General features: G+C 31.7%; 1 long non-coding RNA gene across 3 annotated transcripts; it reads left to right on the top strand.

Annotated features, from left to right (window-relative positions):
- Window positions 1–24,772: 24,772 nt before the first annotated feature.
- LOC127706262 (uncharacterized) lies at window positions 24,773–61,233 on the top strand. Of its 3 annotated transcripts, none has more exons than XR_007984342.1 (3): window positions 24,773–24,804; window positions 25,077–25,330; window positions 59,019–61,233. It is a non-coding gene; the product is annotated as an uncharacterized LOC127706262 (long non-coding RNA). The 3 variants fall into 3 exon arrangements; XR_007984341.1 differs by lacking the exon at window positions 24,773–24,804 and adding an exon at window positions 24,819–24,885; XR_007984340.1 differs by lacking the exon at window positions 24,773–24,804 and having other exon boundaries at window positions 24,892–25,330.
- The last annotated feature ends 10,856 nt before the right edge of the window (window positions 61,234–72,089 follow it).

The raw sequence follows: 72,089 nt of genomic DNA, 5'->3' as shown, positions 1-72,089 counted from the left end.
CGAACTCGTGCAATTGGATTATGCTAGGTCTATTTAATTTCATATTATGGATTAAAAATATATGTTAATCATCGTTTTTACCTGTATAAGAATGATTTTTTGTGGATCGAATCAGTCAATCAAATGATATATCTTTGTTTCACTTTCAATGTCGACATTCTTTTCCTTTAAAAACTGATCACGCATGATTCATGCATTATCCATCTCTAGTTAAAGGGTTAAATTTAAGTTCACATGAATAAGGATTCAATGAGATCAATTATTCACTTGCAAGTGAATCATTCATCATCAATGTTTCTTAGCTTATTTTGATAAAATTGAACCATATTTGCTGCTAAAAGCGAATTATTATTTCACTATTTCACTTTCATTAATGATTGAACAAAAAAAAATATATTTCAGATTTTATATATATCTTGTAACTAGTGCTTCTTTAACATGAAGGTAAATCCAGAAAAGCGCTACGGAAGCGTAAAAGTTATATTTGTTTTTTTCATTTAGTAAAGTTGAAATTCCTATTTCTTTATCTTTCCCTCCTGGTAACACTGTAACTGTATAAAACTATCTCAACTTAGAACTAAACATAAGTTTTATTTGTTACATTTTATATTTATTTTATCATACTGTTAAAACTAAAATTTCGAACGAACCAATCAATGTTATAGAAAATGAAAGGATATGGAGTAAATATACATGGGACAAAATCGCATCAATACATAGAAAACATAGAAAATTATCAATAAACAGGGCTTTTATCAATGGTAAACATACCGAATTTCCAACAAATCAATTTCTGATTTTTTGTCACAAGGAACTTAAGACCTCAGAGCTAGAACCAATATTTTTGAAACTGAATAAAAATCATCAACTCCGAATTTTGAAAAAGGATTTCTGAAATTGATATGATGCAGGTTCACCTGGAGAGTATAATTACTAGCCAGCTTTAAAACCAAGTTTAATCCACCATTTCCTACATAAGGCAATGCCTGTATCAAGTCAGGAATACATTTGTATGACAGAGTTGTTTTCCATTCGTTTGGTGTATTTGAGCTTTTGATTTTGCCATTTGATAAGGGACTTTCAGTTTTGAAATTTCCTTAGAGTTCGGTTTTTTGTTATTTTACTTTTTACAAGTAATGCACGTCATGCCTTTTAACATGGGTGCATTGAAAGTTTGAAATTTGTAGGTTTGGCAGTATGTAAACTTAGTCTTACTGTACATTTGTAGGTTTGACAGGTATGTAACCTTAGTCTTACTGTACATTTTAAGGTTTGACAGGTATGTAAACTTAGTCTTACTGTACATTTGTATATTTGACAGGTATGAAAACTTAGTCTTACTGTACATTTGTACTTAAAATACAACCAATTGCCAACAAATAAAGCGTTTTGAATTTCTACGCGTCATTCTTATCTAAGACAAATGAGATGTGGTAGGATTGCCAATCAGACAGCTATCAATTAGGACTAAAGGACAAAAATAAAAATATCTTCTAGTATTATTTCGGTCATGGTCATTGGGTGCTCCTTAAAGTATTTTTACTTTATTGTTTCAATCATTGTTAACGAAAATTGAAATGGAGTAAAACATCCTCGCTAAGTTTAAAATAGATATCACCAACGACAGAAGTAATGACTCATTTATCACTCTTTAATTTTTCATCGATTAATGAAGCACTACATTTCCATTATCTTCTATTCAAACTCACAAACAAAACATCATTCGGGGTGAAAAGCAATGGTGTATAGTTTTACATCATTTGGGATGGACAAATTACATTTCAGGTTCCTTTTAATGCATGTTACCTTATCTTTGATCTTTCCTATTGATGTTTAAATCGAACAATAGTTTTACAGATTTATAGATTGTAAATATATTTCTTTTCTAGAACACCTCCCATAATTATTTATACTTTGGTTTAATAGTGGTGAAGACTGTCGTAAAATGTTCATGTGTTGCTTAAAAGGTTAAGATCAAACGGAACAACTCCATGGCTCCATCATTAATCATCTAGTCTTATATTCTGAGGAAACTCGAACAACTCTTAACGAAGGCAGTTTGCAACATTATACTGACGTACATGTAGATAACAAACATGTAAGGAATTATTTTTCGTTTTTTAAGGTGTGATTTTAAAATAGAAATTTTAGATGTGACTAGTAATGACGATATCTTTAATTTATGTAAAGTTCTATCTGAAAACATATCTTTATTCCGCATTCAAAAGACAAGTCATGTTAAATTCTGCTTTAGAAATATGTAATAATTTCAAAAGAGTGGGTATAGATACCAAAGGGACATTCAAACTCACAAGTCGAAAATGAACTGACAACGCCATGGCAAAAAAATGGAAGAAAAAGACCAAAAGACAAACAATAGGACACAAAACAAAACATAGACGAACCCAACCAAAAACCGGGGGAGATCTCAGGTGCTCCGGAAGAAACATCTCAATACAGAAAACAGATTTATTTGGTTTCTTTAACTGAACATGAAGAAATATGCAACCTTGTGGCTTTGATTTGTTATAAATGTTTATACAATCAGAAAACAACTGCTATCAAGGCTTTAGATAAATCCATATTAACATAAGCATTATGTCTATTAGTAATCTATATGTAACATGGCCGATAATTAGTTTAATCAAATATTCGTATTTGTATTCGTATCTTACCATTTATAGATTCAAATTTTCTACACGAGTTGCAATTGGCATGTAATCATTGGCAACATATATCTACATATCATCGTAGTGATGAAGATACATTGTTATTAAGGTGTATATGTAAGTTACCCTAAAAACTAATTAAAAATCGCCTTTGCTTTCGGGTTTAAAACACATTTTGATATGACGTATGCTGCAATTTGACTAACAATTTATTCAGGTCTAAAGCATGATTTGGTACCCTTATTTTTGACATTTTTACCTATTATGTCTGTTTCTTTTGTTCACACATTGTTGTCAATATAATGGAATTTTATGCGACTGTCATACCAGAGAGAAGTTTAGCTAGCTATTAAACCAGGTTTAATCAACCATTTTCTACATAAGGAAATGCCTGTACCAAGTCAGGAATATGACAGTAGTTTTCCATTTGTTTGATATGTTTGAGCTTTTGATTTTGCCATTTGATAAGGGACTTTCCGATTTGAATTTTCCTCGGAGTTCGGTATTTTTGTTACTTTACTTTTTGAACTGTGTTTCCAGAGCAAAATATACTTCCTGGATAAAAGAATTGAATGTCGATGTGAAAATGTCTGTCACCTCTCTGTAGTTGGACATTAAAGGCTTCCGATACAAGCAAATGAACAATTTAATATTTGCATCCAATTTAAAAAAAAAATGTTATCTATTTCTTTTCTTTTTTTTAAATACTATAACTTCCCACTTTAAGCCTTCGGTATTTTGTGGTTCGAAATGTACGTTATTGCGTGAACCCCTGAGGGTTCACGCATATTTATTAGTTAGAAATATAGTCTATGGAGGAATATTCGGAAGCTAAATTATTCTTCATTCGGAACACTTATTCATCTTATCTGTATTAGCCTCCTGCAATTAAGAGCACCTCCATACGGGGGTATCTGAGATATTTAAAACGTCACAATAAAGAAATTGTCACAAATCGCTTATTCTCTTATCTGATATATGATAATAAACTAAATGTATCTATAGATCACTTTCAAACATGTATGCTAAAGCTATATTTATGCATCGTAAGTGTTTACTTGAGCAAAGTTGACAGTTGCAACGTTTGATAAACAAGTGAAAGTTAAATGGTCAAGATTTAACGACCTATGGTATCGAACGTTAGTGCCAGATATTAATGGTGTTGTGGTTTCTACATAATGAGTTCTAGTAGGCTTTGGGATTTGTTGATTTGTAACAATAATTTTTATGCACATGTCATTTTGACAAATCAGATAAACAAAAATGTCCGTTTCAAAAACTGAAAATAAAACTAATAAAATAAAGACTGTTTGTTAATATTCCCAGGAAATAATCATATTCTTAATAATAAAAAAAATATATTATATACTTTTTTAAATAAGGAAATAGATTTAACAATTGCATGTTAATCTTTCATGAGATTTTTAAAAAATATGTTCTGCAAAAGAAAAAAATACAAATACACAAAACAATTAACTCTAGATTTTTACACTGAATAAGCATACAATGGATTCTGTAAACATGGAAAGTTAGAAAAAGAGTGTATTTGATCTTAATTACGTTCGGATATTTGTTTAAGCAATTATATATCAATATAAGAATTAAGATTGAAAGTACATAATATACTGAGACCAACATTCTTTTAATAAATATATCTGAATTTATGAAATTGTGTTTTAAAATTAAAACTTATTATGAAATGCGGTTCCTTCAACCAACATACGTAATAAATCTCAAGACTTTAAACCGTTTTTGCTAACTAAATAAATGTTTGTTGCCTATAATTCAGAATTTTATCAGTATTTCGGGATTTTTTGCTTAAAATTATTTGAGCATGGGTCCCTTTTCAAAAGTCTCCCAACTACTACCTCGCAAGGTATTCTTGTTGGCATGCGTTTATATGCTTTTTTGACCTCGTGTGACTCAATTTTATTAATGAAATATTTTGTATCTCGAATGTAAAAGTTAAACCTCTTCAATAATGGTTTTATAATTAGATCAAGAAATCTCTCAATGCGTCTCGTGGGAGAGTTACACTTATTGATAATTGGTCGGTAAGGAACATCTAATGTCTCCTACTATCTGACCAGTTCGTAATGCCTCATTAATTATGTCTAGATTTATTTTATGAATTTTTGAAAGAAGGTACATGTGTCCATGTTTTGAATCATTATCATTCTTTAAGAAAGTATACGTCTGGGAATCCATTTCTTTTTATGCACCCTACGTAGCGGTGGGGGCATTACGTTTTACCCTTAACTGAGTTGGTTTCCTTTCTCTTACTTAAGTTTGCCTCAAACAAATGTTATACACAATGCTTATTACCACAAAATACAGATCAAGTTCGAAATTGGTGACGTCACTTTAACCGTTCTAGAGTTATGCCCCTTTTCAAATGAAAATTGCTGAATTTTTCATTTCCGTTCTCTAACTTTAGTTTTCCTCAACCAAATGGTATGAGACTTATACACAATACTTATTACCACAAAACACAGATCAAGTTAGAATTTTGGTTGTGTAACGTTTACTGTTAGAGTTATGCCCCTTTACAAACATAAAAGTTTCCGTTCTCTTACTTAAGTTTGCCTCAACCATATATTATGAAACTTATACACAATACCTATTACCACAAAAGTCAGATCAACTACAAATGTGGGTAGTGTCACTTTTACCATTCTTCAGTTATGTCCCTTTAAAACTTTATATGATATGCAAGCAGGGGCATCATGTGTGTCCCATGGACACATTCCCTTTTTATTTTCATCTCACTTTATAATTAACACCACTCTCATATTGTCATGATCTACAATTATTTAAAAAGAAAATATCATCCTCCACACACATGGCCATGAAAGCACTGACATATAATTTTTAATTAAGTTGAATTAATAAATAGCATAAAAAAGTTCTAAGGTTCACGTATTGTCTTTTGTTTTTTAAAAAGCAACTTGTTTTTTATTTGTACATATATTGTAATCGTTCGTTGTATATTTTTATAAGTTATTGAAAACATGGTGCATGTATTATTTTACAAGAGGCTCATGTTTTACATGTTTTGGTACATTGTCTACATCATATGACTAAACTAACACATAAGAACTTTTTGAGGTTGCATATATATTTTATTGATCATTTCATACATGTATTTATAAACTATCTATCAATTTCAATAATTTTAGTATATAGAATTCTACACAGTGACAATGCAAGCATGATACAAACTATTTATAAAAAAAACATATGGGAATAAACTACTAGTATACCTGGAAGCCTGGATCAGACAAGAACAGTTAAGATCAAATAGTTTGGGTAGTAACTGGTAAAGGGTGAACAAAAGAGAGAAAATGATCGGAGAATGCGAAATCGTTTTTCGTTCACATCGAACAAATACCAAGACATGATTCGGTTCCAGTCATGACGAAAATGAATTGTCCGTAAATTGTGGTAAAGATAAATTATAATAAAAAGAAAGAGAATATACCTTGGGAAATTTTAGTATTTTATAGAATTTCATTAAATTTTGTATAGATATTTTCTATTACAATTGAAAAAAATAATAATGCTTGATGTATTCATAAATGTCGTATCAACGTTATTTTTAAATTCAAGTAAATATCACTTTTATAGCTATATGTATAGTACACATGCTTTGCAATTTATTTTGATATACCTGTAAACTATATATATACAAACCACATATTTCTAAATATCGCATATCAGCTCAAAATTTAAACATTGAAAAAAAAAAAACAGATAGTATAATGTTGATACACATAATAGATTATGTACAAACTGTAACACGAGCTTTATTGAGGATGAATACTACTTTATACTTGTAGAATGTCAAAACAGTATTAGAGAAATCCTTCTGCATGCACACTAATTATTTTGCTATTTGTCATGAATATTAATTGAATTGTATAAGTATTATCATTTAAATTAAAAAACGAACTAATGATGATGTGTTTACTGAATAAACCACTAGAAATAAAAGTATAATGTATGTCTTAGTTTAAATGTCGAAAGTTCTTCTATCCATGTAATGTATGTACTCTACTTTACAAAAGAATAAAACATTGAATAACAATCGAAAAAACATAATCTTTATAAAACCTTTGGAGCAGACTATAGTTTTGATAGACTGATTAATAGCCGAGTAGTCGGTACTTAGTGAAGAAATTTAATCGATAAGGTCACTTTCTGTAAATTTTCTGTTTATTAAATTTTCAATTTTTCGAAACAAAATTTCTACCACAAGGCATAGATGGCTTTAGGCATATTTGACATATTTCTATTCGATTTTTTATTTTATTTTCAATGCTGTTCAACTTTGTATTTGATATGGCGCTCCTACTGTTTTAAATCGAGCGCGTCTAATTTTACAAATTAAAATATCACATAACACTAGACGAAAAGTAATCGATAGATAATACAATGTTAATCTATGAAAGTTCTTTAACAAACTTATCTTTTTTTTAAATGGTCATATCTTTCAATATTCAGACGATTTTAAATACGTTTTAAGGTTCATCATAACAAATGGACAAATATGGCCGTATTTTCACCTCAAAAACTACTCTGTGTACAGACTTACCTGTACAGTTTGGAAAGTTTTAAGGCCTGGCATCCACTAGATATATAAAAGTTAAAATTATTTTGCATATCAGAGAGATGAAATCTTGTTTGTATTATGATGGGCATTTTTTTTTTCGTTCTTGCAGAAGGTGTTAAAATTAACTAAGTTGGGAAACAATTTTGAGATGCTCCCTCTCAGGTAACAACTGGTTTGTATTGCATTGATTGTCCTTGATTGGCATGGACAATAGATCTACACATCTATAGGTGAGTTAAAGGTATGAATTGAGTGGACCATATCAAATGCAACTCAGGTGTTTGTTTATTTTTACATCTTCTGCAGAAAGGAAAAAAAATGCCCATCAAAATCCAAAAACGATTTTATCTTTCTGATATGCAAAAAATATTTAACTTTTATATATCTAGTGGATGCCAGGCCTTAAACCTTTCCAAACTGCACAGGTAAGTCTGTACACAGAGTAGTTTTTGAGGTGAAAATACGGCCATATTTGTCCATTTGTTATGATGAACCTTAACTTCTCACATTAGCTAAACAAACATTAATCTTTCCATAGTTTTGACGCCTTATATCCTATGGTCCTCTACTTCTCAAACCGCACACGTGATTAAGTTCAATCATTTATTAAAACATGTCCTATATCATTTCACAGAGGTTTTTTGTTTAGGTTCAGTTTGCGATGCCAAATTGTTTTGCAGTGTCTTGTTTGTGGTTTCGTCCTTTTTTTAATGTATATTCTAAGGTGTTTATTGCAAAACCCTTTGGAAATGTTGTCCTCAATGATCTTCAACGTCATATTTTATTTGGTCTTTTCACTTTTTGTATTAGAGCATCACTGATGAGTCTCTTGTAGACGAAACGCACGTCTGGTGTTCAAAATTTTAAACCTGTTATCTATGGTGAGTTTGTTTTCAGAGGACTATTATTTCAGATATCTTGTCTTTGAGTATATATCGGTTGCAACTTTCACGGAATTCATTGAATCTATTTTTTCCTGATAAAATATTATTTCCACTAGAATGGATCATTGTATTGGACTTGCTTTAGATGGCTACTAATTTGTTAAATGACTTGAATATTATTATTTGTTTTGATCTGATTTTAACGAAATATTTAGGAAGGGACAAGCTTTAAGTCAATAGGCACTTCTGTTTAATGTTATTTAGGTGGGTGTCTTATTACCGATTAATTTCGTTTGACACGGGTAAGATATCAATCCCACAGAGATTAAAATCAATTTCCGTATTGTATCGGTGTAAAACTAATCCAATGGCTAAGTGCTTAACGGTGTGTGAAATCACCAATAGTTATTGCCATTTAGAATTCTGAAATGTCTCTTTTTAATGTTTCAGATAAAAATACCAAATGTTTGTTAGGAATAAGTATTTATAACTTTGTATGTTACCTGTAACCAATTTAATATAAATCGGACAATATATTTACATATTTACAAATAAGGGCATACACTGACATAGTCTTTCTTTGTATATGCCGTTGTTGTTAAATATCAACAGAAAACTATTTGAAGGTAATATGGTGTTTTGGTGCTCATTAGAATAGAAAGTAAACAATTTAACGTACATGTATACATGGTATAAATACAAGATATTGTACTTGAGCCATAGAGTATTAAAATGCCATATATTAGTAATATTGAACTATATTATTCCACCTGCGATCATTGGTAGTTCATACCCTGACGGATTCTACTTATATGCCTATTTAACTTTTTTGATTCGAGCGTCACTGATAAATCTGTTGTAGACGAAAAGCGCCTCTTGCGTACACAGTTTCAATCCTGGTAATTATGATGAGCTTTTTAAGAATTTACCCATATGTAAAAACGATTCTCGTCATTCAATCCATATTTAATTAGAATGCGTTGTATAAAGCAAACGTGGTTGGCGATGTAAACAGAATACTTAAAAATAAAAGATGAACAGCATTATCTGATCTTCTGTTGAATACTTCATACTTTGAAATGATCCTAAATCTGTTTATTTCAATTAATACCGTTTACTCATACATGTATATATCATATTATTTCAGGGAAATTTATCAATGTTGTAATAATTTGTTCAGAGTTAACTCAGACACCTTCTGCCATTATAAAGACAAAACAGTATATACAAAATCAGATACTGATCAGAGGATTTTATTTCAGTTTCAATATTAACACAAGGTTCATGTATGCTTTTAATTGCACATAGAAAAATGTAGGACAGAAGTTGTTAATGCCGTTGACAAAAGGAACGTTTACATGTAAACGATAATACTTAACAGTAGAAAATTGACACAGGACCAAATGAATAGTTATGTTCTACTTTTCAAATTGTCATGAGATTGCTTGATTCTGATTAAAGGACACGCAGATATATCTTTAAACAATCTTAATTTATTTACAAGTCTAAGAATAAGTTTAAATGTAACTTATAAAACTTCAGTGTCAAAAGAAACAAAAAATACAAGGAGAAACAATTCATTTTGGCAATTCCTGTCTAGAGGTCGATATTTGGAGTAACATAAACAAATAAAATATCAACAGTTTTCTGTTCTACAACTTTGGAAACCATCTTAAATTAAGGAACTTATCTCCTCTTGCAAAGCTCCGATTCCTTGTCCGGTTTTGCTATTATTTGTGTCCATTTGGTTTGATTAGCTTTTCAACGTATGTATTAGGTTTTTGGAATTTCAAATATTGTGACCCCAAGCATCAATCAGGATGCATTAACTGTTGAAATGCGTATCTAGTGCAGCAAAATGGGTTCTGTTAATATTGTAACAACGACTTATAATTAAGTAGCAATATGAGACCTGTACATACTTTTTACCGATCAATGCATCAAATTCGTTTAAACATTTCAGTTTGGTGCTTTTTTACTATAATCTCTAAACATTAATTTTACGTTCTTTTAACCAAAATCCCCAAAAAGTGTATGATCGCTGATTAAGCTTCAAATAAAAAAGTGATGATTTGAACCAGAAGGCGATCAGGATTAATCAACTAAGTACGTACTGCTAAACGTGGCTCTAATTGAAAATCCTTCGCCATTCACACACTGCATATATTGCGATTATACTACGTTAAAAGGAACAAAATAGAACGCTTTGTCCATTTGTCAAGTTTCATAACTAAATGTGGGATTTTACTATTTTCAAATTTAACATGTTTATCTATTGATTATATCATTAAGGAAATGATCACAACTTAATGTTTACTTGAAACAAAGGATCTGACGTTGATATTTCAATGAAATGTTTACATCTTGTTCAACTTGATGAAATTTACACTTCATTAAGAAGAAATATGGTCAAGTCTTTTCATCTGTCTTTTTCTCACGCTCAAGACTGTTATGCTTTTAATAATTTATCAACGTGTAATTGGTGCTTTTATATTTGCCTTGAAGCTCATTTTTTCAAACAATTTTGCTGAAATGGAATTTCTTTTATATGCAACCGTATATTAGTAAAAACGTTATTATAAACTATATAGAAATAAGAGGGTGATACGATTTCCAATGAGACAACTCTCCACCAAAGATCAAATGACGAACAAGGTAGGCAACTATAGGTCCCCGTACGGCTTTCAACAATGAATAAACCCCAAACTGCATAGCAAACAAAGCAAAACATCACCTAAATGACAATTGTAAAACAATTCAATCGAGAAAACAAACAGCCTGATTTATGGACAAAGCAATAAAAGAAACAAAAAAATACTTCAACAAACGGCAACCACTGAATTACAGGTCTGACGTGGGACAAGCACCTATAGAATGAGGCGGAGTTGAACATGTTTACGGATGCGCCAACCCTCTCCTATTCAGGGACAGTGGTGAAACATCAAGAATACGCGTTTTTTACAGCCAACTTCCAAACTAAGTCCTTGTATCTATGGACAAATTTGGGAAAGGTTTTCGGTAATTATTTGATAACGAAATCCTCGACTTAATAAATTCAACAGTTATACAAAGATTACGTTCATTGCAATCCAAAACGTCATTACAGACACGTGCGTAGCGAGCGAGTTGTAATATATAAATACCGTCCGATGGTGTCAAAGGAACATCACTTTCCAAACAAAGAACATTAACTATAAGGAACGAAAAATCGACCCATTTGTCGTATACTTTTTTATAGAGTTTCAGGGGTGAAACTGAAATATCTATATCAAATAAAGAACAGTTAAAGCTGTTTAAATTGTATTTATTTAAAGTAAGTACCTTTTGGTAAATTTCAGCAGTATATTTGGAGATTTCTTGATTATTTAACGAACAAATAGCATCAAGATTACGGTAAGTGTTGTTGAGTTTATTAATTAAATGGAATTTACAGTGGTCTTTATTAAGTTTGGCCAAACACTGTGAGTATAGGACGACGTCTGTTATAAAAGGGGTGCAATTGGTGCCTATGTGAATACCTATAACCTGTCGACAAACTTTATTGCCGAAACGTACATAGATGTTGGAAAGGAGAACATGAACATCTTTAATCATCTCATCATACTTCAAGTAATTCTAGTATATCTAGCAAATTTACATTTTTCATTAAAGAAGGCTTTATTTGAATTGCAGTAGATAAAGTTGCAATCAGATTTTTTAAAACGACCAACCGAATTGAAAGGATCATCAAAAGCACGTAATTTATCAAAAACATTCAAAATATTCTTAGAAACATGATTTTTTTATTTGTTGTTATTGGCTATGAACTAGCTGTCAGTAACTGCGAGTACTCTCAAATCTTTACTTAGTGTATGCTTTTTTTGTTGTGGATGTATAGATACGCTGCCACGTCCGGTCTGTGTTTTCGTTAGATGTTTTCTGCTTTGTATCGATCTGATGAGTTAAGCCCTTTTTCAACTGATTTTTATAGTTTGTTTTTATGTTGTACTGTTACACCACTTTCCCAGGTTAGGGGGAAGGTTTGCCATTAGCAAACATTTTTAACCCCGAAAAAAATACTGTATGTGCCTGATCCAAGTCAGGAGCCTGTAAAACAAACTATAAAAATCAGTTAAAGGGCTTAACTCATCAGATTGGTACAAAGCAGAAAAGGCATGTTTAGAAGGGGCCGCTAATCCTGTCGACATACTAGGTCGTGCTCCTGTTGGAGTTCATGCGATTCCCTTGGTTGTTGATTATTACTAATCCTGTCGACAACTAGGTCGTGCTCCTGTTGGAGTTCATGCGATTCCCTTGGTTGTTGATTATTACTAATCCTGTCGACAACTAGGTCGTGCTCCTGTTGGAGTTCATGCGATTCCCTTGGTTGTTGATTATCAATTTGATTTGTTTTTTTCCCTAATCGATAATTGAGATTTGAACATCGGTAAACTACTGTAACCAAAATCAATATTATGCTATCATATTCGGCATAATGGCTAGCATAAACATTGTTTTAAAACTGTTAGTTTAATTTAAAGTTGCTTCCTTATATTTTCCTTTTTACTTACAAATGATATGAAACGTAGAGATTTTTTCAAAAAGGTGTATGAAGATAACAACTTAAGGCGTTTGACATGGAGATATATTATATTTACTTTCTTTGGTATGTTCGTTTTAACAGTTTCGTATCAGTTTCATTCAAAGGCACTATTGGTATTTCTAATAGAATTTTACAAAAGAATGCATGTAAGTTTATCTTAGTATATTTGTTAAAACGAGGTCAATGCAAAGATGGTATCCACGTTTTCTCTGTTACGTTTTTGACCATTATCTTGCACAAATATTGGCAGAATTTAAAACAAATTTAATGTCATTATGGATTAATGTTCAAGTAACAAACACATCTCGGCGAGAAATGAAGTTACATTTATCATGTGACCATTCGAATTATAAAAGTATACACGTATAAAACATTTTTTACCGAAACCCAATTTTGTTGGATCCTATTGTAACATTTTTTTTGAAATAAGGAAAATATTTCCCTCGTGCATAAATCTGATCCCTTAACTGGCTTTATCTATACATTCTATATTTTTTTGTTATAAGCTTTTCATTTTGTGATAAGTTTTGGATTTTTAAACATTTTGGCCTCACTGAAGAGACGTTAATTGTATAAATTCGCATCTGGTGCAGGAAAATTCGAGCCTTAATGTTATTAATAGCCTGAACATTGGTAAACCATTTTTCAGTCTTTCCGTTAAGTTCCAACATATTGGTTGTGGCGGTACATTACTGAAATGTACAAAAGCAAAGATCTGTTGATATTTTTTTCAAATGTTCATGCTATTTAATTTACCAAATCCTTAAATACTGAAACATCTGAAAGGTCATTGAACTGCACTGGACTGATTGTAAGCACGACTTGAGATACTAAGATTTGCTGACGGGGAAAATGTTCAAGGAATAACTAAATAAACAAGAATTGCTATTCTCATTTTGGCAATGTTTTGTTATAGACGTTTGTTTTTTTATAGACTAAATTTGATTTTCTAGTAAAAAAAAACCCAACCTAATGTGATTAAAAACAGATCCTGTGTCTACGATTCTCTAACAAAAATCTGACAACACTCCGTTCTAATCTCTATTATGGTCATTATTGCATCAGCCAAAGAGATTCCTGCCTAAAATTATTTCAAGGTTTGTATTATTACGACAAAACCAGAGAATCTAGAAAGGTCTTTGAATAGAATTCAATGGATTATTTTCAGACATTGTAAGCAGAGAGTGGACACATGCTCTGTATTTTAATCAGATTAATGTAAAACCAGGAGGTCCTGAACCATGTGGTTGTGGTTGACAATCAGATTAATGTACAACCAAGAGATCCTGAACAAGAGAAGAGGTCCTGAACCATGTGTTTGTGGTTGATAATCAGATTGATATACAACCAGGAGGTCCTAAACCATGTGTTTGTGGTTGACAATCATATTGATGTACAACCAGGAGGTCCTGAACCATGTGTTTGTGGTTGACAATCAGATTAATGTAAAACCAAGAGGTCACGAACAATGTGTTTGTGGTTGACAATCAGATTGATGTTCAACCAAGAGGTCCTGAACCATGTGTTTGTGGTTGACGATCAGATTAATGTACAACCAAGAGGTCCTGAACCATGTGTTTGTGGTTGATAATCAGATTAATGTACAACCAAGAGGTCCTGAACAAGAGAGGAGGTCCTGAACCATGTGTTTGTGGTTGATAATCAGATTGATGTACAACCAGGAGGTCCTAAACCATGTGTTTGTGGTTGACAATCATATTGATGTACAACCAGGAGGTCCTGAACCATGTGTTTGTGGTTGACAATCAGATTGATGTACAACCAGGAGGTCCTAAACCATGTGTTTGTTGTTTACAATCAGATTGATGTACAACAAAGAGGTCCTGAACCGTGAGTTTGTGGTTGACAATCAGATTTGGCAATAGGTGTGCAATAGAAAGTGACAATCATTGAAACTGGCTGATAATTTTATAAAATTAAGTTTTCTTAATGTTTTTGAATGCGTCTTACTTTATTATTATGTTTATTTTACTTTTCTTGTTAGTGCCGTCATAAGTAAATCAATTTTAAACTAAACCTTTCTTCAATCTGACCATGTCTAAAAACAAATACTGAAGAAATAGTATTAGTATGTCATATTCAACCTTTCACTTAATTTTTAGACGTATTCATTGCGGTAAATTCTGTTTTGCTAAGACAAGTTTCTTCCAATCAATTAAGTTCAGTCTATTATCAGACCGTTTCAGATACTTTTATTCTCCCAAAAATATTGAATTTCTTAAAAGGGACAAGTGGACTGACTGCAAGCGACAGATGATGATAAGACCAACATATATTCACAAGTACTTCTTTAATAGAAAAGAGATAGAACATACCAAGGGAACATTTAAAACCCATGATATGTCGATAAAAAACAAACAAAGCCATGGCATAAAAAACCCGAAATACGAGGAAGAGATACACAAGTCTACAAAACACTTCATAGAAAACTAAAGTCTGAACAACAAGAACCTACTAAACTCTGAGGGAGATCTCAGGTGCTGCGCGATTTTTTGCTGGTTCGATATTCATCTGTTTTCAATTGCATATCGGATTTGAAATTAACACAATAGTTTAATAATTATATCAATAATGTCATTCATTTTACATGCACTTTTTTTGTTATTCTATATCCATTCATTTTGTAATTAGTGTAAAATCTTCTCTTTAATTGCATGACACAATGATTGATATAACACAGAGGAATAGAATTAGTGTTAAATTTACATAGTAAACTAAATCTAATGAGAAAGTAATACAGTATACATCATATCTGCTTTGATAAATAAAAAAAAAACATCATATTTGAAAATGAGTTATATCATTTATTAGATAATATGACATTTACATACTTTGTACTCAGTTAATTAGTGCATACGAGTCAAGAAATGAAAAATAAAATACTATAATTTTTAATCATGAAACATAATTAAGTAAACAAATACAGTAGCTATTTTTTTGTTTTTTTTGTTTTTTGCAATGGATGTATTATCAAAACATGTAATATTCGCTTCGGTTATTTATGTTATAATTACTATATCCAGTTCACACAACTATATTGAAAACATGAGAAAACACAAGAGCTTTAAAGACCGGAGACTCCGTAGCAATCTACCTTTGGTGGCTGTTTTACATAACACTTTCTGTTATCCTTTTCATCTTCATCTGAGGTCTTTGCACATAAAATAGGATTCACACATCTACAAACCGTAAAGGGAACCAGTACACATATTTTCATAATCATAAGACGCAATATCAAACTTTTAGAGTATATTAATAAAACCTGTAAATTTATAGGGAGGGAACATATAAAATAAGGAGATGTGGTATTATTGCCAATGAGACAACTATCCACCGAAGTTCAAATGAACTGGATGTAAGCAAATATAGGCAACCGTACGGCCTTCAACAATGAGAAAAACCCATACCGTAAAGCTATAAAAGGCCCCGACATGAAAAAATATGAAACAATTCAATTAAGAAAACCAACAGCCTAATTTATAACAAAACAATTTACGAAAAACAAATAAGACAGACATGAACCAACTACATTCACTGAACTACAGGCTCCTGACTTGGGACAGGCACATAAAGAATGTGGCGAGGTTAAACATGTTTGTTAGCGCTCAACCCTCCCTTAACCTGTGACAGTGTTGTTACAGCACAACATAAGAACAAACTATAAAAATCAGTTGATAAGGTCTTAACCCAGCAGGTCGAGACAAAGCAGAAAAACATCTAACAAAAACACAGACCGGACGTGGCGGGGTATTTATACATCCCTAACAACAAAAGACACAAAGTAAAGATATGAGAGTATTCGCAGTTACTGGCAGCTAGTTCATAGCCAATAACAACTAATAAAATATGATTAAGAAGATGTGGTATGAGTGCCAATGAGACAACTCTCCATCCAAGTCACAATATATAAAAAAAGTTAACAATTATAGGTCAAAATACGGAAATAAAAGAATTCTTGTATCTAAGACTAATAAATCAATCAGTACACATCCATCATTCAATGGATTTAGTGTAAAGACGTCATTAACAGTCAGAGATAAACATGACCTAATGCAATGCCAAAAATAGGTATCGACAGATAGTACATGTAGTAACGTGAAAGTTCATATGTGTATAAAAATACTATTTTGTTGTGTTCTTTTAACGAAGCATTCGAACAAACTATCAATATTTCGTGAAACTAATATGTATTAACTTTCACGGGTGTCATTCGGTATATCGAGAAAAGGGATCGTGAAAGAATAACTAACGGTGGTCAAGCATTGCGATTGGATCGTGAAAGATCTGGTATCGGATCGTGAATGTAATTAATTTAATGTAATTCTACTTCAAAATCTGTGAAAAATCTGATGTATTTTCAAAAGGTGGAACAAATAAGAAAAAAAGAAAATATGTCTGTCAAAATGATTCAACTTCCTTATTAAAACTGTGCACTACGTTAAAGAAAAAATCCAGTACTTTCAAGAAAACACAAAAGGTGAAGCACGATCCTATGAGATATTTAAGAAAAAATATCACGTTTTGTATCTATAATGGTCACATTCCAATATATCATGATATATTTGAAACTTAATCTTTAGTGTGTCAAATAGTCCAGTAAAATTAAAGTGTGTTATTACTTAAAAAAGTTCATATTATTTTTGAAAAAAGTATAATTATGTTGATTTTTAATCAAAATTGATCGTGAAAGATCAGACAACGCATTCTTTTGGTCTAGAAAGACAAGGCGTGACAGTGATACATGATCAGAAAACAAGATTTTCCAATTGATATACTTGTATTTGGTTGAAGCGTGTAATTACTTACTTACACTTGGAATTAGACTTGATTTTCTTATCAGTAAAATAAAATAAAACTAAATATTATTTTTTATATACATATGCACATTCATGGCTCTACAATCTGTCGATACCTGTATCTTGGCATTGCACAAGGTCATGTTTTTCTCTGACTGTTAATGACGTCTTTACACTAAATCCATTGGAGGTTGGATGTGTAATGGTTGATATTTTAGTCTTAGATGCATGATTTTTTTATTAATTGTTATTGGCTTTGAACTAGCTGTCAGTAACTGCGAGTACTTTCAGATCTGTACTTAGTGTCTATTTGTTGTTTGGATGCATAAGTACCCTGCCACGTCCACTCGGTGTTTTTGTTATATGTATTTCTGCTTTGTATCGATCTGCTGACTTAAGCCCTTTTCAACTGATTTTTGTAGTTTGTTCTTATGTTGTACTGTTACACCACTGTCCCAGGTTAGGGGAGGGCTGGTGCGCCTTTAAACTAGTTTAACCCCGCCACATTCTGTATCTGCCTGTCCTGTAATTCATTTGTTGTCGTTTTTTGCTATATATCAAATTTGTTTTTCGTTAATTTTTTTGTACATAAATCAGGCCATTAGTCTTTTCGTTTGAATTGCTTTACATTTTGTAGCTGACTATGTGGTATGGCTTTCGCTCATTGTTGAAGGCCGTACGGTGACCTATAGTTGTTAATTTCTATGTCAGCTGGTCTTTTGCGGAGAGTTGTCTCATTGGCAATCATACCACATCTTCTTATTTTTATAATTAATACCTGAGTCTATGACAATCAAAATGATTTCAATTTTTAAAACTATAACTTTTCCTAACTTTAGCAGCAACTTCTTCCGCGTAGGGATTATACATTTAACAACTCATACGATATTTAGGAGCTTGCAACTGAATTTGTAAAACGTCATTAGTATCTGAGCAAAAAAACAATGATTTTGTGAAAGAAATTTTCGTCCTTTTTCTCAAAAAAATCTTTGGAAAGTAATAAGACCTTATAGATAAATATTCAGTGTTCACTACACAAATAATACAGAATGGTCTTTAGTTATAGATTATAGGTACTGACTCTGTGTAGAATTGTATCTAGTTCTTTATAGTTTTACCTTTATTTGTCTTTGTTCTATTATGTTCGATTTGGTCGTATGACTCTTGACGTGGTTCGTGTGTGTGCATCCAGCTTTCAGGTTTTTGGCTTTTAACGTTCCTTATGCTGATCCAAGACATAGCCCTATTCACAAACAAAAGTCAAGCGGATTAGGTCATACAAATATATATTATCATGTCACCCCTTTAAAGAATGATTTGGTCGCGTTCGTGGATTTTTGCAATAACGAATAAGCGGAAACAGATCTTTCACGATCTTCAAAAATCTTTTACGTACGATCCGAAATATCAATTTTTTACAAATATTCCCACTTTTGCAAAGTGTTCAATAAAACTAAAACAAAGTAACTTTAAGAACCATTTTAACAGTAATATGGAACGATATATTTAAGAAAAAAGGTAGTTTAAACATTTAAAATATGAAAACAAAAATCATGTTTATAAAAATAAGGAGATGTGGTATGATTGCCAATGACACAAGTATCCACCAAAATTCAAATGAAGTGGATGTAAGCAATTAAAGGCAACCGTAAAGCCTTCAACAATGAGAAAACCCCATACCGTATAGTCTGCTATAAAAGGCCCCGACATGAAATTGTTATTTCTTTAAAATTTCGATGAGCAATTTGCCTTTTGTAGTGTTGTAAAAACGTTGTACTTTTGAAACTTGGGTTTTCTCGGATACTGATCATAAAGTTGAACCATTTTGACAGACAGTTTTTTTTTCCAATATTTGTTATTATATTTCATTTAATTAGATTTTTACGGACGTTGCATATGTCTTCTCGATAAAATTTCCTTCACGATCCCATACCAGATCTTTCACGATTCAATCGCAATACTTGACCATTGTTACTTATTCTTTCACGATCAGTTTTCTCGATATACCGAATGGCAGCCGTGATTTTTATCGAAACCAAGACAAATGTGATATAAACCATGTCAAGTTTTGGAACACTCAACAAAACCATGTCAGTTTTTGATAGAATGCTTTACGTGCGTTAATTTTCAACAATATTGAAAGTTTGGCGTAAAACATTGAATCAAACATCTTATTTACTTTTTTGCATGGCCTTCCAACTGCTTTGATTGTGGTTCTTCTTTAAAATCTTTTGCAGACGAAACGCGCGTCTGGTATTAATTATAAGCGTGGTATCTTTGGTGAGTTTTTTTAAGTGACTGTTTTGTATAAGTATTATAAATTTAAAGCATGTGGTTTTTGTCATCTTTGTCAGGGAAAAGAATTTGGAGATATATATCATTATCTTTTTTAAATGCCGTTCTTTCTTTTATTTAAAGCCATATGATACTTTCTATTTTAAAAAAGTTGAAAACGTGTAAACACCTGAATGGCTTATTTTTACAATAAAACACGTGTACATGTACTTTCTTTTAAAAAGAAAGTCCTTTAGCTTATCAAAATCTTCAGAACTCGTACTCTAATTCACCGATAGCTTTCCGTATGCTGTGACCTTGAATACGACACCTTTCGTTAGAACTCGGCAGCCGCATAGCACAAGTGCGAGGGAAAACCACGATGAAAGAAAAATAAACCGAACGTGTGTAGATAGTGTTAAAATGATTCTGAGAGAAAAAAAAATACACCTAATCATTAACAATCGAATATGATATAGTGTAATTAACAAATGGAAACTTATGGACAATATAGAAAAAAAAGTAAACATAGCTCTACCGTCTCACTTATTTCCCACGTGCTCCATGATTCTGTCTTAATATAAAATGGCAACAAAACCCAAAAGTTTATAAGCAGCAAAAGTTTTCGATTAACAATCACTTAATGAAATATTTGTTTGTCGATTATATATATATTATGGGTTCATAATAAATGTAAAAAGAGCGGTGACCTATAATTATTTTTATTTTCGTCATTTGAACTCTGGTGAATAGTTGTCTCATTGGCGTTGGGAATCATACTACATCTCCTTTTTTTAGCTCACCTGGTCAAAAGGGCCAGGTGAGCTTTTCTCATCACTTGACGTCCATCGTCCGTCGTCCGTCATCCGTCGTCATCGTCGTCCGTTAACTTTTACAAAAATCTTCTCTGAAATTTCTGGACAAAATTTAACCAAACTTGGCCACAATTATCATTGGGGTATCTAGTTTAATCAAAGTACTGAAGAACTGAAGATCGGATGACCGCAAGTTCTGGTGGATGGTCACAAGCACTTGTCTCAGAAAAAAAATCACATCTCTATACCTGAAGGTTAGGTTAAGGTACATAGATTTTTTTTTTTCTGAGACAAGTTCGTGTGTGGATGATGAATAAATGACAGGGAATTCAACCTCACCGTAATAACTATTAAATTGTAGTTATATAATCATTTGTTATCAGTTTACTCTATATTATATTAATATTTGTAAAACAGTTATATATAATTTTCATCCATTTGTATATCATTCTATTCTACCATTCCAATGATAGTGCAGTGCAAGTGTATGGTGGACACTTCTGTAATAATTCGTTTTTCTAATAGATTGGATTTGAGTAGGCATTCATATTTTGTTGCAAAACGTTCTTGAGATATTCTTCCGCATGTGTTAACACAAATTTTTGGTATTCTTGATTTTTTATTGATATATATATTTCTCACGACAAAACATTTTCAAATCATTTATCTATGTTCTTAAAATTTCTTTCATGAATATTTATTGATGAAATTAATATATAACAATCGATAAGGAATGTTATTTTGCACTCTATAATATCCGCGTAATTATACGAAATGCGTTCGGGTATCAGCCAAAAACGCAAGTCACGTGGGTCTGTGGAAACGTAACACCAGAATGCCCTCACGGTCATCCGTTCAGAATGTTGAGCTCTACTAATTATCCATATATGTAAAAACTGCCAGACGACTTCTCATAGGAGTTATTGCCCTTAAATGACAAATTTTACCATTTTTTTCATTTTTGCCTATTATCTTGAAAACTATAATAGATAGAAAGAAACTTTGAATTGCACAAATTATCAGCAAGACAAGTTCTACAAATAAGTCTGCAATGGTCGAAATCGTCAGTCGACTCCTTATTAGAGTTATTGCCCTTTGATGACAATTTTAACAATTTTTTGCGTTTTTGCCTTATATCTTAAAAATTATAATCGATAGATAGAAACTTAAATGATTAAAAATGATCAGCAAGACAAGATATGCAATTAAGACGAATGGGGGAAATCGTCCGACGACTCCTTATTGGAATTATTGCCCTTTACTGACGATGTTTTGCTTTATATGATAAAAAATATAATAGATAAATAGACACTTTAAATAAAAAAAAACTTATCAGCAAGGCAAGGTCTACTAACAAGTCAAATTTTACTGATATAGTTAGTAGACTGTCACTCTTTATTGGAGTGATTGCCCTTAAATGATCATGAGGATTTTTTTTTTACATGTACATTTCACGGTACCCTCTTTTGTGTTTTGAGCAAAAACTAAAGAATATAGAGAGAAACTAAACAGACTAAATGATCAGCAATACAAGATCAACAAAACAGAGATTTTTGTCATGAATTATATTCTCGTCTACAATGTTGGAGAGTATCCTTTGTTGAATATGCACACAGACCAAGTTGAGCGACACAGGCTGTTTAGAGCCTCTGACTAGTTAATACAGAGGACTTAGTTAAGTATAAATGCATACATTGATTGAATAATTCCCATAGTGTTATAACTATACAGAACTCTTGTCGAATGACTTAAGACGAAAGACAATTCACTAATAAATGTACTAATATATGTATATCGATGTTGTGAAGTATAATTAAATGGCAATGGGTCTCCCGTTAATATACTGGACCTTGTACGTGTATATATTATTGAAAGAAAGATTGTGTACAATGATAACCTCATTTAGTGCTGATCAATAAAAGATGCTTGCTTTCCTTCCTGCTATCTTACAATATTACATCAAGGGTGATATCTCGTTTATATAATTCCTTTCGCCGGACGAGTGTTTTGTCATCAGGGAAGATATATCGTTTATATAATGCGTTTCGCCAGACGAGTGTTTCGTCATCAAGGAAGATATCTCGTTTATATAAATCCTTTCGACGGACGAGTGTTTCGTCATCAAGGAAGATATATCGTTTATATAATTCCTTTCGCCAGACGAGTGTTTCGTCATCACGGAAGATATCTCGTTTATATAATTCCTTTCGCCAGACGAGTGTTTCGTCATCAAGGAAGATATCTCGTTTATACAATTTCTTTCGCCAGACGAGTGTTTCGTCTTTACAAGACTCATCATTGGCGCTTTAATCAAACCGACTTTGAGGAAAAATTAATGACAAAACTTCTAAAACGTTGTTCCGAGTCTGGCTACAATAATGATATCGTACACAGTGAATCTATTCTTTCAAGTAAGAAGAACAATATATAATTTATATAAACGGTACTTTTTTATTGAATAAAAAACTGTATACTATTTGATATCTTACCACAAGTTTGATTTCTAACCAATATAAAATTGAATTCAGAATGGAAATATTTCGAAACAACATAAATAAACACCAACCATGAAAGCTGCTTTAACCACCGTTTATTTTCAAAATATATAATATTTGTTTATATCCAAATAAATACACCACATGTAAAAGGAAATATTGATTACCTATATATAGCTACTGCTAGCGTTGATTAAACACATTAAGTGGTATAAATTACCTAGAGTATGTACAAATATAATAACCAGTTATATATTGAATTAAAGGAATCGGTGTCGATGCACTTCCAGATATATATTACTGTTAATTTTATATACATATATTAATCAGATATACTGGGTGATGTAAACGTCATGAGAGTTGTATGTAAATAGTAATTATTATGCTCTGCCGTTTGACGTTTGTCTCTGAAGTTTAAAATGATCTTCAAAATGAAGAACAGCAATTAGGCCATGCGGACTTAGGCCATGCGGACTTGTTTTCTGTTGTTCATATTGTAAATTGTTTGATGTTGTTTCGTATGAACGTCTGTTACTCATTTATTGACAGAAACCCACGTCTCTCAAAAGATATTTGTGATATATAAAAGCGGACATTTGCTCTGAAACTTGTTATCATTCTAATTAATTCGTTTAAACGATAATAACAATTTTAGATTTTCATTCGCATACTCCTTTTTTGAAACCCTACGGCTTCCTCTATTCGTTAAATCTAGGTTAAGCTGCGATGCTGCTTAAACATTATCATACAACTGAAATTCCGTTCATGTTGTAAAATTTTACCACATGTTTCTAAATGAATCTATATTGTTTACCTCATTTAGCTCTTAAAAGATATAGTATGTTTAGCATTTTATAGACAAAACATTAGGTTCTTCGAATTAGTTATTGACTATTTTATCGGTATACCTTTTTTTAAAAGGTTTATGGACTGCAGTTCTCATAACGTAAGTATAAAATCCAATGTTGAATAGCAATAGCGTACAACTGCGCCTATAACTGAGAAACGAAACGAAAGGAAGCGGTATTTTAAATATTGTTATTGTTTTTGACTGGCATAAGTTTTAAAACTCATTAAAAAACACAAATTCAAAAATATAATTAAATAAGATGTTCTCTTATCAATTTATGCATACCATACATGTAACGAGTAATTACAAAAATATAATATTCATAAAAAGTTCAAATAAACCTTATTTTTTATAGTTGTATCAGACATATGCATTCTAAATTACATGAAATCTTATATATCGTGTTGTAAGTGGGTTTTTTTTTAATTGATGAAGATAAGTTAAAATTTTTAAATAATACATTTACTGACTTTTTTTTGACTCATTAGTATTGTACATAAAACTATCTTATAATTGGTGTGTTTAATATAAGTAGTATATTTAACCATGTCTATTAAATAACTAGAATGTCGCACGTAGCCTATAACATTATTATCATTAACAACACTAGAGATACAGTGGACTTATTTGAGAAGAAACATAGTTTGACAAGAGAACTTCTTATGTCACCATGATCTGACTACTGGAGAAGACTACAAATTGTTCTCATCAGCTGATGAGTTGATAGCTTTCTATTGGTAGATGAAACTAAAGTGATTAGGTTCTGTTACAAATATAATATCAAGCTAGTTAAGAAACCACTTGGGGTTGGTTAATTGTTTAATACGCCCTATAATGGCAATGCGTTTATCTTTCTCATTACTTCCTTTGCAAAGCGAATAAATAACGTACAGTTGCTTACAGATCACTTTCATTAATTTTAAGATTTGTAAAGCTTCGTTAAAACTCTTTTATCTTCTTAGTTTAAAAGAAAACCTAAATGTAAACTTTTGAATTATTATATATACGATCTATAACAGTATTAGATTCTTGGAAAGTATCCTGTTAATTAAATTTGTGCATATTTTTTTTTTCAAAGTGAAACAAACGTTGGAATAAAACACCTGTGAGAAATCCGGTGTGAAATCCACAACCCAATCCCGTAACGGACACCTGTATTGGATGATGTCATTAGCAACGAAGACCTACACACATCAGCGTTTACTTAACTAGCTTCACATCACTGATATAATAACCAGGGGAAATCCAGTTAAAGACAGAATACAAAAGAGATACGGGTAGCAATGCTTATCAACCTGGCAATTTTACACGTAGTGGCCTTAATTATTAAAGGTAAGTTATTTCATGCATTTTTAGGGTATTTATATTTAAATTATGTACAATAGAGTAACCATAAGAAAAACAAAGAGAAATAGAAATAATTTTATGTGGTTTTGCTACATTTTTTGGATTAAGAAAACAAAGTTTCAAAACTTTAATATTTGTATATTTTTACTCTGCCGAAAATCATTTTTTCTATTCGATTTCGGAACTTTTCACAGCTAAGAATTTGTAAAATCAAATGCTACAAAATAAAGTAGGATTGGGTTTTTATTGAATTTTAATGTGAAATAATAATTTCAAAATTTATGTACAAGGTAATCGTGTTATGGTATAAGACAGAACGAGAATACTCAAATTAATTTTAACCATATAAGGTGTTTAATTTTTGTTTAAAACACATACTTAAATTACCCATGGATACATTGAAAAGTTTATATGATGCAAAGGAATATAAAAGAACCGCAATAATTTTCAGGGCAGTAATCATTCTAAGAGATATTTTCCGTTATGAGTATTCAGTATTGCTTTACATCCGTTGGCAAATATTTTATGCATGTTCTGAACGTTACAATGTACAGAACAGGTTGCCGAACACGTGTACATGTTTGATTTCTTCAACAAGTAATCCGTTGTGAAGTCGTTTGCATTGCATCACACGCATTTAAGACTGAATAAATTGTATTAACAAATAAAACATATAAGAAGAAATCTTCTTGCCTGAGGAAACGGTTGATGACATTATGTTATTCAAGATGAACAGGATGAAGTCTGTAAATCATTGAAATGCTAAGTTATTTCTGAAATGAAATTACCGTTATTGACTAATGTATCACTCATTAATTCACATAATCATTTAATACTAGAAAAAGTGACAACTGTCTTTTGGTTAAAATTCGATAAGTGAAAGATTGACTAGATGTTACTTCACATGAATCTTTTCGCCACTATACAATTTTGAATATTTATTGAAAGTTGACTTGGAAACCATGGGAATAAAATTGAGGGTATCATCGACAATAATTATTATTCGTGTTTTGCAGAACTCAAAATTATTGAAACTTAAATTTTAAAAACTTCAAATAATTTATTGTATTAACATTTCATTAAAGAAGTTTTCCAATTGTGCTCTATGTAACATTTTCTTCGTCATTCATGAACTATTTGACACTGGTAGATAAGCACGCAACAATCAATGTAACGTACTATTTTGTAAGTTGTCTTACTTTTCTTGGATAAGTACTTCCATACCAATAAGATTTTTTAATCATCATATATTTTGTGCCAAAAATACAATATGTTTAGATCTCCAATGTTCATGCTGAAATATTAAAACAAATATATCACATTTCTTTTTGTATCAAGTTTAGATTAAACTCTCTCCATTAAATTCGTATGAAAAATTTAATTTCAGTTGTTTTCCAGCAGAAACAAAAAGGAATATCGGAAATCAGCTTTTCCTATTAGTTTTGATAAATTGACCTTTTCCTCCAAATAGTTTTACGGATTCATTTTTTCTTGTGTTTTTTCATTGGTATCAAAAATAATTAAAATTGAGATTTTGTGTGGAGGATGAACGTGTTTTTGATTATTTAGCATAACAATCAGTAGACTAGTTTGTCCTCAGTGAATGAGAATAAAGGTTGGAGAGAAAAGTCATATCCGGCATGACCTACTATATACAGTCTTCACGACTTAATATACAGTTTATACGACTTTCTATAAGTTCATACGACTAACTATACGGTCTTTACAACTTACTATAAGTTTTTACGACTGACTATACAGTTTATACGACTTACTTCACAGTGTATACGGCTTCAGCTTACGAATTACAAGTACAGAACATGCGTTTTGTAAAGACACCGAGTCTTGTTAACTGTTTCAAAATGTATGTCAACTTTTTGTATCATTAAAGAGAACCATGGGTTGAATTGTCGAGGTCCCATTTTCTCCACTTTTTCACCTGGTAACTAATATCCTTGTTATAAGATTTTTAAAACATAGACATTAGGTGAAACTCCATTTCTCATATTTATCTGATTTCGATATAAGACTTAAATGCAACAGAAATTATAAAACGCGTTAAAATAATGGTTGGTGTGGATGCAAACAATTGATGATTCAATCGAAAAATATTGTTCAAGCTTTACTGATATCTGCACTCGGGTCTTTTCATTTTATCCGTTCACCTGCTTCGTTTCTAAATGCCTTTTTGTTCTTATTCGAACTACATATGAAAACATATTGAACAGCATACACACATGATTATGTAATATTTCATGCGCGTGACGATATGTTTTCATGATGGGTGGATAAGGATTTTGGCATAGAAAATTCAGCATCTAGCTATGTTCCTATTTAATAAAAGGAAAAAAGAGAATCATGAACTGTGACGCTATATTTTTAGTATTTACAGTCTTATCATGTCAAATGTAGGAACTGCGTAAATGCAGAATGCATCCGAAACATGAATAATTATGAATTATTCATCGGTTATCTATAGTTCGATTAAGAAATTCCGGTTTTTTTTCGCAATCACAGAGGCAAACATTTCTGACGGTATGTTTCTATGACCGATGCTTCTTTATACATTCACGGCAGTTCCGATTTCTACAGCAGCATAGACGCATTTGGAGCTAAATGGCTTATGTCAGCAATATTTGAATTTTACGTTATTGGGAATATGAAACCAATAAAAGACCCAAACAAAAGAGATCGAAGATCGAGCCAAACACGTATAGTGTTGTTTTATTTGCAAGATCATTGTTCGCTTTTGTCACAGAAAATGTCTATACAATGTTCTTTGACATTAAGAAAGTACTAAGTTTTGGTGATATCCTTAAACTTTTGTGGCCCAGATCAAGTTTGTTAATGGTTATAAAAAATATCAATGTTTTCCACCAGTTGTGCATTCGACAAAGATCCTCGAAAATCGAACTATTTGAGTCTTAAAACTAAAACACAACTTTATATTTGTATTGATTTCCAATAAAGTTATACAGGTGCTAAATTTCATGCATACAAAATGTGTTTCTCTAATTACACCAGACAAGCCCGATTATGCTTGTTGATCTCTGGAAACTTTTTTTTCTATTAATAGGGTCCTGTCTCATTGACGTATACCCTACATATCATTTTAATCATTCTGATGTCTAAAGATAAGAATTCATAATCCCATAGTGAACATAAAAACTAAGCAGAAAAATTGTCCAAGTTCAACTACACGATTTAGACGATATTTAGTTTACAAAAATAGCAGTCTATGATAATTACTACGTTTTCGTGTACTCAGATATAAAAGTCAACATAAGTGATGACAATAAAACAAAGTACCAGATAGATTAAGAAATGTAAATACTTGTGTCTCTCCTTCCTTGGTTTATTTCTATTTTATGTCTTTCATATTGTCTTAGATCGAAAATGATTGTAAAATGTACATGCATATCTTTTATTTGATATTTTGTGGGTTGTTTTCCCTGATAAAGTCACATTTAAGCTTACTCAATTTACAGGCCATATTATTAGTGTAAATAAACTGTAGAATGAATTTAAGAAATTTTGAAGGAACCATGATTTAAATACAGTATTTATATTTAGAATAATATCATCGTTTATCCTTTTTCTAACTTCTTTTACACTTTATCAAACTGAGACTTGGTGATCATGATAAGACTTTGTTGTATGAATGGAATTTATTTGAAATTTTTTGGCTTTTATAAAATAAGAACAGGTTGTCACTGGTTTTTTAAGGGAACTGTATTCATGATTATATCTCATCAGTGAGGTAGTTGCCGACTTAACAGAGGTAGAGCCAATTTTTCTCTGAATTCATTTCATTCGCATAGTCAAAAATCGAAAGAAATATTAACCAGTTTGAATAATCCATATTAAAAATTTATTACAATTTTACATTTTTCCATCAAGTTCAAAAGACGCTTTATATCGTTGTTGAAGGCATTATAAATTGTTGTTGAAGGCATTATAAACTGTTGTTGAAGACATTATAAACTGTTGTTGAAGGCATTATAAATTGTTGTTGAAGGCATTATAAATTGTTGTTGAAGGCATTATAACTTGTTGTTGAAGGCATTATAAACTGTTGTTGAAGACATTAAAAATTGTTGTTGAAGGCATTATAAACTGTTGTTGAAGACATTATAAACTGTTGTTGAAGGCATTATAAATTGTTGTTGAAGGCATTATAAATTGTTGTTGAAGGCATTATAAACTGTTGTTGAAGGCATTATAAACTGTTGTTGAAGGCATTATAAATTGTTGTTGAAGGCATTATAAATTGTTGTTGAAGGCATTATAACTTGTTGTTGAAGGCATTATAAACTGTTGTTGAAGGCATTATAAATTGTTGTTGAAGGCATTATAAAATGTTGTTGAAGACAATATAAACTGTTGTTGAAGACATAATAAACTGTTGTTGAAGGCATTATAAATTGTTGTTGAAGGCATTATAAATTGTTGTTGAACACAATGTTGATGCGAAGTCTCAATGTTTTAGAAAATTGCGTGTTGAAGGGCATCCTCTACCAACATGAATTAAATTTTAACTGAAAGACAATACGTGGATTTACTACAAGCAGACATTTTTTGTTTTGGTTAAAAATATCTTTCTTGTTCATACGAAAAAAATGTTGAACCTTAATGTTTTCTTTTCCTTACATGTTTCATCCTTTAAAAGACCGTTTTGTTTCTACCTTTGCATTTTAAGTTCGTTTTGAAAGCTTTAATTTGTTGACCTTAGGTTTTGTGGTCATATATCTGCATTTTTATGTTAGTTTTGTGTCCTAAAATTTATTGGCCTGACGTTTGGTGGTCTTATAATGTGTTTAATTTGTGCTGATTAACGTTTTTATTGCTTTTAAATGTTTACAGAGTCTCGAATTTGACTCAGTTAGTACTATTGGACGATACTCCAGAATCGATTGTCATGTGAGTTAGTGCTAATGAACGATACTCCAGAATCGATTGTCATGTGCAAAGAAATTGGTCTTATATTTGCATACAACTATTAGTGTTTTACAGTTTGAAGACTGTTAGTTACTGAAATCATCAGCTGTATCATCACAGGAGCCAGAAGGGAGGCTAGAGTTTTTTAACACATACAATCGATAGAACTCTGCTTTTTCAAATGGACCATCCCTTTAAACTTTATTGATCAACATTTAAGACTAGAAGTCTTTGCATACACGCTTTCGATTATAAATTGCTTGTACAATGTTACAGAAGAAAACGATGCAGGTTACGTAGGTTAAATTTATGCAAGCCGATTTCTACTGTTGTTTCTAAATGCTCTTGGGTTGGTGTACTGAAATTAAGTGTCCTTTACGTAATATTTCATTCGTTTTCGCACATTCCATTCTAGGGGGAAAAAACCATATGTCTCAATTTTTTCTGCTGTTTCATTGACATTTAGAAAATATTTCTTTTTTTATTTATTCTGTAAAAATACGTTCTAAACTAATTATGAATTAAATTAAATACATTCTGTATTTAGAAGGATCAGATGTGTATATTTTCTTTGTAATGTTAGCATAGAAGAATATGTATTACTTTAATAATAAGCCCGGAAGGTTGGTCGACATACGTAATTAAAAAAAAACTGTTGTAGCACTGTTTGTTAATCAAACTGTAAGTACTTTAACCAAGTATTGCATGGACGTTCAACTTCAGACTTGGAACCAAATTAATTAAAAAAAAAAAAAAGCATCAGTGGTTATTTGATTAACTATTCTGCGTTTGAGTAAAATGAATCGGCTGTTTTAACAATGTAAAGCAACTTTCGAATTTGTAATGATAATGTGTTTTCGCTGTTTAAAAAAAAAACAAACTACGAAACAAATACTGTTACACGCACCAAGTACCGTTTTGTTTAAGAGTAAAAGACGATGCGGGTATAAGTTAATGAGATAGTAACCTATTAACATACAATCACAAACGATACAATTGACAAATGTCTATACAATCCCAAAAAACACAATTAACAAATTTCTATATTATGTAATGTCAAGCTCTAATCTTAATCATTCCAGAAAAATGATAGAGACTTTCAAAGATCGGCCAGTCGCATCAACATCCACAAAGAAGTAGAAAAAAGAAAACAAATCCAAATAAATCCATGCAAACAAAACAAAGTGAATAAACAATCCACAAAGAGATTTAAATACTTCACATAAATGGTCGATTCCATTATGCGTATTGTACAGCAAAAACAATATTTTTGTTTCGTGAGTCGTTACATAGCGAGAAGCGTGTGGTGTTTAGTCGCAGCTGCCAGTTGAGTCGTGACTGAAACGGGTTCATAAACGATTTTTTTCAGTAATAAATTGATTTATTGATCGATTGGTGTTTAACGCCACTTTGGACAATATTGTGCTATTTCGTGGCGGTTAGTTTTTATTGGTAGCGAAAGGCGGAGTGCCCGGGGAGAACCACTGACCTTCAGAAGGAAAACTAGCAATCCTAGTCAATTAGTATTGAAATCGCGCGCACCTGTCACGTGCGGGATTCGAACTCCCTACCTCGGTGTTGACCGGATAGTGATACAGTAGTTCGACTAATTAGACCACTCGACCACCGATGTCCACCTTTTCAGTAGAAAGAGTACGTATAAATGTACTTGATTTTGGTTTGTAAACGCTTGAGTATCTCGATATAGCACTTACGTCAAACACCAACACTGTCGGTTGCTTGTTTTGTTGTTGTTCATTTTTAGTCGTTATATCTAAATCATTATGTTACAATTAAATATCAAAAACCCAACCTTTTAAATTAAGGCCGTTTATAGTTCACTTGAATGCAAAATTTAGTTTTGGAAGAAATGCAGAGTTATGTATGGTATTGATTTTAAGGATAATTTAACTATTTTGACTCAATGAATGGAATGTTATCTCAAATAATTACTTTACTCAATGTTTTGGAGCCAGAGTCACGACTGTACGCAGCAACTCAAATTCCGTGTCTTGCTTCTAATGTTTTTGTAGTAGGATGTTGAAATGAACAGTTTAAGTTTTAGTCTCTTGTGTCAGACAAATCAATTGGCAACCTGGATTTATCACGACCTCTATTCCTTTATGCACATTGCAGTTTACTTATCTTTTACTAGTACTTGATATAACTAAACTAACTTGGAACATTGTTTGCGTTGCTAATTAAACATATCAGATTGGTAATTTAACACATCACATGCGTCATTTATTTTCTATTTGGCTCATCAGTAAATTGTATGAAATTATCCAAAATATCATTAAATAACAAAGGTCCATGTTGATCACGGAATCATTTGCAGATTTCCTTTGGGTGATATCTTACATTACAAAATGGCCTCTGAAATTTCCATAATTGCCGATTGCTAACAAACTGTACTGTGCATTTGATCTTCCGACTAGATGAGTGACGAGAATACATTGGTAATAGATAGTTTTCCTTGCTTGTTTCATTAGAAGTTCATCATTCACGAATTAATAACAAGTCTTGATCTGATAAACTTGTCCATATATGTGAGAACTGTCTGCTGTCTTTAACCTGTGTACTTTAATCGTTTACTCTGTCCCTTTTCATATGTAGACGGACATTCAGTAGGAAAGTGAACGGAAAGGTAGTTCATTTTCTTAAAGACAAACTCTTATACTTTAATTAGGATCTATTTTCTTATATTAGGGTATAATACCGCTTTCAAAATACACAGGACATTTTTTTGTGGCATTACCGAACATTCGGTGCTCTAGACGAAAACTTTTGGAAGCTAAATCCATTTTTTTAAATAAAAAACTAAAAACGCTATGATTAAACAGTGCCAAATACAATGTATGTTTTGGTCAATACGGGGTGGCATGCAAGCACAATTTGTGTATTTTATATAAAATTGATACAAGCCATTGGACCAGAGTACTCAAACCATAGTACTTGCATTCAACCAAATTTTTTTATAAAAATAACAACAACAAAAATCAGAACATAAGAAATGGATATCCTTTGTTTTTCTATCATAAGAACTGAAAACATGTTAATGACATACATTACAAATGATCATGCTAACTTTTACTAATTTCTTCAACAGGTTATATGTTTCAACTGTATGAAATATTTGTTGGTATCATACAAGGTAGCAGTGGAAACTTCAGTGTTTGGTCAATTCTAGGGTTGTTTAAACCGCTGAATACAAACCAAAAATTGCTTTCGCCGTATAAGTACTTGATCCTGGTATCAATCTAAAATAAGCATCAGTGATGAAATTATACTTTATTTACCAGTTACGTAACCTTTGATTGAAAATTTATGTAACTGTTTGCGAATTTAATTAGTAGTTAATGCCTAGTTATTTGCTTAAATAATTATTTTTTTTTAAAGCATTTTATCTTTTAAATTGAAGAATAATGTGCATTACAGTCGTTATTAGTGTTAGATTTAAATTAGATAAGGCAACTATACTTTACCAATATTCAAATCTCGTAAATCGATTAAGAAAGAGACGACTTAAGGTAACAAACACAATAATGAGGGACTCGCTTGAATTCCAAAAAGGAGCACAACTTGTGCGTTGACAGGGTATGCATGTATCACATGCAATGCAAATATACACTCAAGTCAAAATGTCACATTCGGGAAAAAGACACAATTGAAAAAAAAATATTAATCAGATTACTATCTGGTATTTGGAGATCTGAGACCGCCACATTACATCGCCAGTTGTCTACATGTCGTGAGTTTAGACACCAACACAACGTATTAGTCAACCAATTCGTGAAGGTGACGTTAAATTTATGCAGCGTTGATTTCTGTCGTTCTTCCTTATAACTCTGTTGTGTAAGGGGCACACCCTTGTAAATGAAGTCCGTATAAGGTCAACATGCACGAGCATAATGTATAAACTGAGATATATAAACGCTATACTTTCATTAACCAAGACCTTGTTGATAAATATTCCGTATCAACTTCACAAATAATACATGATGGTTTTGAAGTATAAATTCTAGACTCTGGCGTTGTTTATCATCTTAAATACGTGTTATAGTGTTCTCTTTATTTATCTTTGTATATTCTAATCTTTACTGTTTAGTACATTTTCGGTACATACTTTTGGCGAGGCTAGGTATTTATACATCCCGCCTTTGTTATTGTGCTATGGACATTTTTGTATTCTTGTCCTTCATTTTTGCTTATGTACTTTGTTTATAGAGTGTCTATATGCCATTTTGTTTTTCTTTGTTTAAATTGATATTTGCTTTTATAGTGATTAAGATTATAACACAATGTTGACTGCTGTACCCCAATTTTAAAATTTGTTACCTTTTATGTCTGTTTGTATTCTCACACATTGTTGTCAATATAATAAAATGCTTTATGACTGTCATACAAGTGAAAGGTTTAGCTAGCTATAAAACCAGGTTTAATCCACCATTTTTTACATAAGGAAATGCCTGTTCCAAGTCAGGAATATGACAGTTGTTTTCCATTCGTTTTATGTCTTTGAGCTTTTGATTTTGCCACGTGATAAAGGAGTTTCCGTTTTGAATTTTTCTTATAGTTCGGTATTTTTGTAATTTTACTTTTTACGCTACCACGAGACCACCCAGGCGGTTGTGTCAATTCCGAGAAAAGATCAAGATATGTAGCAGACTTTCTAACTTCGGTAGTACATGTATCTTTAATCTCAAGCTCACTAGGATATATAAGATGTTAACAAGAATAAATAAAACAATAACCTGTAAGCGTATACCCCAAAACAGGAAGTACCGTATGAATATGTTATCTAGACATACTTTATGTTTTTGTCATGATTTTACAGATACTTCATGTTAAAGTTAAATGATAAATTGATTACAATACTGGCAGATACCTTGTAATATTATGCTATGATTATATCAAGACTAATAGTAAACCAATGAACCTTGAATTATTCTACAACTCGCAACATAATTGTTTATTCAACCACTGAGACATTATATTTAAGGTTTAATTCGATAAGCTAAATGGTCAATAAAATTACATGGAAGATTACCAAATCAATTAATATGATCAAATGTAATTCCAAGCTACGAAGTTAGCCGATAGAAAGCATGACCATTTCATTTTATGTTCGTATAAATGTCGTTTTTAATTAATAATAATACACTTTGCAGTTTTATAGTAGTTGTAAATTTCAATGAAAAACTCCAGTAGATATCAAACTCAACTTCGAGAGAAACATAAATATAGTATTATGTCTGTATGTCTTTCTTCATGATCGCATTTGATGTTTTAGTGTCCATATTTTGACTTCCTTTGGTCACGTACAAGTACATCGTCCAATCCAAAAGAATACATAAACAAGTATGTTATGCTTTTTGTGTTATATTTTAAACACATTGGACTTTTACAGATGAGAGTTCTCATTTCTTGGGAAACATATTAGATTTTTATTTAATTTCACTAATGATATTTAGGAAATGAGTTTTTGTCATTGTCGTAATCAGGAGTAAATCAAATGAAGATCTTAAGATTTATTACTTTCAACGAAGTGTATTTCAAAGTTGAAAAGAATATTTAGCAAAACAGCTTAACCTAACCAAGTGTGTTTTGTAGACGAAACGCGCGTCTAGCGTCTAAATGTTAATCCTGGTGTCAGGTTACTACTACTATCATGTAGTCAAAATTTCATGGAGTTTAGAGTGTGGTATCTGCTGTAAGTCTTAGCGTCAAGGATATAATAATATATACATGTATGGTATAAAGGAATTTTTTCTATTTAAGAAAAGTTGATAAATAGGACAGTACTCGTCAGGATTCAAAACGTGTAGTAAAAACTGTAAAATGTGTAAGAAGAATTATTAGTACTTAAGCTTTTTTAAAAGAACGTTTCTAATTTACATGGCGGTGATAATAAACACGATCAAATGTGATATCAAACAAAATGAGTGTTGTGTTGTGTCTGTCATGTCTGCTTGTTTATTCATTTGTCTTCATTTGAATATGTAGTGGTTGAATGTCATTGAAACTTGCATAATATCTTAAGAAAAATGTGGTATTGTGAATCCTTTTTCGTCCAATAATCCGAATAATTTCATCCCTTGCCAATGAAAACGTTGAAGCTGGATTTGTTGTCCTTTTTTGAAAGAGAGCAATGTATGTCTTTGTGTAATTTTTGCGCGAAGCGTTTCTTAGGTTTGATTTTTTCACTTTTCAAAATCAACTATAAATAGTAAGAGATATTATGTCATAATGATTGATAAAATATAAATCTTAAGTGACAAAACTTCTCCCTGCATCATCAACCCCATAACAAAAGCAAGAAATAAAAAAAAACAACAAAAAAGTTAAAGAACACCATACTTACGTTGGAAAAAAAGTAATCAAAGATGCCAGGCTTACAATCTATAACGTCATAAGCGTCTGTCATTTACAAAAGAGTCATCAGTTGCGCTTATAAAATAATTGTATCAATTAAATAGCATATCTACACTAGAATCTGTACTACTGGGCTGAAGTATCCGAGGTAACGAAACATCCATCTCCAGAGGTGTCGACCAAGTTGTTGAAAAAGTCATCAAAGAAATTTACATTATAATTTAGTCGCGCGTTTTGTCTACATAAGTCTAATCAGTAGATCTTCAATTTTAAAGGCCAAATCGATAACAAATTTAAAGAGCAAGAGAAGAAACCAATTATTTAAAAAATAACGTAAGCATCTTTGGCTAAGGCCATGGGTTCCTGGGAGTAGAACAACATAAGTGTGTCGAATGATTCTAACCTTTTATGGTCACTAAATTAATCAAAAACGATTGCATCAAAGATATTTTATATCAGCACATGAACTGAGAGCTCACTACTCGGCTAGTTATACTGTCGCAGACGAATTGTGCTTCTGTGGTAGTTGTCGACCCATTAGCTAGATAAGTAATCAAATATTCAAAGTTCATAATTAAGAACGTCAGACGGACGTTTTTATCACATAGGTCCCATCAGTACAGCTTTAATCAATACATCAGGAAATCCAAATCGAGAATGGTTTTGAAAAGTATTGAAAACGAACACTTCTAAAAGTTTAGCTAAAGCAATCTATTGCTTTGGGAAGAAAAACCTCATTTTTACTGATTGAATCATAACAGTTGATGTACAGTAAATTTATAGAAATTAATCGAATTATTATTTATGTCCGCTCTGCTTTTTTACTAGCTTGTTATACCCACGGAGATCATTAAAAGTGGTATCTACCAAGTGGTTGTAAAATGTCATTAGAGATACTAGGCGTTCGTTTCCAATTTTCAGTGTTGCTAGAATCAAATCAGATTAGAAGCCAAATTTGTTTACAAAACAAAGAACATTGAAAACCAAATGATCTAAAAACTTTATGTCTAATCTGACTTAGGCTAGAGTTAGAAATCTTAATTTTCTGAATGATTTTAACATCTGATTAACAGATAATTTAGAGTAGACGATTGCATATTACAGACTACTGACACTAGTAAATTAATCTTAGTCTTAAGCGGTCATTTTGATGTAAACATTATCAGAAAAGTCTAAACAATTAATTAGTCAGTCATAAGACTTATCCACAGGCTTAAATTCAGTGTTGTTCGGACAATTCGCTTGCAATCAATTCATTGCTCTTCAGTGGCTCTTCGGACAATTTAGTATGATACTGATGTGTACAGGTAAATAACAACTATTGAACAGTCTGAATATATACTGAACAGATCTCAATTCACTTTAAGTGAATTGTCTGAACACTAATGAATTCACTGCCGCGAATAAGTTTACTAAAAGACATAAAATAAGCTGTTCAGATCAAAATAACCGTTTCGAATCAAAATTGGTTTGCTAGTGTGGGCTAGTAATACCATTGGGGACCAAACTGCCGACGATTTAGATAAATAGTTTTTATTGAACTGTTAACAGGATCACAAACGCAAAATTGTATATTCCCTATGGTGACACGCTGTGAATATTCTTTCAATATCATTGCAATGTCCATGTTTACTCCAGATTTATTCATAATTTCGAATTTTTCTGTTACAATTATGTTGACCACCGTGAAAAACGTTGCGTCATTAGGGCATAACTTTAAGACAAAACGTATTCCAAATTTCAATTATTTATCATAAAAAATTAGTACATTTACAATGACTGTAAACAGCTAGATAGACCAGACCTATTATAATGATTATATAATGATTATTATATGCTAGCCTATAAAGATATTGTTCTTAAATAGTATCTTGTTATCATATGGTATATGAGTGATTGTTCTCTCGATCCCCGACTGAAATTGGCCGGAATTCTCACCAGTTTAATGTGCATAGAAACTGATCATAAAAATAACATTTTGAGTTAAACTTAGAAGAAGGATGTGTTGTGTAAAGGAGGCCTCAGTGGTCGATTTGTCTAAGTAGTTCATCTACTGCATCTCTTGCCCGGCAACATTGCATTTCGGTTGTTATCTTACTTGACTAGAACTGTAAGTTTTCTTGCCGAAGGTCGTGGTTCTTTCCGGGCACTCTGGCTTCCTCCACCAATAAAAAAAGACCGCCACGATATAGTCAATATTGCTTAAAAGTGGCGTTAAACACCAACAATCAATCAATCAATTAATTTTATGTAAACAGAGACAAATTTAAATTGTGCATAACATCTGTTCGTTCTTGTGTTTGCCTTCAAGTAATTCAAATGCTACCACATTTTACCTAAGAACTCATCTTAATTTGCAAATCGAAGTATTGTTCAAGCCTTACATAATCAGTGAACAATACTTATAATAATTGCAATGCAGGTAATATTTTTTTTCTACTTTTTCTGTATTGATATGACTTAATTTGCACATTAAAGAAATTACAGAAAGAGCTTTACCATACTTGATTCATCGACAGTTTTCAAATGGTATAATATTGCATAATCACGTAATGCTTTGTTGAATACAGTTTTCTATCCGTCTTTTCCCTGTAGGCCATTGATGGCGTCAGTCCGTTTTCGTCTCATGATTGTAATAACCTAGTTATTTTCATTTGGTACAAGTTATGAAAAGCATATTATGATCTGAACTTTGGTGAATGGAATATTGGTTTCATGTACATAAGATCGCATTTCAAAGATAAAACCAAACTCATCAAAAATACAATGTTTATAATTAAAAGTACCCCAAACGACGGTTTCGTCTGCCTAGACAAACATGAAGTGTTCGGATTAAAGTAGTTAGAAGTCCAAATCATTACAAAGTTAAAGATAATTTAAAACCTAAAAGTTTCTACAAATCTTGTCAAATTTGGCTAAAGCAAGCAATGCCTGCGAGTGTGCCAAATAATTTTTTTTTTTGAGTTCATGACTGTATTAGTAAAAAGTTATATTACAAAAAAAATACCGAACTCCAATGAAAATTCAAAACGTAAAGTCATTTATCAAATGGCAAAATCAAAAGCTCAAACACATCAAACGAATGGAAAACAACTGTTACATTTCCTTATGTAGAAAATGGTGAATTAAAACCTGGTTTTATAGCTAGGTAAACCTGTCACTTGTATGACAGTCGCATAGAATCCCCCTTATATTGACAACAATGTGTGAGCAAAACAAACAGACATAATAGGTAAAAATGTCAAAAATTGGGGTTAAGCAGTCAACATTGTGTTATAATCTTAATCACTATAAAAACAAATAACTATTTCTACAAAGAAAATCAAAATTGCATATAGACACTCTATAGACAAACCACATAAGCAAAATTAAAGACGAGGATACACAAAATGACCACAACACAGTAACACAGTGGCGGGGTGTATAAATACCGAACCACGCCAAAAGGATATTACTAAAAATGGACTAAATAGTCGTAAAGGTTTAAAATATACAGACAAATAAAAAGAACACTATATCACGTAATTAAGACGATTAACAAAGTCAGTACCAAGAATCTATTCTTCAACACCATCATGTATTATTGGGTATTTAATATTCAATGACCACACAGAATATATAAGAAGATATGGTTACTACACTGGTGATATCCACGTGTACTAAACGTCCACCAACTGTGTATTTAGCATTGACCCAGGTATTGTAAACACTCATCAAGGCAAGGCAATGGTAGCGATATGTTAAACTTGGAGATGCATTGTTTTAATTCATTCAAGGTTCTTCATCTCCCTTTTTGGAAGATTTTTAAAAATGAGCTAAAGACTAAATGCCCAACAGAAATATAAAGACGGCAATGACCTATACGTAACGCAACATTTGAATTTTGACGGTAATTGTTGACAATTATGTATAATACATATACTTATTAGTAAGAGATACCTCCTGACAAATACGGTCATAAAAGCATGACAACATAACAGCTGTTGCAAAATATATTTAGACAACAATCACAATAATCCAGGAGAACATGACAGCTGAATTTGGCAATGTAAAGGGATTGGCTGACTAAATATTTTGAAAACGCTGCCTAAAATGACTATTCAGATGGGGAATATATATAAGCATAGATATCATTTACAAGTACTGAACAAAACTGCATTATTTAAGATAAGAAGAATGCCCTTAGATTTATTTTAGTAAACAACATCATTTTACATTTTAAGTCCTACAGTAACGATGATAGTGATAAATATATTTAGTGTAATTGTGTGTTGTTATTTTATGAAAGACCTATCATTACAAATTAAGTGGTATTTCGTGTTAATTTGTTAATTGACACGTTTTGTTTAGTTCTTTTATTTCTAATAAGATACATGTATGTACTATTCTCAGAGTATACGTCGTTATTTTAAGCCTATCATGAATTTCAATCATTTTGTAGCTTGTACTTCATTTATAAAAAAGGCTTTGATTAATTCAAGTTCTTAGTAAAATATGATTAATTGAATACAATTTGATACGTGATAATAGGTCAATGTTGTGTGGGTTTTACGTAACATACTTTTATCACTAGTTATGAATCGACTTCCGACTACAGAGACATAAAGCAAACCTCAACCAGGGAATTTACAAGACACCAGATATAAAGATAAAAAAAACTGATAATTTATAATTCAATTTTATTAAAAACTACGATGACTGATCACTGTTTAGAGCTTGAAAGCAACTATGAACTGCAGTATTCATAAAGGTTGACAAATTGCTATTTCCAGTTTAAGTTTTTAACTGAAGCTACAGGAAATGATAAAAACGTGGTTATAAACTATTAGTTCTTATTCCTCCCTTAATCGATTCCAACACGATCATCAAACACAACTTTTTTAAAGCAAATCTGTATTGAAACTAATCCAGGAAGGACATCAACTTTCATAGTTTCATACTGAAATTAAGTAAGGGGAAGACGATACCGAAAGGAGAATCAAGAAGTATATGTCAAAAAACAAAAACAGACCATACCAACAAAAACAAAAAAAAGAAATAAAAGACAAACAAAATCAACAAAACAATACACTAACTAACGACAAAGTAACACGCACCACATAAAACTGGGATGGTGTCAGTTACACTAGAAAAGTAGCAGCTAGACAACTGTTGTGGAGCAGGTGATGGTGTTGCTCAATATTTAACTTTCTGTTAGGTGCTTTGTTAATTATTGTTTATTTTGTCTTGTTAATACTCCGACTTTGTCATTTTTATTTACCCTTTGGAATTTTCCTAATTTTGTTTTTCCATCTGAACAAAAACTTGAACCGTTATTGGGCTAAAGTGATAAACTTATGCACAACCATATGTTCTCAAGTTATTTACTCTTCTTTTTGTGTTTTACAGGTGGTATTTACAAAAAGTAATATCTACTTATTGGCATATAATTAATAATTTAACATGCCAATTTGTTATATATACAGATCATTTGACGATCAAATAGTATGACATACTTATGTAGAAGGATGGACAAATTACAATGCAACATTTTGAATTTTTTTCGCGTATCTAAAATTGTTCATATATAGTCGAATACTGTTCAAGATAAAGGAAAAACAATTAAAAAATGCTGTTTGTTAGAAAAGAATATGAAACATAATGGAGAAGTCGGTAACAAAAACATGGCTTACAGAGAAAGTGTATCTATACAATTGAAACTTATTGGTTTCAAACGCTGAAAGTATAATTTGTTACCTGGCTTTAGTCAATTTTCGTATGTATTTTTGACGTGGGTGAAGGGGAATTTGTGGAATGTATCTTCGAAAAGTGTTCATGTTAATTTCAATTTCAATACGAAGTTGCCATCCTACGTCTCAAATTCTGAGAGACTTTATGTGTTTTTCTTAATATTAAATTACCAATACAGTCGGCTTGGTAGTCTTTTGAGACATCGGAAATAGATACATTTATGCTTTAAATTGTGTTCCATGTACCTCATTTTGATTTTTTGTAATCCATTACGTCATTAGTTCCTTTAAATGAAGCTGATTAAAATTCTAAGTCGTAATGAATTCTAATATAATTATAAAGACAAAGCATTAAAAACTAGAAAAATAACAATTAAGACATAGTTTATGTCTAGAAGATTTTAACGGTATGTAATCAGGATTGCACACCTCTTCTTGTGTAAAGACATTGAAATTTATTATTACATTGAAATTTATGTTGATAATGGCTTGATAATGGCATAATGTAGCTGAAATTATAACTAAATACATGTATAATATAATGATGTTTAGCAGAAGTCAACACTGGATTTCTAGCATTAACAAACAGGACTCCTTGACTGGAATACTTGATTAGTGAAGTATTTTGTTAACAGTAGTAATATCCTACATAAAACGTATGAGAGAAAGCTTTGCCATTAGGCTTTTTGCAACAAACAATATATGACCAATCGGATCCAATTCAAATTATTCTCTCGAGTTTGCTAAATTGATTAAAAACAAGCCAGAAAAGAAAGAATGAAATGAAATAAAACAAAACTAAAACTAAACAAAAACCATAAGGAGTATACAGACATTGTACCTCAAAATTGACAATTTCGGTGTGCTATTCATAGTGGGTGTACATTTTTAATGTACACGAACGTTTAAAAACTGAAATTTCCAATGTTCGATATTTTAAAAGACAAAGTGTTATCCCCAGAATTTTGACATTCCAACGCGTTTGAAGCCTATAAATGTTTTTAACGATTTATTTTATAATTCATATATTATCATATGTTCCGATTTTTACGATTGTATGTCTCTTAGATCGCTAGTTTGTGGCTTTTTGGGTTTATAAGACTTCAATTCAATCAAGTTTTGGATTTTGAATTATATTTGCCTCGGGCATAACTGAAGAGATATTCATTGTCAAAATGCCCATCTGGTGCAGTAAACTTGGTATCGTTAATGTAATTATTACCACTGGGTCGATACCTCTGCTGATGGGCTGTTATAAGCTCTTCAATTCTGGACTAAGTTTAAAAATTTGGTCTCCAGCATCACTGAAGAGACATTTAATGTAATCTGGTGCAGTAAAATTGGGACCGTTTCGTTAGTTTGTCTAAATGCTAGTTGTGTATTGTGCTTCATACTAGTCTGATGAGTCAAAGCATTTCAACTTTTTTTATACTGTTTGTTTTGAAGATGTGCTGTTGCACCACTGTCCAAGGTAAGGGGAGTTGAGCACTGACAATTTGCACATTTTGTTTAATTAAGTGGTTGTCGTTGACTGCTGTCTGTCATTTTTTTTTTTCGTTTATTTTATTTTTTCATGAATGGTATTTGGTTTTCTCTTTAAATTGCTTTATATTTTGCCATGGTAGTTCTTTAAGAGCTGATTACACATTATTGGTTTTGCCCATTGTTGAAGGTCGTAGTGTTTATACCTTGCAATCAAATCACATCCCCTTTTTATATGTCATCGCAGTATATACTTTAGCTATGGTAAATAGGAAAGTCATATAAGAACCTTTGGAAAAACAGACTTGTGTACCATATTTATGCCCCACCTAGGTCTGTGTGTCCGTTCGTCCGTCCGTTCGTCCGTCCATCCGTCCGTCTGTCCTGCTTCAAGTTAAAGTTTTTGGTCACGGTAGTTTTTGATGAAGTTGAAGTCCAATCAACTTAAAACTTAGTACATCTTTCTAATTTTAATTTTAAGAGAGAGTTTTGACCCCAATTTCACGTTCCAATAAACATAGAAAATGATAGTGCGAGTGGGGCATCCGTGTACTATGGACACATTCTTGTTGTTTGTTGTCATAAATCAACGGATAAAGTCATTACAAAAGTAGAAAATCTGAATGTGAAATTGGATATTAAATGACGAAATCGCAGCCTTTCTTGGAAATAGACGGTCTTTGCCGTTATGTACAAAACGCTGTGTGTCAAAAATTGGCTCGGTCGTTCTAGAATATTGGTCTTCAACAATAGAAAAAGAAACTCTTCGCACTTTTACTGTTAAATCATAGTTCCATTATGGTCAGCTTTGGAAAAGAATTTTTTTATTTATAATTGTGATATATGAATGGTTATGTTTTAATCTATATTGAATCCATTCTTACGAAATGTTGTAACATTTACCCTTCTACGTGTATATGCCTTCTTCTATTAAATAGCCGTGACACGTACGGAAGATAAGCTTTATGGCGATATTCTATTACTTTTATATTGTACTATTACCTTGTAAATAAAAAAATCTATAAATAATTACAGCATACCCAATGAATATAAACGATACCAAACCGATTTAAAAGTATATATGCTGTCGATGAAGAAGATGTTCTATAAAACGTATACCAATAAATAAGTTTGAGAAGGTAACACTGTAGGAAATTTACAAACAGCATATAAATTTGCATAACCTCTGAAATAATATAGTTTTAATAATGATCTTTGTTTGGGAATTCGACATGGCGCACAAATACCGCTGCGTTTTGGCAAGTTTTAGAGAATACAATCTATTCGTATTATTGTATTTGTTTTATAATGGTTTATTACTATTCCAATTTGGATGACATTTGAGTTTTATTTAAATACAACTGATTTGTATAATAAATGCAAATGTGACGTAAGTCGTGTTTAGAAATAGTTGTTCCATATCTATAGTTTTGAATTATATGATTTGGCAATGGTTGCTTTTTTTTTATTTCAACACCTAATGAGAAATCTGAAGTTGTAATGACTATCAATTTTGTTATGCAGTGAGTATATGTATGTGATTTCTACTGACAGTACAGGATATCGAAATATTCCGATGACATAATAAAGCGATTAAAACAATGCAGTGTCAAATTTGTTTCGTGAATAATTTGCGTGGGTAATTACTGTACTTTAAAAATCTCTAACATTTCTTGTCTAAATGGTTTTGCTTATACCAAAGAAATAGCGTACCTTTCGTAATTTTAATTCCAAGCCAGCAAGCAAATTTTGTGTACTTGTCTTCAAATTTACAAAAAGCTGTTTTCCGGAAGATTTTTGAAAGGATAGATCGATCTTGCTTTATATTGAACAGGTACATGACATATTTATATCATGTAAACAATTGTGAAATTATTGTTCCATTGTAATGTGAATTGCCAAAGTGTGTGAGTAAATAAGTAAACAAATGTAATTCAATTACTATGGTATATGTTACTGAGGACTTCCATTGACCGCAAATTCAAAATAGATGTAATGTCCATATTTCTTCCAGCCAGTACTTTAAATTAATTGCAAAACGACGTCATTTGTCTGTATTTCGACATATAAAAATCCAAAACCAATTTCATATCAATTAACACGTTAAAGGGTAGAAAATTTAAATATCAGTTTATTACGATCAAAGACATTAGTGATAAAATAAATTCACTTCGAACTAGTCGTAAGACAACTATCCCGCAGTAAATAACGAAACTAATGTGTGTCGTCATTTTTACAGCTCTTGCCAATTTATTGGTACATAAAACATAAACAATATATTCAAACATCGGTTTGATCTATGAGTTGAGAGACCATTTAAAGAATATTCCATTACTGCGACATGTTAAAGGTGGAACGGCTTCAAAGAAATCTGTTATTAATTGTAACAATGTCGAAAGAAATGGTATTTTCAAATACAACACAAATGATCATTGGATAAGTGTAGGCAACTGGAAAGCTTTCAAAGATATCAAATGTTCATTCCAAACAGTCAGGCTATTTGAAAACGCATATTGTTTTAAATGCTAAAATATACCTTTATATTTTTTGCTTGTTCCTGATTAATTTTTATTGTTGGTCATGGTTTTCTCGTATTCAGACGGAGTCTTATAATTTTATTCTTTTCTCTTGGTTAATGTGTATTATTGACTATTATTTTCTCTTGTTTTTCTCATATTTGTCAGACAACTTCAAATTTAATATTTTGTAATTTAAATAATCGAGAGCAAACGAACGCTGTGGTGATTTTATTGTAAATAGTATTGGTTTATTGGCTTTGAATAGATGTGTCAATGCTGAAGTTTTAAATTACGTACAATAGAATAAAGACTCGTTTTTAAGATATTGTGTTAGTGAGTATCAGAAACTGTCAAGATGTCTTCTCATTTTCAAAATAAAGCAAAGAAAAATAATGTTATTCTATGCTTCCCCACCCGTCTGGTCTAAGGGAGGGATAAATTCTACTTTGTAAAAAAACACTCTGATTCTAACAAAAAATTCTCTGAAACTGACAATATCAAGATGCTTGACTTCTTGATTGACAACATATTTGTAACGTTTGGAGGACGTGTTTTTCAACAAACAATCGGCATGCCCATGGGAACCAACTGTGCCCCTCTTCTTGCCGACTTGTTCCTTTATTATTATGAGGCTGACTTCATACACGAACGTCTTAGGAACGCTACATAGATGATGTTCTCTCACTAAATAATTCAAAATTTGGTGACTATGTTGAACGCATCTATCCCGTCGAACTTGAGACAAAGGATACAACAGATACAGTTAAATATGCCTCATATCTTGACTTACACCTAGAAATTGACAATGAGGGTTGGTTGAAAACAAAACTTTATGACAAAAGAGATGATTTCAGCTTCCCAATTGTGAACTTTCCATTTTTATGTAGCAACATTCCAGCAACGCCTGCATATGGAGTATTTATCACCAGTTGATACGGTCGATTGACCGTTACGGAATATCCGTTTCACAAATGATAGCGGATATGTTCCTAATGTCGTAACTACAATCCCATCCCCTTTTCCCGAATGTGACCTACCGAATTAGACTTATTACCGGGTTGGTACTAACATGAGCAACACGACGAGTGCCACATGTGGAGCAGGATCTGCTTACTCTTCCGAAGCACCTGAGATCACCCCCAGGTGGGGTTCGTGTTGCTCAGTCTTTAGTTTTCTATGTTGTGATTTGTGTACTATTGTTTGTCTGTTTGTCTTTTTCATTTTAGTTTTAAAATTGTATCCGATGACCTTCCCGTCAACCAAGATGGCCGCCATGGCTTAAAATAGAACATGGGGGTAAAATGCAGTTTTTGGCTTATATCTCTGAAACTAAAGCTTTTAGAGCAAATCTGACATGAGAAAAATTGTTAATCAGGTCAAGATCTATCTGCCCTGAAATTTTCAGACAACCCGTTGTTTGGTTGCTGTCCCTGAATTGGTAATTTTAAGGAAATTTTGCAGTTTTTGGTTGTTATCTTGAATATTACAATAGATAGAGATAATCTGCAAAATTGTTCAGCAAAGTAAGATCTACAAATAAGTCAACAAGACCAAATTTGTCAATTGACCTCATAAGGAGTTATTGCACTTTGAGGTTAATTTTTCACAATTTTTCGTAATTTTTTTAATCTTTTACAAAAATCTTCTCCTCTGCAACTACTGGGCCAAATTATACCAAACTTGGCCTAAATCATTCTTAGGGTATTTTCTTTACAAAATGTATCCGATGACCCCGCCCATCAACCAAGATGGCCGCCATGGCTAAAATAGAACATGGGGGTAAAATGCAGTTTGGCTTATATCTCTGAAACTAAAGCATTTAGAGCAAATCTGACATTGTGTAAAAATGTTAATCAGGTCAAGATCTATCTGCCCTGAAATTTTCAGACGCATCAGACAACCCGTTCTTGGGTTACTGTCCCTGAATTGGTAATTTTATGGAAATTTTGCAGTTTTTGGTTATTATCCTGAATATTTTGATAGATAGAGATAAACTGTAAACTGCAAAAATGTTTAGCAATGTAAGCTCTACAAATAAATTAAATGATCAAATTGTCAATTGACCCCTTCAGGGGTTATTGCCTTTTAAAGGCAATTTTTTACAATTTTTCGTAAATTTTTGTTATCTTTTACAAAAATCTTCTCCACTTAATCTGCTAGGCCAAATAGAATTAAACTTAGCCACAATTTTCAATAGGGTATCTTGATTTGGAAATGTATCCGATGACCCTGCCATCCAACCAACATTGCCGCCATGGCTAAACATAGAACATTGGGGTTAACTATAGAAGTCCATGGGAAAATGGTAAAAAAATAATTTTCAAATGGTCACAACTTGAAAACTAATTTAAATAATGATAAGGGGTCTTCAGTAACTATTGTAAGACTACAATGGGATGACCTGCTTTTAATTAAACTACTGGGACAAATTAAATCAAACTTGGTCTCAATCATTATTGGGGTGTCTAATAGTATTTATTATGTTTTTAACTTTATTTTACATGATTTCCACAGTAGATACAGGTGAGCGACACAGGCTCTTGAGAGCCTCTAGTTTAGCCATGACGTTGTTAGTTTATTTTCGAGTTATGAGTTTGAATGTCCTTTTGGTATCTTTGGCCCCTCCTTCACCACATAAAAACAAACAAAAAACACTAGCAACTTCAAAATACGGATACAATTTCACCAAAACATTTTCGTGCTACGCCCAGGATATATTGATTATTTTCATTATTTTAGATAAACATGACAGATATTATCAATTTTTGTAATGTCATCTCCGTCGATCAATTCATCTATTTAGAAAAATTTGTTTACTAGTATATCGCAATAATAATTAAACCGCACAACAAATTTAATTGTGTCTTCCTACAAAATGAAAAACAAAATACCTAATAATGTCATGTGCCGATCCGTAGCGCTTTTCTTGATTTATATTTTTATCAGGGACGCTTAAAGCCAGAAATTTGAAAGCTGAAGCTACACATTATGTCTTTCGTTGTCTGACATGTAACATATAATAAGGACTACTAATGTTTAAAGATGCATATTATAGGAGCTGTAGAATTGCATGGCATTGAAAAGCAACCATGAATTTGGTTACAAACAAAACAAAATTAAAAAAAGATTGACAACAATTTTATTAAAAAAAATAGATAAGGATGTTGTTCAATCATGATTTGTTTTAATTACTTACTGTAAAAAGAAAAAAAATCATTTAGAACGTTTCTTCTAATAGACAACATCTTTCTTTTATTTATATTTTTTTCTAGTAAAAACAATGGGTTTTAATTAAGTAACCGTAGTTTAATGTGATTGCAATGTTTCATGCAAATTTATCTTCTTTGCGCCATCCATGTGGTTTGTTGAGATAATTTGTTACCAGTATAATATTTGTCCATCAATAATTGAACTCGACAAATTTCAAGATTAGGCGCTGAATGTTACTTCCTTTGTCAAATCATTAACTTTAAACTTTCGATGACATGATATTGGAAAAACACCACAATTCAATTTTACAACATTTTGAAATCGGTCATAAAATAATCTGATGTCATAAACATTATTTTAGTTTCTCTGTGTCTTATTGTCCAGATAAAATGGACAAATGGCGCCATATTTCGATTGATAAAACCTGAAAGCTATTCTGGACGGAAACAATCTTTTTTGTTTTATTGTTTCTTGACAAGATGCATTTTTATGACAATTACAATTAACCTGATTTATCAATACCTTTATTTTCATCGTGCTACTATAATATACCCCTTTTAATTCTGACTTTCAGTACAATTCTAACGATATATTGTGATGATCATATAATATGTTGTACAGTGCTACAATGTATTGATTACAGAACGAGAGTGGTTTAATTTATTACTTCAATTCTTAGCCAGTTTATTAATTGCAATTCAATTATAAAGCCAAAAGAGAAATATTATAAGGCAATATATTGGTTACTTGAATTCGAAAAAGTATTCAAAAAGTAGTTCTTTCAAATAACATTTTCTAGAAGAGTATAAGATATTAGTCTAACAGAAACCATTAGTAATGCTATGTTTTTTCTTACTCCTATATTTGCTATCAGTTTTAACTTCTTGCATTTAAAGTTTAAACTGCGATACTCTCAAAATGAGATATTGCTATTAAATTTTATATTCGGGAACTAAAATATATTGGCTAGTTATTGGTAGCAATTAAATATTACGTGAAAATACTGCTATCACATATGCCTGTTCGAAAAAAAAAAGAAAGGAGCGAAACATATTCTATAACCGTGCATCCCTTGGAAATCACCTTTTTCCACTAAATATTGTAAGGGACTTGATGAAGTATATAATCAATTGTATATAACATTTGAGGCGAAAGTACCAAATGTTTGGCTATTAATTTTCCATTCTATTAAATGATACTTATGAGACACATTGTAGCAATCTGAGCTTGGATATAGTATGTGAAATTTGTACTGTATATGATTATTATGTCAGCAGTGCCAATGCAAACATAGAAATTCACTTAATGCCGCCTTTATTAGAAATAATAAAATAGAGTACCATAAAATACAAATACTTGATTCTGTTCAGTGTCTATTATAACCACATGGTCGTTCTATTATATGCCTCCATATTTTAAGTCATTAAATTAATTGCTTTCATGTAGCTATGAACAAAAGTGTGCTTTTTTAAATTGATAGTTTTAAGATTTTGTTGTTTTGGATAAAACATAATTTTGCTTTTATCTGCCATATTATTTTCATTGTTATATCAATAAATTGATGTTCTTCATGGCACATTAACGTCGCCGTGAAAATATGTGTAAACCACCAACATTCAAATGTTAAACTGAAAAAAAAAATATTCGTCTAAATTCATGAAGAATTAAAAGTTTGCAAAATAAGCAGGTTTTGATTTTCCGACTTTGAATGTCAAACCACTCCACTCTGCATGTTAAGTAGTAACTACTGCACCAGGCTTGCAGTGAAGATTAAAAAAAATGAAATGTATTGCATAAATTTAACATAATTACGACAATATTAAAAAGTATTATATTTTTTATGTATCCATGAATCTTCTGAGAGTCTTGGTGACCTTACATATTAGATGTCTATTTTCCAACATACACATGATCAAGTTAATGTTATCTCCATCTTATTTTACATTGCTATTTCTAAACAATGAAATAAGAACTCAAACGTGGAAATTTGTAGGTATCACAATAATTATAATGATAGACAAGAGTAAACTACCAAGCCAAGATCTGTTATTACGCGATTCCGTGTCAAAGATGCAACACTCTATGAAGACTCGTGTAACAGTAACGCCCCCATGTTTTTGAATTATTCATGTCTTGCTCTTCAAAGATGCACTTATGCCAATCAATTCTTCCATTACCTTTACAACAAACCTGTATAATCTGATAAGTATTATGATGGAGATAAGAATGTAAAGTCACTAAGTAATTATATACAATGGAATGGTTGTGAAAATTAAAGACTATCTGTAGGTTTCATATCTTATTGACGGATGATGTTGTTTTTTAAATAATTTTTTTTCTCAAGTAAGGTTCTTCAGTATAAGATTGATTACCTCCGTAAAATATTCTGGATGTCTTCGGAATATAAGCAAATATTATAGTATATAGTATTGTCAAACTTGTCAAATACCAAACTTCGGTGTACATAACAGCAATAAGTGTCCTTTTCTAGATTTAGATATTTCAGTTTTACACCATAAACTTTACGACAAAAGGGATGATTTTTTTCCCTATTGTTAATTTTTTTCTTTTTTAGGCGGTGATGTTCCTCTGGCACCGTCTTACGGTCTTTATTTATCCCAGCTCGTTCGCTATGCCAGTGTCTGTAGTGCCGTTTTGGATTTCAATGAGCGTAATATATGTATTACTGGTAAATTATTATGTCAGGGATTTCGTTACTACAAATTGCTTAAAACCTTTACTAAATTCTTCCATAGATACAAAGATTTGGTTTGCAAGTTTGGCTGTACCTGTAAAAAAAACTTATTTCAGACATAATATCACAACCTAAATTTTACATTGATATTGATTACCGAGCCCGGAAATTTATATACGATCTGGGTAAATCCTGTAAATACACTTATTCTAAAAGGTTACCTATTCAACACTGTAACTAGATCTTTGAATATTGTTTTTACTGGTATACATATTGATTTTGTTACCAGTAAATTAAAACCATACTAAACAGTATATTTTAGCATTGCACAATGTCATGTTTTGCTCTGACTGTTAATGACGTCTTTACACTAAATCCATTGGATGTTGGACGTGTACTGATTGGTATATTAGTCTCCGATACATGATTTCTTTTATTAGTTGCTTTGAACTAGCTATCGGTAATTGCGAGTACTCTCAGATCTGTACTAAAGTGTAATTTTTGTTGTAGGGATGTATAAATACCCTGCCACGTCCGGTCTGTTTTTTTAATTTAGTTTTTTTTTTTTTTTGTGTTACTTGTTTTTCTGCTTTGTATCGATCTGATGAGTTAAGCCCTTTTCAACTGATTTTTTTAGTTTGTTCATATGCTGTACTGTTACACCACTGTCCAAGGTTTAGGGGCGCCCGCTAACATGTTTAACCCCGCCACAATCTGTATGTGCCTTTCCCAAGTCAGGAGCCTGTAGTTTAGTGATTGTCGTTGGTTCATGTCTGTCATATTTGTTTTTCGTAAATTGTTTTCTCATACATTAGGCCGTTAGTTTTCACAATTGAATTGATTCATATTTATTATGTCGGGGCCTTTTATAGCCGACTTTACGGTATGGGTTTTTCTCATTGTTGAAGGCAGTATTGCTTACATCCAGTTCATTTGAACTTCGGTAGATAGTTGTCTTATTGGCAATCATACCACATCTCCTTATTTTTATATGTATCACTCCCTATAAATTTACAGGTTTTATTAATATACGCTAAAAGCATTCAGTAACGATATAAATGCAAAGTTGGTGTTTGGTATTGTTTACATAGATCATTGATAATATAATATTATAAAACTTTATGACACTGGAGTCTAGCTATCGTTTGACACAAAAGTATATACATTTGTAGCTAGTGTTAGTTTCTACAATAACAATATACTGTTGTATACTGTACTAAACGAAACATTGACAGTTAATGTGCAGAGTGATTTAATTGTTCGTTATAGTTTCGATGACCTTTTAATTTTTAATTTTTCCTTGTTATTTGATCAGGCTAAAATGGCATATCATTTTCATTTGTTTGACTAGACATTAAACTAATGATACGAATTTGTTCTGTGTACAAAGAACTCTAGAAAACCGTTCGGATCATTGCAATAGCATTAAACCGTCAGCTTTCAGACTTTTATAGACACTGAAATTGACAAATCTTGTTACACGAGTGACTTATACAGTCTAACTAACTGTTATGCAGTGAAAATGATTCCTTTAAAAGCCAATTATATTCTAGTTTATCTTATTCATAATTGAAAACAATTGTTAGAAGTATTTCTTTGTTATATATAAACGCCTTTACTTTTTTAAATTCTTCTCTAAAAGATATATGTAAGAGAGCCTTGTAAATGTGAATAAAAAATTGGGTATACAAAAATGAAACTTTACACAAACAAATTAAGGAGTGGTGTACTACGTCAAGGAGACAGCAACCCAACTATAACCCCACAACAAATAATCAAGTTAACATACGATCTTTATCATACGGTCTTAAACATTAGATATTTGTAGATACAATATGTCAGGCTAATTGCCCCCAAACTATCACAAATATCAGTGTATTATAGCAGATATTGAGATTTTTTTTAAATTAGGCCTTACAGATAGCAATTAAAAAAAAAAATAAGGATGCTTTTGGTTTCTTTTAATGGATAATTTTGATAAAAGATTTATATTTGAGTATGAAATTGACAAACAATCTAATCTGAGATCAGATCAATACTATCTAGAAAAGAATAGCAGTCTTGACCTTTTGACCATAACTTAGAACATGGGTTGGGAAAATAAACTCATCATAGATACCAGGATTGAAGTTTTGTATTTGCGCCACCCGCGCGTTTCGTCTACAAAATGATATCATAGTCTAGGCTCTCATGGAGACAAGGACTGTATAATTCCATCCACAATTTTGATCCCAATTCCTTTTGTGACATTGGGATTATTATGAACTTGATGTTAATAAGTCATTAAATCACTTCGCATAGTGGGAATATTCTAACAACCTTTTTCATACTTTTCAAAAACATTTTTTGTAATGCCCTGTAATTAAAGACAACAAGTATGTTCAACCGTCTATGCTATAAACTGTAGTAAATAACTTGCTTAATTGAGCAGAGGAGATCTTTTTTCCTTCAAAACATAAATAAGCTTACAATTTTTAAACATTTTAATTCAAGTCTGCAGACCTTATAATGATAAAATTAAAAATAGTTGGTACCGTTTATATTATTAACAGAATGAGCTACACATATTCTATTATAGCTATATTTTGAAATTGTCGTTATTCAAGAGATAATAGACATACAAACACGGATTTTGCTGTAGTTGACACTAACCAAAAATTATATAATGATTCGAAAAGCCAATAATATATGCCAGCAACTTTTAATAAAAGACATGTTTAGAACTCAGAAAAAGGAATATTGCATATTTGGAAGTTTAATGAATAGTTTCGTGTTCTATCGTCTGTCAGTTGGATTGTATATTATGGTCTTAGATTGAGACGCCGTTGTTATATCTGTGGTGTCTTGGAATTTGTTTACGTTGCAGGTAACCTTCAGATGAAAAACATATTAATTAATGAAAGTAAATTTATTACTATTTTTTCTATTTTTATGTATTTGTCGCCGATTTGTCATATGTGTAGAATGTATTAAAGGCCTTTAGCAATGAATCAAAGAATTGGCTACATAATTACAAATTACATTGTAATTATAAATCCGATCTGGAAGCGTCATCTGCGTCATTACAGTAGTTTTGAAAGCCCAATAGCGATGGTTTTTTTTTTAAACTCTCTTCACATTAATAAATATTTTTCATAATATGTACAGGTAATCTTATTCCGTTCCGTTCATTGTTTCCAGCTTAATCTCCCACGCACAATTATTGTTTAGAGTTAAACAATAGAATAGTGTTCATATGACCAACTAATGATTATGATATTATGATAAGGTAAAACAATAAAATTAAATTAGAAATGGAAGATATCGCGAGCCCGTTTAGTACATAACTTGTTCTCAATTAGAAGTATCGACAGTGGTGATCAACGTCTGCAGAAAACTAGATGTGTTTGGTGGAGTTTTTATTCCCTGAAGGTATCACCAGCCCAGTAGTCAGCACTCCTGTGTTGACATGAATTATCATTGATATGGTCATAATTATGTTTACAAAACTTTGAATTTTTGAAATACTAATGCTTTTCTACCTCAGAAATAGATTACCTTAGCTGTATTTGGCAAAACTTTTAGGAATTTTTGGTCCTCAATGCTCTTCAACTTCGTACTTTATTTGGCCTTTTAACTTTTTTTTATTCGAGCGTCACTGATGAGTCTTTTGTAGACGAAACGCGCGTCTGTAGCAAATACAAAATTTTCAATCCTGGTATCAATGATAAGTTTATTTAGTATATAAGCCAGTATATACATGTATATGCTTCTAACTTTACTTACAAATTGTTTGCTATCAATAGTTGAATAGTAAAATGTATTTCTTCTCATTAATGGCGCAATTAAGAAAAATAGACATTTCATTGACCTTGTTGGTTTATAACAATAACGATTTATTCTGAATGGTACGTCTGGACTTCGAATAATGAATTTTAAAGAGATATCTTAAATTCGAAAATTTGTAATAACGAATATTAATTAATCTTTCTAGGCTTTGCAGTGCGGCAAAAGACACACAAAACGCCCTTTTGGTCTCGTAAATTAAATCATTTTTTCTATTCCACATGCACATGTAAGATATTTAAACAAAACTTAAATAAAATTTAAAACGTTACACTGTACTCACACGAGGCATGTGCCGTGTGTACAGACATCGGTATCATATTGTATTTTTGTTTCTTAGAAGTGTCACCTAGAACAATTTAATTTTCTCTGGCCATTAAAATGAAATAAAATAAAACAACACAAAAAATGTCATGTGGTTTCCGAGTGCAACAACAAGTGTTTCTGGAATCATGGAACTTACTAACAAAAGTGAGGGTAGCGAGGAAAAAATGTTTATGAGAATATTAACAAGGGTCTATATAGATCTGTATAAGGCAGTGCTGATTATAAAGTCGTCGAACCCCTAGACGAAGTAAGTGTTAATGGATTCAGGAACGGGTTTAAGTATAATTCATCTTTTCTAAAGTTCATCAGATAGCACATATCTTTTCTGATGGAACAAACACAATTATAACATAAACAGATGTATACAAAATTGGAATATATTTCTTTATAATATTTCTTAGACATGACTTTTTGCATTTACAAATGCATGACTTTAAAAATGTATCGAACAAAGAATAATAACGGTGATAAATCGAAATCAAAGCTGTTTCCTTGAAACGTTGATACATATCTACTATCGTAATAGATTGCCGTAAATCTATCTGACGTATTGTCGTTAAGATAACGGAAATGTTGTGTGATCACGTGATACGATTGATAATAGTATTTTCTGTTAAGCGATGTCCTATTGCCTGCCCTGGGAGACACAAAAACAATAAGGAGGATGATTTATTTGAACTAATTCAGCTTAGAGTTTCGAATCCAATTCCAAATCGATAGTAAAATAGATATTTTACTTGCAAAAGCTATTTGTTATTAGTTTAGAACTGAAATAATTTAAAATAAAACAATTAATTTTCACCCTCTGTTTTGTTATATCAGTTATCTTTTATGACAAAAATACCGTAAAGTGTGTATCAAGTGTTAAATAATATATATATATAATATATTAAACTAAAAAATAAAAACTGTATCGATGAGTTTCAAACCAATTTTAAAGTTAAAGAGATTTAATTGTGCATTTAAGAATTTGTTCATGATCTGTTTCTTTCTCTTGACAGTATTGCGAGAGGACTTTTCTGATGTTTTAACTTAGATTAATTATGTTTAGCTATCTTGATAAGCGAGATGCAAAACATACCAAAGGATATTTAAACTCACAAGCCGAAAACAAACTGACCATGCCATGGCAAAAAACGTAAAACGACAAAAAGACAAACAACAGTACATAAAACATTATAAAATAATATATGTTTAAGCAACAAAAAATGATAAAAATGCCAGAATATCATTAAGTAAACAGTATTCACATATGGACTAGTCATTACATTTGTAAGTGTTTTATTAAACCGAAAAACAAATCAAAAAAGGCATTTTTTCATTGTGTTATGTGTGTGTTTTCATATTAACAGTAATCAAAAGCAGGCATCCTAGTGTTTAATTTTCATGGTTTTGATTGCCGGTAACTAAAATTGTATTATTGTACTCCAAGGTATTCACAGACGACGACAAACCCATACCATACATTGGTTATGTTTTAGTTCTATTTTTTATATAGAGTTGTCTCCCTTTTTGAAACATTGTTCCTAATAAGAAATTTATTTTTAATTTGAAAACATACTTAGAAAATGATGACGACAGTGTACTAGTTGCCCTCCAAGAAGGGTGCAAACGGATATAACTTTTAACTCAAAACCTTTCTGCAGGATTGCGTTCAATGTCGTAGCAGCTAGTACTGCAGCAATGTCCTATAGATATATATTTATGTTGAACAATATGCTACGTAGCTAGCCTCTGAAATGACGTGTTATGTAATAGATTTGGATCCCTTAGACATCTTTGTTTTTTTGTTTTTTTCGGGGTTTTTTTTGGCAATCTAGATCTATTTAGCGACTAGGCTAGCTATAAATTCAGTAGTAAACATCTCCATAGCCTTATATTGAACGCAACCCAGTTTTTTAAGTGCTTTACTTAGTATGTGAAAAAGTTCAAGTAACGCGAAGACACAATGGCGTTATTTTTGTCCAATGAAAAAGCTTTTGATAAAAAGATCGGACAAATAATTGCAAAACAATTTACCTGATTAATGGTCTTTGCAATTATTAACTTGCGGTTTAAAGTCTTTGAAACTTTTGACTGGCGTTTAATAGTCTTTTGAAACTATTGACTTCCGGTGTATAGTTTGAAACTATTGACTTCCGGTTCATAGTTAGAAACTATTGACTTGCAAATAGTCTGTGATTAGGGAATGATACGGCACAACTATTTAATTTTTAATTACATAGAAAAACAATTCTGTATAACAAAATCATGCATGATGTCTAACTATCCTTTTATGTAAACTAGATAAAACGCTAGAAATATCTTTACCTTATTTTAGTCATTGATGAAATATCAAATTATTCAGTTCGGTTTTTAATTTTTAGATTTATTTATTTACTTTTATTGGTTTTGTCTTATTAAGTAACTTTTAGAATATAAATTAAAAATGTGAGATATGCGTTAATGAGGCAACAAAACAACGATACAAAGACTTTACTTTTTTGTTGTAGCTATTTTACTGAACAGATATTTACGCAAATGAAAAGACTGTTTTGATTGAGCCTGTTATCAATATTTCATTTCTTTTGTAGGTGTATACGCCGTCCCAATTAGCAATATTAACAGTCAAAAAGATGGGCAATTACGAATGTACGGACTATTAGATGAATATTTTAGGGACAAAGACACAAATAAAGATCACAGTCAGAACAAATACCCATCTCATTTAAGTGAACTGGGAACTCAAAAGAGAGGAAAATATTCTTGGTCAGTGGCTTATGGGAAACGTGACCGTTGGATCGCCTATGGGAAAAGGAATTCTCGTCTTAGTGGAATAGCAATGCCTGCGTTTGAACCATCATTGGACGAATCACATGATTTACCAGTTTATGACAACAATGCAGTTAAAAGACACCAAATGTGGGAGGCTAGATGGGGAAAGAAACGAACAACCGTATCTGCAAATCCAACAACAAAGGCCATGGAAAACTTCGAACAACAACAGTCCTATGAAGGATATTTCACTAAAAATCCAACTTTCAAACGTCAACAGTGGACGAAATCTCCGTGGGGAAAACGATCATATTAAAGAAACAAAATTCAAATAATGATTTATTGTATCAATATGGAAAATAAGTGACACAACTAAAACAAGAAACGCTTTTTCAGTGTAAATATCATTTAACGAGAACATCGAACGATCCTTTAATGAAAGGTTCAGTGTCCCACAGCAAAGTTTGATCGTTTCTTATTGTTTCTTTTGTTTCATTTGTGAACCTTTGACAAATCATTTTTTCTGCTGCCTTTGGAATTCCCAACATCGGCTGATACCCCAGCTTATAAATATACAAGAAATTTTTGTCATAACAGTTCTTCATGGTTAATACAGATACTTTTGTGTTGCAATGATCAATCTGACTTGGAATTTATGGTTTAAACGCTAAACATTGTATCTATATAGAAAAGTAACCTCATTTGACACCTAGCTAAATTCGGGGTGAACCAGATTCGGTGTATTTATTAGTTTTGGGATTGACTAAGTAAATATACGTATAGTCGTGACAATTTTGATAATTTATTTTCAAACATTTACATAGATAATTGAATTATCATCTTGCTGCATGTTGTTTAATATCATGTTAACACAATCCAATTTTAATTCCGTGACATCAAGACTTAGTACGCATATTTCTAATGATTCTCTTCTGTAATAAGCGTACTAATGATAATACCTTGTCGTTTTACTATTGTATGAATGAAAAATAGAGATGTGGGGTAATACATCACTGAGAAAACAACTCAACAACAGAGATTCCCACAGACATCTACAGATCAACATTCATACCATCTTTAACAATAGACAAATTAACATACAATATATACCAAGTTCTAAATTGCACCAATTAAAAAATATATGAATAAATTATACAGATTTATTCCATGAAAGTATAACTTTTAAGACTGTGTGAGTCTTTCTTTAAATGTTATTATTATTATTGTTGTAGCTTTCTATTAGAATGTATATAACATACAGATGGGGGAACCGAGAGTCAATACGTCTGTAAACCGATTGTAAAAGCCTGCATTGGCATGATTATTTTCGAAAACATTTGTATGTTGTATATGTATATAAGTTTCTTTACTCTGTCTCGAATGTCTAAATGTCGATTTCCGTTTTAGTTAATAAAAATAAAATTTGAAGATACCCAGGAGACATTCTAAACTCATAAGTCGAAGAATAACTGACACCGCCCTGCAAAGAAACGACAGAAAAAAAAACAAGTCCACAAAACACTTACATAGGAAATAAGAGACTGGCAACACGAACCCCACCTAAACTGGGGGTGAACTCAGGTATTCCTGTGGCACCCGTCGTGTTGCTGATAATTTTGAATATCCCATGACTTCTGATTTTCCATGTGAGGCAAGGTTTCCGATTTATTTTATAGGACAACGTGATATGTTTACCCTATTCAATTTAAAAGTCACGAATACGGTTGAAAAAACTTAGGAGGCATTTAAGTAAAATATAAGAAAACATTTAGGTCTTGGTCAAAATGAAAGGGTTCCTTTGTGAATATTTGAAACAGCCTTTCTGCAAATGTTTAAAACAAAATATGAGATAAAAGAGTATTATTTCAAAATTGCAATTGTTTTTTTTTTTCGCTAGAGGTTGATAAAATATATTACGTGGCAGAAAGTAAATGCTGAAATTGTATGTAACTGTACTATGTATTTGAAAGAAATGATATGAAAAGGCTTCAATAACGAGTACTACTACCCTATGATAATAAAATTTGAAGATTGTTTGCTACATTTCATTGCCTCATTTATTGATAACTTTATTTAAAGAAGTTTTGGCCTTGATTGAATTACAAGGCGGTACTTGTCTTGTGCACAGATCTGAATGACATACTGGAACTACCGGTCTTCACAGGACACACGTCGATGAAAACATCACGTTATTACAGATATTCCAGGGTTTCTTCTGCATGCATAACTACAAAATTGAACGAGATCTTCGTGTACATCTATATGATAGCCATCACTCACATAGGTTAATACTCTAGCGTAAGTAAAATGGCATATCTCTGTGTAGGTGTGTTCCTTATTTTCAAAGTACCCTTAAACATATAGCTTATTTCTCGACGTTTTTTTTTTTGTTTTTTTTTTTTTGTTCCATGCGCACACTTCTTTTGAATGATTGTACCTTCTGTGAAGCCACAGAGTTTACCGATGTTCAAATCTCGAACATCTTTATAGAATAGACAAACCAAAGTAACAAAATAAAACTTAAACATCCAAAAGAAACGATACTAGGTGCGTCGATAGGGTAAGCGTCTCCTCATGTGCATTTATCGGTCGTTCCACTGTTTATATGGCTCTGCTCAGCTCTTAAATATATTGCATATAACGACTTTGTGACTTCAAATACGTTGACCCAGCCTTAATAACTTGGATTAGGATATATCAACGACCTCATAATGAATGAACCAATGTTGATAGGTTTGACCCAAACTTATCAAGTCATCTTCCAGTTGGCTGGTGAAACAAAGTAAAACGCTTGTTTCTATCATGCAAAATAAGGAAATACAACCCGATAAATCGATTGTCTGGTTGTCTGCATATTTTTTTATAAAAAATCGGCTGCTCGACACAATATAAAGCATTTTACAACTCCTCCGCTGCGCTCACTCTACAAAAAGCTTCATATTGTGACTCACAGCTGATATTTTACAATATCAATATGCAGACAACCTGATAATCGGTACTTATCACCCGCCATCAGCCAAAATATCACAATCGACAAAAGGACACCATCGGTAAAGTACAGATCAGACGACTTTACTTTTATGTAAAGATCTAAAATCGTGAAACACGTCGCTAGTGAGTTGAGATACCGACACATTGTATCCATAAAACAATTCATTATGGTAACTCTAGAATTTTTTCAGTGTCGACTAACCGTTCTTCCTCATAACTGTGTTGGAGTAATTTTTGTGTAAGGAACTTATTTATAATTTCCACTGTTAATGAAGTCCGTATGGATTGAACATACACGAGCGTAACGTATGAACTGAGACATATACACGCCATACGATGGAGCAGAGGGCACGTTATTACTGCGAAATGGGAATTTGACAATTGGAAAATTGAAATCATATTTTCTACTTGAAGTCGTCTATCTGTAATATATCGAAGAACAGATCAGGGAAGAAATAGAAAACCTTTCCGTAGTATACTAAATCTCAAGGTCTCTAGGACATGAGATGTAAGCACTTATTGAAATGTGGGTTATTGAGTGACAGAACATCATAGAAGTATCTGAAAGTGAATTAAAGAACTTTGCATAATGTTTTTTTTTTTTTTCGTTTTGTCTTTCAGAATTATGTTTCATATGAGTACTAAAATAGGAAGGTCAGTAGTGGAGCACATAACTACCCATCGGAATACCGACTGCCTGTTGAAATATTAACTTACCAAATATGTTCTTGATAAAATAACTCAATATGTTTACGTGTATTTTTTGTGGGAATGGTTCTTCTTCATTTAAGATGCCTCATGACCCAAAACAAGGAAGTTGTACCTACGTTTCGCATTTTTGTAGAAAAAAAACTGTTTATTAAGACGATGTTTATTTGAGCATGTGTAATAGTAGTTTAATGCTTTAAAAACAGGTTTTGGTATTAAGGCAAAACTGTGATTGAATATACTTCATCACAGTATATATGCAGGCCATCTTCACTGTAGAAAGAAAACACTCGTTATTCATTTAATAGAAATTAACTGTCATTCCATTGCCTTTTGAAATAAGGTCTATAAGAGAGAAAAATAAAATTGTCACCAGTTTCCTGGTTTTAGTTTAATTGAGTTCAGGGATATTTCAGTGAAACAAAACAAGCTGTAAAACCATTAATATATGACCGTCTCTTGTTAATTAAATATATAAGAATAATGGTGACAATGAAAGTATGGCTTAGTAGTGAATCATATGGGAAAAAAATGTTATTTGAGTTTTCTTCGCATGATATTACGTCATCTCAACAGTAAAGAAATTAATCATCTTGGTCACGTGCATCAAAACAGCATTTCCACATCTATCTTCAATAGAAACGTTTCCGAGACTACAATATTTCATAATAAACACGTGAAGTCGAAATAGTCAAAATAACAAATATTAAAGTCAGACTCACCTAGAAATCAGAGCTAGCCATAAAAAATGAAAACACGTTATATAAATTCCATGCGTCCGAAGCGCTTTTCTGGATTTACCTTCATCAGGAACGCTCAAAGCCAAATATTTGAAAGCCAAGGATTTATAAGAACCGAAACAATTGAAGAGGTATATGACATAAGAGATGATCCTGTCTTTTCACACAATTTCTTAAATGCAGAGATATTAAAAAAGAGACGGAAGATACCAATGGAACATTCAAAAGTAATAAGACGAGAGAAACGGGTAACGCAATGGGAAAAAATGAAAGACCACGAAAAGACAAACAAGTCTTCAAAACACTACATAAAAACCTTAAGAATGAGCAACACGAACCCCACAAATAATATGGACTGCTTCGGAACAGAAAGCAGATCCTACTACACTAGTGGCACCAGTCATCTTACTCATGGTAAGTACAAATTCGAAAATGAGTCTCATTCGGTGATGTCTTAATTGAGAAAAAACGGGATTGTGATCACAATGATTGGAACATGCATGTGGTCATCTGTGACAGATATTCCATAACGATCAACCATTTTGCGGTGGTGTCCGTAGACTTTTCGAGGGAATTACTTCAACTTCACAACTTGGAATCCTTGGTTCAATAGCTTCCTTGTAAGCAGCACACCTTTACTAGGAATTCGTGATAGGAATCGCATACTCTGAAATATCGCTTAAACAGGGAGATATATACTCCATATGCAAGCGCCCCTGATATGTTGGTACATTGAAGCGGAATGTTTACAATCGGAAATATGAAATCAACTCTTTTTTTGTAAACATTTGTTCTCAATCGACCCTAATTGCCTGTTTTTTTTTTGTTTTTTTTTTATCTTTCATCAGCGGAAATTTGACTTGAATTACTCGGTAATCTCATGTTATATGTAATATTAAACTTTAATTAGTCGAATAATGCCTTTCCTCGTCAACTTAGTTTAGGATTTATAACAGTGCATTATGCACTTAGATGATCAGAAGTGATCTTTCTCTCAATTTAAAAAAAAAGGCTTCGACAAAATGTCAATCTAAAACAAACAACATATAATAAAAATTAAAAAAATCATATGTTACAGTAGTTTACCAATGTTCAATTTTTTTATTCCATTTATTAAATACAAATCAACATAAGAAAAACATGACGGAATTGCATAAATTCGGGTTTGTCGACATGTTAACTGTCTTCTGCTATGAATGCATAATTCGCCATGCAAATCAACATTTAGTCAAAATATCGCAAACGGGAATAGAACACAACCGATTAATTAACAGTTCAGACACCTATTCTAATATATGAAGATCAGAGATCGCGGAAACATGTCATAACGGTTAACCAAGATGTGAAGGTCGTAAAACTTACAAAAATGTAAGATTTCAGTAATTCTTTATCGTAAACTTGCTGTTTTTTGTCATGAGCACATAAATTTTAATGAAGTACGTATGATGTCATAACGAACGCGCGTAATGTTTCAGTTGGGATATGTAGACGCCATATGATGGGACAGAGGGTATGCTATTACTTAGAAATGGATGTTGGCAAATGTTGTACTGAAATCGTTACGTTTGTCATAAATCCTTGTTTGAAGTCGTCTGTCTTTGACAATATCAAGAAAAAGATACAGATAAGAAGCGGGCATTCTAGTCTCGGTAGTAACGTTAGAGTCTAACAAGTTCACTTGAATATAGTAGATGAAGTACTCACTGACATGTCGGTTATTAATTGACATCATGGACATCATCAATTTATTTAAAAATAAAGTTGAAGAAATCGACAAGATGATGGTTGTTTGTTTTTTTTTTTTTTTTGTCTCTGCGAAGGTTCCGTATGCATTTGTTCAAAAACAAGTTACACGGAAGGGGTGCATAATTGAAATTCCGACTTGTTGAAACATCAACCAATTGACCAAAACCAGAATTGTGTGTAATGAATAAGCCTTTGGTGTATTTGTTGATGGAACGAGCGTGGTTCGTCACAAAGTAAGATTGTTCGTGACCATAAACAGGAAATTTGTATATACAGTTCTAAAAACTTTTTGATACGCACGATTTAATGAGAAAGTGAAGACGATTCCATTGAGCATGGGTAAAAAGTTATATTATTGCAAATTGCACTGTCTGTGATTTAAACTGTCTGATTGTGTATTCCACATCATTATAGTTTTAAAGACCATCTTATACTGTAAAAAGTATAGTAGTAAGAACATTAAAACGTACCGGCTTTACTATTACTATTGTAATACTGTAGTTTAGCTGTGGTTAGCTGAGCAACTTTTGGGAATTTTCGGTTTTTATGCTCTCCAACTTCGCATTTGATTTGCCTTTGTAACTGTTTCGAGCGCCACTGATGAGTTTAATGTTTACAACACGTGTGTCTGTCGTAACCAAGTATAAGTTGTCTTAGAATGTCAATGTCCCCATCATGATTTAGATTACTATTACTATTACTTTGCATTGACTATAAATTTTTGAATCAGTAGCAAATAAGTTCATTCAGCTTTTAAGTTGACTTTAGATGGATTTGGCTATTTTTTCAGGTCCTTATTGGTTATATAGCCTATCAAATGTTTCGGTTCTTATGCATCCTTCTTGGCTTTAAAATATTCGGCTGTGAGCGTTCCTGGTGAAGGTAAATCCAGAAAAGCGCTTAGGACGAATGGAATTAATAACGTGTTGTTTTCATTTTTTACCGGGGTTCGTTTTTCCAAATTCAAATATTCTGCGAAATGTTTGGTCTTTTTTGAATAACTTGTATTTTATCTTATGTCTGTATTGATTTTCTCTATTCCTCGATTTATGGTTTTGCATGCTATGGTGTATCTTTAACCTTCTCTTCTTTTCACAAGTATATCATTTGCATGGAACTCAAAGTTTAGTTAGGAAGTACTCGAATGAAATCCATCCTGAAAAGGGTACTTTTTTTAAATAAGTATAAGCATTTGTTTTGCAACCCGATCATAAAGGACAAATACTCATGTTTTTGTTTTTCTTCATTCGATTGATTGATTGATTGATTTAATAATTGAGTAATTTCCAGTGGTAAATATTACATAATTTGCAACATCTAAAGCTAATTTGGTATAGTGTTATTGTTCGGAAAGTAAAAAAAAATATAGTATGCTAGAGACAAATTCACGACTTTCTGAATTTGCGAAAAACAATGGTAGAGTTAAAATTTCCTGCTAGTTTAAACAAAAGCGTACGTGATGTGTCTTATTTGAAAATCACAACTTCCGTTACAGATAATTGGTATTAACTTCAATGTAAATGTATCGTTTTCCTTAAAACCTGTTATTTCTAAGACAATCAAGAGAGCCCAATGTCTTAAATTAAACGTTATATTGTGTTAGAATCTATCTAACGATGGTCAACCAGTTTAATGACATTTTGATTATAGTAATTAGATTTGCTTCTATTGATTTTAGGAAATGTAATCAACAGATGAACAAGACTTTTTTTCTTTACCGTTTTTCGACTGCCAAAAATGTTGACTATTTCCACTCAAATGCATGCATGGAAATTAATAATTATACCCATTATGCTTTAGGAATTTTCTTGCTAGACAAATAGGATTCAACCATGACTTTCTTCAAAAAGTATGTCCAAAACGTTTTCAGTCAGATAAATACTTATTCAGTCTGCTTTCATTTTTCAAATTTACTGTTTACTTAGTGATATTGTCATTTTGAAGATTATTGTTTATGAACTGTATCTTTATAAAACATCTACAAAACAAATGATAACACTTTTTTTTTTATTTGGTCATTCAAATGGTGATGGTACTGCTGATTGATGTTGCTGTATTAAATTTTCACCTTCACAACTTGTGGTCGTTTAATGATAATGCCTAACCTTTTTTTGTTTTAACTTGTTTATAACCCTGCGTATAAAATAAAACATTACATTTTAGTCATTTTGGTCTTTTGTGGATAGCTGGCACATTGGCAATCATACCACGTGTCCTTTTTACATTTCATATTTGAAATAGTTCATTATAAGAATCTTATAATGGCGTTATACGACTTTTATTTTCAAAATTTATAAAGTGACTTTCAGATCATTATTTCAAAAACACAGGTTGCTGCAGTGTTGAATCAATAATGGAAATAACGAAATAATAAAGCGATACCACAGGAGGGAGCATTTTTTAGATCATGAATCCAAAAGATACAAACACCAGCATTGCCAAAAGACAAACAACATTTCAAATAACACTCCACAGGAAAATAGTTACAGGATTGAACACCAACTCCATAAAAACCCAGGTGCTATTGAAGTGTAAGTAGTGCCTTCTAATGTTTTCGAAGTATTAATAATGACAATTGTAAATTAGAAGAAAACTTAGCTTTTTAATTTTACATTTTAATAAATAATGCAAAATGATGAATTATGTTTGAGAATTAGTGATACTAATATGATATTATAATAATTTTCCGAATATTGATAGATGCATGTTTGATTGCTTACCCTTTGCTAACCTCAATTTTAAAATTTTAGTTGTACATCGATCTTTTATAGTGCATCAGTTCCCTTCGTTAAAATTATTCTATGAAAGTTTATTTTTTAAGGATCTTTTTTTATACAAGCAATGTGGTGCTTTTGGAATCAGCAATTTAGAATTATTTCGCTAACATTTTTTGTTTTTCTTTCTCTTTTGTCATAGCATGGCTTTTGTAACCCCTTGGTACCTACTTACATTCTAAAATATCTGTTCAGGGGATACCATGTTTACTTTTCCTGGGATATATCAGTTACAAATCTTGTCATGTAATGCGTGAAAACAAAAACCTAAAACAAACATCAACATAAATAAAAATTATGGTCTTAATTTGTTGACAATTGTGGATTAATTCCCTTTTCACATCGAAATCTGTTTTAAATCAAACTTGTTTTGGATTTAAAATTCAACTTATTCCTTAGGTAAATCTGTAGGATGGTAATTTAATACCATTTCGATTAAAACCTTCAAATTCAGTTTTAACTGCATCCCAGTTGGTAAATTACCCTCAATTTATATAAATCAAAGTAGCTAGAGTATTGTTATAAGGTCGTTTATTGATTATCTTTACAGTTCAAAGTAAAATTAATACTAGCAGAGTAAACAATAGCAAATTAAAGCAATCGAGTGATCTTTAACAGTCTTATCGCAATTAAAGTCCATGGAATTACTAACCTCTTCAAAGTTCTCTCAAATAAACGCCAATATGTACATTATGCCACATTTATTACTTTCCCTCGAGCTAAATTCTTCTAGGATTCTTTAATTATGAATGGTTAAGGGTTTGAGATGTATAACAAGTATAATTACCTTTGAACCTTCTCTCATTATAGTTCTTAAAATTAAAAAAAAATCTTAATTTGAAATTCAAATTAAAGTACTTCCTTATTTGAACTAGGATACAATTAAGTTCCTCCTTCGACCAGTAAATCAACTATCTGCATAAACACCATTTGGTGCTGACCTATAATAAAGCACTGTACCAAACACTCCTTAGAAGATTCCTACACCGAAAAAGCAACCGAAAAAAATGATATATAAATAAGGATATGTGGAATGATTGCTTGTGAAACAATTGTCCACCAAAGCCCAAGGAACGAGGCTGTAAGCTTCATAGGTCACTGTTCGGCTTTCAACAAAGAGCAAAATCCATACTGTATAATAAGCTATGTAAGCATAACTAAATGTGAAACAATTCAAAAAGGAAAACCAACGGCTTGATGTTTACCTTGAATACAAATTACTGGACAATATTGAAAAAGTATAAACAAAAAGTTCATTAAACCTGAGAAATTCAAAAACTAAGACTCTATCAACCAGTGGAACAACTGGAAAACAATCGCCATATTCCGGATTTGGTAAAGGCATTGTCTGAAGAAAATGGTGGATTAAACCTGGTTTTATAGCTAACTGAACCTCCCACTTGTATGGCAGTTGTTTATAGTTCCGTCATATTGACTAAATTGGGTGAACAACTCAAAAAATCATAATGGTAAATATAACCATAATTGGGATTCAATAGCAAAAACTGTGTAACACACATCATAGTAATTTTTGGGGCCCTTTATAGCTTGCTGTTCGGTGTGAGCCTAGGCTCCGTGTTGAAGACCGTACTTTGACCTATAATGGTTTACTTTTATAAATTTTGACTTGGATGGAGAGTTGTCTCATTGGCACTCATACCACATCCTCTTATATCTAACAACTGATTTAAAAGTTCAAACAAAAACACAAATAAGTATGTCAAAGAATATATACAACTGGCAAAAACTGTTACAAGAAATTGTAAACATTTCGATGTGTTTATTGTTTCAACAGATTGTGTATCGCGATAGTGTTAAGTAATTATGTAAAGATGGTTGATATTAAGTCGAATATTTTTCTGAATATATTAACTGAAATATCCAATTATAATACTTTATGTATATACTTTTGTATACCTCCATTAAATATTAATGATTTGTAATAATTGCAAATTCTATGTTTTCACATTATGGATGTCATACGAAAAAAATGTATTAACCAAAGTACTGAACGTAAAGGTAAATTCAAAAAGGGTGAAGTCCATAAAAACGAACAAAACCAGACGCTCGACTGTAGCAACCAATGGAAGGAATATAAAACAACTGTCATATTCCTTACTTGGTACAGGCAATGTTTCTAAAGTACTATTACTCATACTTTTATTTAAAAGTGAATGTTCACAATAGTTCATCATCACCACAAACTCTTGACAATGAATGACATACTTCTACTAAATATTTACATTTAACTTATATTGTCATTTAATGTTGACGGTTGTAAGCAATGAAATCAATTATATTGTGTTCGGTATTACCAATTAGTGAAGAAAAACTTCAAACGTTGATATCGCATTGTATTGTAAATTAATGAAGTATACTACTTTACATGTTTTAATGATGCATTCTACAAAATATTTATCATTGTAAACTTACAAGTATCTTTTGTTTTACTCTTTCTTTTTGCATCATCCATAATTCTTACTTGTTTCCTCGAATATATGCCAGTGACCATGGTAAGTAGATTTGGGACAGTGTAGTCACAAAATAATTTAATTTGTTAATGTATTAAAATTGATCTCTCATCTACTTCGTAGTATTCTATAAAAAAAAAATATCTAGCCCTAGTTTGGAATGAAAATGAAGGGCCTAAGACATCAAAAAGACTTTGCATGTTACGGTTTAATCCTCATTGTGTTGTCTCATTGAACTGTAGACAGTATTCGAATAAACATTTAAATGTATACAGAATTAAATTCAAAGGAAATGCAAACACATTATAATTGTTGTACATGAAGAACACATGTTGTATAAAACGTTAAATGAATACATTGTATGAACTGCTCAACGAACCTTTTATTGAATTACCGCCGGCGGAATTATACCTCTGCAACAAATCTCTTTATTTGAGATAAAAATTAGTAACAGTTTTGATCATTTAATCTTTGCCCCGTCTTCAAAGTATTTAGTAATGAAACTAGTACATTCATGGTGATATGAGACGTCACTGAAATACGCACTTATCGAACATCTGAGAAATGAAACCTCCCTAATAACAAGCTATCGGAATATCAACATGAATATTAAAGGAACCAACTTTGATATGACTCAGAATATTATAATTAGATATAAGAAGATGTGGTATGAGTGCCAATGAGACAACTCTCCATCCAAGTCAAAATTTATAAAAGTAAACCATTATAGGTCACAGTACGGTCTTCAACACGGAGCCTTGGCTCACACCGAACAGTAAGCTATAAAGGGCCCCAAAAAAATTACTAGTGTAAAACCATTCAAACGCGAAAACCAACGGTCTAATTTATATAAAAAAAACGAGAAACGAGAAACACTTATGAACCACATCAACAAACGACAACTACTGAACATCAGATTCCTGACTTAGGACAGGTGCATATTTTAAATTAGCATATTTTTAAATGAACTTTTTTTATTTCATAACCTGCTAATGACTTCAAAGTGACAATACAATTTCCATTGTTTTCACTTTATTAGATGATGGACTATATAATTTTATTCATGTTGCATTTGGACCATATATGATGCCTGTCTAGCCTCGCTCTTGATCTTCATTATTCTTTATTATATCATGATTAACATAATTATTTGTTAAAAATATGCCCTCCAAAAAATTATTTTCGAGAGCATACCTTCAGTAAACGCTTTATTCATTTGTCTGTCTGTCTGTCCTGCCGCCAATGGACCAGAAAACAAAAGATTTCCGGATGAAATCTTGAGTTTACTTTGTTGTGGTCAACAATTTCTATTGGGCATGAGCCCCAGACCTGGCAGGTTATACTATAACATAAATAGATATGGTATGATAGTCAGTGAAAACTTTCTACATGGTAATTAACTCTTTAAATTTAAGGTATTTATTTGCTACCTAACATTAACCTACAAATGGATAGAGACG

This window comes from Mytilus californianus, unplaced genomic scaffold (assembly GCF_021869535.1).
Source record: "Mytilus californianus isolate M0D057914Y unplaced genomic scaffold, xbMytCali1.0.p SCAF_6, whole genome shotgun sequence".
In the NCBI taxonomy this organism is placed as follows: Eukaryota; Metazoa; Mollusca; class Bivalvia; order Mytilida; family Mytilidae; genus Mytilus; species Mytilus californianus.
Note: the sequence above shows the minus strand (reverse complement) of the source record. Positions and strands in the feature narration are given on the sequence as shown.